The following is a 72,089-nucleotide window of genomic DNA, read 5'->3' as shown; positions in this document are numbered from 1 at the left end:
TGTCTGACATGATTCCTGCTGAAGTAGTCCAGGGACTCAATGTACATGACTCCGATGCCCTTTTATGGTCTGGTGAGGGAAAATAATGCAGATGTGTCATTTTACATTCTTGTAAGAAGGATGCCATTGCTTTTGCTATGCCATAGACTTGAATGAGTGCCAGTGTGCACATGCACCCACTTTCCATTCACTTCAATGGGACCCAGCAGCGATGTGAATGAGCATGGCATGCCGCGCTGCATTTGCATTACAATCTTACTATGATAAGTTGCTATACGCAGCAACAACATAGCAGTGCACATCTGTGTAATCACTTTGTAAAATGTTTGCATAGAGATGAGCAGCTTGGTTCTCTGAAAACTGAGCCCACATGAACTTTTGTTATCTGGATTTAATAAAAGTCCCTCCCACTTTGATTTGGGCACCATTTTACAGATGACTGTCAGAGAGCACTGCTGAGCTGACCTATGTGACTGTCCTCAGGCTCTTAGTGTTAATATAGGTTGAGGTAGATCAATAGGCAGTTAGTAAAACATTGTTTTTTATTTTCATAATGCAGGATGTTACGTCTATATTGCCTAGGTGTATCACACTGGTGCTGTTATCATAAGTGTGTCACACTGGTGCTGAGCATTAGCCCTTGGTGCAACAGCACACTGGGTTTTTTTTGTCGCTGCCCGCAGTGCAGCTGCAGCCCAGAGCTCCTAATATAGGGCAGCATTACAGCTTGGTGCACACAGGTGTTTTTTGTCATTGCCCACAGTGCAGCTGCAGCCTAGAGCTCCTAATGCAGGGCAGCATTAACCCTTATACCTTGAATTAGGAGCTCTAATGCCTGCTTAAACTTTTTGGTGAAGTTATTATTTTTTTTACAATTTTGTACAATTGGATGTCTTCAAAGTACAGTAAGTAAAGATCAGGATGGTAACCACCTTGGAACCTTCTCCCTTTTACAGTATGTCATGTACAATGAGATCATAAAAAGTATTTGTCAAATTCTGAAAATTCTGCTAAAATAATAACATTCAGCCCAGCATCAGAAAGCTCCCATCTCTTAACTAGGTCCCAGCTTTTGCAATTTCTGTCACCACCACATTCATCATCAACAGCCTCATTAATGATTGCATCCAGTTTGCTAGTATTAGATCTGCAGCCAATATCCACCATCTGGTTTTATACAGTTAATTGAGGCCCTGTGTAACCACTACCAAATTCCATCTCGGTTCTACTTTACCCAAAAAGCAATTCCTTGCCTCTAGCAAGATGTTAAGAAAAAAATATGAGCCTACAAAATGCCATTGTACCCACTATACACTCAACAACAGAAATGTGGATAAATGGTACTGGTTAAACTAAAGATTACATGACTGTGACAGCACACTGGTTGGGTTAATTGCCTTCAGCAGCATCAGTAGCTGTATGTAACACAAAATGCCAGCTCATTCACAGGCAGGCTACTCTTTGTATCACTGGCTTCACTAAAAGGCATAACAGTGTCAACCTTTTAGAAAAGCTAAGAAATATCATAGCAAAATTTATTTCCCCCTGCTAGGACTCTCCACAGGATTTGTTATTTCTGATAACTCCACAAATATTGTGAAAATATTACAACTGTGTCATTTTGAACATGTGCCATGTTTTGCACACACAATTCGGGGTACATTTTTTTATTACAGGGGTGTGCGGGAGATGCTGCCAGTGGCTTGAAAATGTTCAGGACATTTTTGGCATTCAGCAACAGCATGTAGGAGATTGCAGTGGCTGCAAGAACAGTTCCATACAACTAACTGAAACAAGAGGTAGTGAAAATGTGGAATTACACCCTTTATACACTTCAGTGGATGGAGAAACAGCAAAAAGCCATCCAAGTGTACACAACAAGGTGTAAGAAGAGGAGTGGAATGTAATATAGGTGGTCATTCCGAGTTGTTCGCTCGTTGCCGATTTTCGCTATGCTGCGATTTGTTGCTAAATGCGCATGCAGTTTTACTGTTGTTCGTGCTGCGCTTTTCAGTCGCACTGCTGATCGGTGAGTGATTGACAGGAAAGGGGCGTTTCTGGGTGGTAACTGAGCGTTTTCTGGGAGTGTGCTAAAAAACACAGGTACGTCAGGGAAAAACGCGGGAGTGTCTGGAGAAACGGGGGATTGTCTGGCCGAACCCAGGGCGTGTTTGTGACGTCAAACCAGGAACTAAACAGACCGAGTTGATCGCAATCTAGGAGTAGATCTGGAGCTACTCAGAAACTGCTTGAAAAAAACTAGTAGCAGTTCTGCTAATCTTTTATTCGCTATTCTGCTAAGCTAAGATACACTCCCAGAGGGCAGCAGCCTAGCATTTGCAATGCTGCTAAAAGCAGCTAGCGAGCGTACAACTCGGAATGAGGGCCATAGTGCAGTGGAGGAGCAAGGTGCTGAAACCATTCAAAGTAGTCACCTGTGAAGTGAGTTCAGACACTGCCAGTTTGAGTCAGGAGATTCCCCTAATTAAACTAATGGAAAGAAAGCATGAGATATTTAAGGATGATATCAACAAAAAGGATTCCACTATGTATAAAGGGTTGTCAACATCTTGAAATTGAATCAAAACATTTTGGCGCACATACTTCATCCTAGGTTTTAGCCATATGTAATCTATTTTTTTCCAACTGACACAAATCTTAAGAGTTGCAAAGAGCTTGCTGTGAGCAAGTTGGCAACTCGAGCGGCACATGACACCATGATGTCTCCTCTTTCAGTTTCTCCTGCAACTGATGTTGCCAGGAAAAAACCAGAGGTTTACCAAGAGACCCACTAGTGATGAGGGTGGGTCAACTCAGTGAACCAGAGTGATAGAACATTTTGACATATGTTAATTTTCAAAGTATTGGCCAACATTATTGACACCTCTACCATGACTTAATCTGATATGGTAACTATCCACAGAATGTTAAAATAAGATAATCTTATGCTAGTCACTAGTCTGAGAGGGACCTCTTGGACACTCTCTACCCATAGCCACTACCTCAGTGCACATGCACAAATACAACAAAATAGAATATGTTTCTATTAGGCCTATTTACAGAATTTATCTAAAACGTATCTAGGAGGGATGGTTGCAGCAGATATTGGTGATATCTGCTGAAGTCCCCAATTTTTGCTGAGATTTTTTGCTGAATTTATCATGCTCCACTGACTGACAGCAGTGTCACAAGTCATCACATCTTACTTGCAACACAGCTGGGAGCAGTGTACATGTCAAGAGCTGCTGATGGGAGCAGGGATGCTGTAGACGTAGCCTTTCTGGGTAGTCAGGTGCTGCAAAGAGGTGCCATATGGTGGGTGGCCCTTATGGTGCCTTCTAGGGCCATTGATAAAGGTCATTGTGGAGACTAGACAGATCCAGATAAAGACCCCACAGGGCACTAGTCAAAATACTACTTCACAGCTTCATATTAATGTATATATACAGATGTAGTCATGGTCATTGTGGCTGCGGAGCAGGTGCTCGAGCACCCCTGGTGCACCTAGTCACACCCACACTTTACTACACTGGGCTGTGACTCTTGCCACTTAATGTAATGTTAAAGGCCATGGGTGTGGCTAAGACACATGCACATGCCAGCATGCGCATGAATCATGGCAAAGGAGTCAAACATTGACCATGGCTACATATGAAAATACATATATATATACAGCTCTTCCCCCTAACTCAGATCCCTCCCACACACAGACCCCCCTAATACAGCTCTCCCCTGATTCCCTCTCTGCACTGATGTTCCCTCCAGGTTTTTATTGCTGCTATCTCTCTTCCACTACAGGGAACATCACTTGATGACCCTAAAGCACATAGAAGCTAAGATCGATGTTTGCATACTAAGGGTGTAGAGTGGGCATAGTGGAAGCCTCAAGTGTTGTTCCACCTACAACATGCCCACTGTGTGATTACACTAAACTCTTAATGAGCTTCAGGCTCCAAAGATGACCCACCCCTGCTTCCTCCCCCCGGACAGCTGTAGTGTTACTGCAGGGTCCATATTGCAGGTAATCAAGCCCTGACACCGCAGGCTCCAGTCTGGAGCAATGGAGGTGTTGCCCCTTCAGGGTTGGTGCCCGGCAGCAACCACCTCCATTGTCGACAGTACTTTTGGCACTGGTTACATGTATTACATATGGACAATGTAGCATTCACATTTATTAATAACACTATGAGGAGGCAAACGAAAAGGAAAGAGTTACCCCTATGGCTCAAGTTTTGTGTTCTTAAATTGAAGCCCTCAGTCTGCAGAAGTCACATACAGGAAGTCTGCCAGAAGCAGACAACAAGGAAATGTTTTTTTCCCCTCTGGAAAGACTGACAACATGATCCACCAATCAGAAAGGAGGAGATAGAAAGAACCAGCAAGGGGGAATTGTGGGAGTCAGGAAGTTGCTGGGAAAAAGAGACTGTGTGGGGAGGTGATGGTGCACAGCTAGACTCACTGGAGGTTGGGGTGTCATCCCATCTCAGTGTCATCAGTGACCAGCCACTTTGTGTGCCCTGCTACAGCTGTCATTGCTGCCCAGGACTGTGACAGATATAGAGCAGCTGGTAAGGACTTTGCTGAACTCTGAGTGGACATTATTAGTATAATCCTGCTTGCTGTTCACTGGATTTCTGGTCTCTCTGAATAAAGCTCACCTTGCTTTCATTGTAACACGCTCCACTGTGTGATCCCTGAACCCCAGGATACCCAGGTCACCCGTTATCCTCACTAACACTGTCTACACTAACTATTTTTGTACTATATTACATGTCAATACCTTATATGGAGTACAACATTTGCATTTATTCCTGGCACTGTGAAGCTGCATCTGTATACATGTTTTGATTTGGATGTATCTTGACTTATTTACATGCATTTGTTGTCTTTCTGCTGCCTCACAGGATTTGCATTTCAAACACAACCCTATCATCTGTATCACCCCTAAGCTCTATGTTCTATGTTGTCCTAGTCTTATATATATACAGTATATATACTGTATACAGTAGATATATATATATATATATATATATATATATATACACATGAGTAGACAGATGCCGGCACTCACTCCTCCTCCAAACAGGTGCCCGGGTGCCTCCCAATGGGTCTCACGACCGTACAGACATATACAAGTAATGGTGGCACTCGCAGGATTTCAAACCGTAGAAAGAACGGACATGGAGGTCTCTGGATCAATTAATCAACATTTCATTAATTTAATACCGTCATCAGGATTTCAATAATAGCAGAGCATAAATGATTAAATACACTCTTACTTCACCCTTTACATCCACGTCATTGTCCTGGCCGCCAGGTCCTCCGACAACACCCACTTGCGTTGCGCACTTCCTGTGGGTCTGGCCGCTCCGGTTGCAGCCTGGCAACTGACAAACAATTGTGACATCTATTGTGCATAACGGAGAACATGCTGGCAACACAGTTTCAGCTCCATAATACATAGTAGCTGCATGATTTGTATAGAAAAAGCTCCAGACTCACTATATAACACTAATAGTACTAGGTATGGAGACAATCTTAGTAATATGTGTTCATGATATAAGCACTTTTTCCTACATATTGTCAGTTTTAGTCCTACAACAGTATCCCACTCCCTCTGTATTATATTTTATGATTGATATCTATATGGTTTTAGGAAGTAACATGTTACTAAGATTGCCTCCATACCTAGTACTATTAGCATTATATTATGAGTCTGGAGCTTTTTCTATACAAATCATACAGCTACTATGTATTATGGAGCTGAAACTGTATTGCCAGCATGTTCTCCATTATGCACGATAGATGTCACAATTGTTTGTCTGTTGCCAGGCTACCACCCGAGCGGCTGGGCCCATAGGAAGTGCGCAATGCAAGTGGGTGTCATCAGAGGACCCGGCGGCCAAGACGATGACGTTGATGCACTGGGTGAGGTAAGAGGGTATTTAATCATTTATGCACTGCTATCATTGTAATCCTGATGACGGTATTAAATTATTGAAACATTGATTAATTGATCCAGAGACCTCTGTGTCCGTTCTTTCTACGTTTTGAAGTCCTGCGAGTGCCACCATTAGTTTTATATGTCTTTACGGTCATGAGACCCATTGGGAGGCACCCAGGCACCTGTTTTGAGGCGGAGTGAGCACCGTCATCTGCCTACACGTTCATTTGTGCACTTTGGCTTCGGGATGCTATTAGGCTTACTGATAGCTACGAGTGCTAACCTGCAAGGCACTGCCTATTTGGAATTAATTCCTCATCTGGCTGGAAAGTACAGGATTGTGACTTTTTTTGTTCTGTTTTTAATCATCTTTGGACATGCAAGATAATGCTGGCTTCAGACACATTGCGCTCCCCACGGGGGAAACATGGAGCTTCTCAGACACCGATGCGGACACCATATTATTTAAGGAGAAGTTGGAGCAATCGGGAGGTGTGGAAGCTGCAGAGCAATTATATGTCCAACTCTTAAGATTATCCAAAAAGGAAATTGATTTCTTTCTTCACGGTGTGACCCTGTCAGACTACCATTGGAGTGGACAGATCCCTAGGGGTTTCCGTATTGGAAATTCCCCGACAATAGGGAAGTATAAAACGGAATTCTTCCACAAATGGGCTGCCATTTTTAATAAATGCAGCCTAGACTTAATCCCGTTAGTAGTCAAGGACTCAGCCACAGAGTTAAAGGACATCAAACAGAAAAAAATGTAGTTTGAGGAATTACATCTGACTACATTGAAGCAAGACTTTAGCATGGATTGGCTGGGTAAATTGGCAGCACAATTTGAGACCTATTGTCGGGATCTAGCCAAATTTAAGCAGAACATATTACAGCTTGTACAGAAAGATTATGCAGAAAGTAAAGTTTATTCCTGGGCATTCAACCCGGATCGTAAAAGAGAGTAGAAACCTCACCAAAGGAGATTCAGGAGGTTTGCAGGGGACACGGAGACCTCCAGTGGTGGTCAGTCATCACAGAGTGAGACAAAGGAGATATGCAAACCCATTGTCAATAAACCACCTTTAGGTGTCAGTACTCACACACCGCACTAGCAAAAGGAGACCGTTTACCAGAAGAGGAAGACAGTGGCAGAGGATCCTCAAAACGCAACAACAAATCCCAGAGAAATAAATAATTTTGAATCTTTCCAGTAGAACTCTCTCTGATGATGAAAGGGGACTTCTCAATAAAGGTCTGACTTTGTGCCTTTTAGCTCATTTGACGAGTGCCAGTAGAAACTGGACTCTTATCGTTTTAACAGGAAACTGAGACTTCATGAACACTTTGGAACTACTGCGAATGAGAACTCTTGGGAAGAAAATCACCTTTGGAAAATCCAAGGTAGTCAACATTTGATCCCATTAGTATGAATACCTCTTTGAGGTGTTTTAATTGATCCCTGGAACAAAAAGTGAAAGGGTCCGTTAAGTCTCAAAAAACCATAAGGCCCAATATGTCCAAATCTGAATGGGACACTTTGAAAAATCTAAATCAGGATCAATCCATTGTCATCCGCCCTGCAGACAAGTGAGCAGGGATTGTCATTTAAGATTTACAACAGTACAAGGATGAAATATATTGACAATTGGAAGATACCACAGTAGACCTTGAGTTATCTGCTGATCCGACGGCGAGTGGTGAATGGAGTGATCACCCGGATCACCATGAAAACACTGCTACAGGAGAATCCAGTGGCTCTGGTGTTATACACACTACCCAAAATTCACAAGCACCCCACTGCTCCGCCGGCTGCCCGATTATAGCTGCCAGAGACTCTATTTACTATAAAGTATCCCAGTACCTTGATGTTTTCCTCCAGCCAGTAGTCCAGGCTCAGAGCACTTATTTAAAAGACACTACTGCCTTAATTGTGCTTTTACAGAATTTACCAGTGTTACCAGGCAACGCTGTCTTGTGCACTTTGGATATATTTAATCAAAAAAGAAAAAGAAAAAGGGTAGCGTTGTGGTGCACAGGGTCATAAGTTGGCTGTTTATTAATAAATTAAAACATAACTTTTATTGGTAATTTAGAATAAAATAAACTCCCCACCAATCAAAAAAAGAGGCGAAATATTAAAAACTAGAAGATAGTAAGAAATGAAATATTAAAAACTGGCGCTGAGACACCTGATATTGCTCCTATAGTCCTAAATAATCGATCCAAATATCAATGTTAGTATTGTGTAGTGGTGTGTAAATTATCACCTACTTAATATAAATGTTAGTCCTACGTAGTGGTGTATAAATTACCACCACTATAAATGTAGTGATCCTCTAACTGACATCAAACGAAACAGAAATAAGGGACGTTCCTCCTATATTTATGCTGTTATATCATTCGGGAGTGGTAAATAAATTTTACAAATCTCATTGAGTAATAGACTTGAATACTATGTCTCCCTCATACATTGTTGCAAAATTAAGTTCTGCTAGACTCTCCACCATCAGAAAGTGACAGAATGAGTCACTCGAGAAAGAATGTAACAAATATACTAAACATTCTTTGTACTATGAACTGCTGTAAAACAGAACAGAGTCTGTTTGGATGATTGTTCACACTGCCTGTGTAAATAATATACTCTGGGGTGATAGAATAATTAATTAATGGATATGATCACTTAATCTTTCCTCTATGTACAGCTAGAGTCTATAATAAATTTGCAGAATGAGTTCTCCACACACTTCACTGAAGCAATAATTGCTCATCTGCACAATCTTATAGGCAGTATTAATTTTCACAGTCAGTAAAATTAAAGATGACATGTATCTCATAACAGGGGTCTAAACGTTTGTACCCACAATCAAGTAGTGTCTCTTTATGTGGTGAGCTGATAGCAGTCTGCTGGGTTCACGTTAGCCGTGTTACATAGAACGGCATTGCATAGTCCGCATATGTACGATGTTACTGGCAGGTATAAATCACTCACAGTGAGAGAGATAACATATGTCTCGTGTTTAAGGAGGCAGTGTTATATTGTGTTTAAGGTGGCAGTGTTATATTTCACTGTTCACACTGCCTGAATGGATATTCCTGTTAGCGTATTATACTGTGAACTAATATAGGATTCTGAAGATTGTGTTAATAAACTTAAAGGATGACAGGATATTTAATAGATATAATTGACTGATGACTTGACAAATTATTCTTTCCTCTCTATATTGCTAATATCTATAATAAGATTGCAAAGTAAATTCTAAACACATCTCACTGAGGCAATAGCTTCTCATCTGCACAGTATTATAGGCAGTAATATTAGAGACCTAGGCATTTGCACCCGCAATTAACAATGTTTCTTTGTGTGTTGAATTAATAGCGGTATGCTGAGTTCACATAAGCCGTACTAAGTGAGACGGCATTAAGCAGTTCTGATCTGCACGATGTTGCAGACAGATATAAATCTCTGACAGTGGGAGAGATATCGTGTGTCTCTTGTTAGGGGAGGCAGTGTTATGTTTCATTAACACTTTCACCTCAGGTTCGATCACTTCAATTAGACTAACACAAACAATAAACACAATATCATTAGGGGCATATCTCGGGCCGTCAGCGCCTTACTCCAATGCGCATTTCGCCCGTGGCTTAATCATGGAGCCGACCCGACTGTGGGGTCCGCCGGGTTTATATAGGAGTGTCTGTGTCCGTTAGAATTCATATTGGCCAATCCGAGCCACTCTGAATAGGGACGTAATTCGTCCATCTAATGCTAATCGCTCCCCGAGTAGCTGAACAGTGATGAGCAGTGGAATGCCTATCTAGCTTAGTACCTGTCTGATACTATTGGTCCCATCAGTGTCAGTCTGTAGCTGTTATGCGCTTGTATCCTCATACTTGAAGATATGTTTTAAACAGTGGATTGAATGAGAATATCAGCTATTCTGCTTTCTTATGAGAAAAGATACATTTGGGTATACGATAGTACACCCAACCTGCATTTTAGATGTAGTTGTGATTAAATGATATAATATACCCATTGCATAAACAGTTTTGGTGGACATCAATCACCATCCTTCTCAGTCCCACCAGATTTAAAAAATTATTTTTTGTAGTATTCTTGTAGTGAATTTTGGGACCAAGATGATACATTCATTATTATTATTAATGGAAATTATCACAAACACTTATTATTTCCTTTTTCTTCTTACACATTTTTGTTTTTAACTGGAGGGTCCTAGTTTTAATATCTCTCCCTTATATCCATAATTTTTATTGACACTTTTATTTGTTTTTTGGAGGGTCTTGGATGATTAATATCTCTCCCTTATATCACACACTTTTTATTTTCCGTTCACAATCACGTAATAAACAGATATAGAAATTCATTACTATTTCACGCATATATATATATATATATATATATATTTATTTTTATATTTTTATAGATATTGTAGATTAGGCATATTAGTCATAATAGGTTAAACTAAACACAGATAGTGACATCAGTACCAAATTTTGGCATCACATAAATATTGATAACATAGAATTTGATTAATGAGGTTTATTTTAATAGGGCTCAACAACGTAAGACGTTGGATTTTTCGAATATAAATTTGTGCAATGGAGATAGATCTGACTACATCGAGAAATTCAATTCCAAGTCCCTCAGGAGGATAATACAATTGAGACACTCCCATCTCCGCCCTCCGACTTATTTTACTGTTTAAAACATATCTTCAAGTATGAGGATACAAGCGCATAACAGCTACAGACTGACACTGATGGGACCAATAGTATCAGACAGGTACTAAGCTAGATAGGCATTCCACTGCTCATCACTGTTCAGCTACTCGGGGAGCGATTAGCATTAGATGGACGAATTACGTCCCTATTCAGAGTGGCTCGGATTGGCCAATATGAATTCTAACGGACACAGACACTCCTATATAAACCCGGCGGACCCCACAGTCGGGTCGGCTCCATGATTAAGCCACGGGCGAAATGCGCATTGGAGTAAGGCGCTGACGGCCCGAGATATGCCCCTAATGATATTGTGTTTATTGTTTGTGTTAGTCTAATTGAAGTGATCGAACCTGAGGTGAAAGTGTTAATGAAACATAACACTGCCTCCCCTAACAAGAGACACACGATATCTCTCCCACTGTCAGAGATTTATATCTGTCTGCAACATCGTGCAGATCAGAACTGCTTAATGCCGTCTCACTTAGTACGGCTTATGTGAACTCAGCATACCGCTATTAATTCAACACACAAAGAAACATTGTTAATTGCGGGTGCAAATGCCTAGGTCTCTAATATTACTGCCTATAATACTGTGCAGATGAGAAGCTATTGCCTCAGTGAGATGTGTTTAGAATTTACTTTGCAATCTTATTATAGATATTAGCAATATAGAGAGGAAAGAATAATTTGTCAAGTCATCAGTCAATTATATCTATTAAATATCCTGTCATCCTTTAAGTTTATTAACACAATCTTCAGAATCCTATATTAGTTCACAGTATAATACGCTAACAGGAATATCCATTCAGGCAGTGTGAACAGTGAAATATAACACTGCCACCTTAAACACAATATAACACTGCCTCCTTAAACACGAGACATATGTTATCTCTCTCACTGTGAGTGATTTATACCTGCCAGTAACATCGTACATATGCGGACTATGCAATGCCGTTCTATGTAACACGGCTAACGTGAACCCAGCAGACTGCTATCAGCTCACCACATAAAGAGACACTACTTGATTGTGGGTACAAACGTTTAGACCCCTGTTATGAGATACATGTCATCTTTAATTTTACTGACTGTGAAAATTAATACTGCCTATAAGATTGTGCAGATGAGCAATTATTGCTTCAGTGAAGTGTGTGGAGAACTCATTCTGCAAATTTATTATAGACTCTAGCTGTACATAGAGGAAAGATTAAGTGATCATATCCATTAATTAATTATTCTATCACCCCAGAGTATATTATTTACACAGGCAGTGTGAACAATCATCCAAACAGACTCTGTTCTGTTTTACAGCAGTTCATAGTACAAAGAATGTTTAGTATATTTGTTACATTCTTTCTCGAGTGACTCATTCTGTCACTTTCTGATGGTGGAGAGTCTAGCAGAACTTAATTTTGCAACAATGTATGAGGGAGACATAGTATTCAAGTCTATTACTCAATGAGATTTGTAAAATTTATTTACCACTCCCGAATGATATAACAGCATAAATATAGGAGGAACGTCCCTTATTTCTGTTTCGTTTGATGTCAGTTAGAGGATCACTACATTTATAGTGGTGGTAATTTATACACCACTACGTAGGACTAACATTTATATTAAGTAGGTGATAATTTACACACCACTACACAATACTAACATTGATATTTGGATCGATTATTTAGGACTATAGGAGCAATATCAGGTGTCTCAGCGCCAGTTTTTAATATTTCATTTCTTACTATCTTCTAGTTTTTAATATTTCGCCTCTTTTTTTGATTGGTGGGGAGTTTATTTTATTCTAAATTACCAATAAAAGTTATGTTTTAATTTATTAATAAACAGCCAACTTATGACCCTGTGCACCACAACGCTACCCTTTTTCTTTTTCTTTTTTGATTAAATATCGATCTCTTAGGTAGCAGGTAGCACGTCCCCTCATGCAGATATCTAGATCTCTATATTAATATGTTATATGGGGATTAGGCCATACCATACCGGTGCGGAAACATTTGTTTTTGTTTGTATAACGTGTTCTCCACAAACTGAAGTCTTCAGTCTCTGTTTCCAGCACGGTTTATCTAGCCGATTTCGGCACACATGCGAATAATTGAATAATCATACAATTCCACTTTACTTCTTCTCCCCACCTTAATTTGGTTTAAGAAGTATAAGAAAAATCATTTAGGGGGGTGTCTGCAATATGGCCTCCTTCAGTATTAGTCAGGATCTGACCAATCGACAGGAGAAATGGCAAAGTGAGGCCAATAATCTGTTTGCCAATGAAAATATCTCTAATTTGGGGGACAAGAATGACTGGTCTACGGGATTATATGAACTTAAAAAAATCTTATATAAACAATCCAAGACACGGTGGAATAGAATGACATTTGATAGCTATGTAAAGAGCAACATGGTACCAAGGGGTCTGAGACCTAAGATTTTCCCTGCCTTTGAATTAGCCAATGAAACTCTCAAAAAAGAATGGGAGGATACTCTAACTAAATGTTCCTTTGAATTAATTAACATCTTAATTAAACACGACGAATTAATACTGGAACAATGCACAAAGGAAATTGAGTGCATCGGGGAGAAACTGAGACCGTTTGAGAAATTAGAAAGCTTTCAGAAATTATATGGAAAATACATGACAGAGGTAGAAGAAATGGAACAACAAATCATAGAAAGGAAGAAACGCAAACTCCAACGAGATAGGAATGACTACTCAGAAAATAAGGTATACCGATGGAGAAAATCACAGATGAAAGAGAGGAGGGAGGAACAAAACTATACAACTTCTGAAATTGACTCATCTGACTCTGATAACCCAAATACACCTTCTACTTCAAAATATTCCACCACTAATCAGAGAGCTTTTTTAGGCCGAGGTCCAGTAGACCATTACCCCAATTCAAGAGGATCAGGAGAGGGAGGAAGAGATTTAAGAACTCGAAATACAAGAGGCAGATGGGAGAAACCCAGGAATTACAGGAAGAGATATTAAATAATGATTTAACAGCCCTACAAATTATTAATCTGAGTGACAAGGTCCTGACAGACCCACAAATTAAAGTACTCAGGAGAGGCCTCTCTTTTTCCCCCACACAAAAAATGAATAGATTTGAATGGGAGAAAGATTTAAATCTCTTCGCCAGAAAATTACTTCTTAAGAAATTTTTCTTTAAGAAAGAAGAAACCCCGAGCGAGACGGAACAAGAATTAAGAGGGGATCAGCCCAGTATTGATGAATTTTTCCTTCCCATTGACATGGAAATTGAGACATTGGAAGAGAGGGGAGCTTTGGAAACTCTAGTTGAACTACAGGGGGTCGATTCGATACCTGAATCGCCACCAGCTATTCCCAAAGTACCATTATTAAAGAAAAAGTCTACATTTTTTCCTGATATTAACTCCAATGCATATATTAGGATTTTTACAGAATTAGTTTCCCATGATCTGGATCAGATTAAAGAAACAAGATCAGTCCACATTCGCAACCTGAGTAAAGAAGAGGACCAGGCAATTCTGGAAATACAGAAATGGTCAGATGTCCTGGTTAAGCCGTCGGATAAGGGCGGCAACATAGTATTGTGGCCTAAGAAAATGTATACTCAGGAGGCATTGAGACAACTTCAGGATCCTATTTGCTACAAAAAACTCTCGGGTAACCCAACAGAGGAATTCTTAAGACAATATAGTAATCTTCTCCAACAGGCACGTGACGAGGGTATCATAGATAAAAATCAGTTTGAATACCTGGAGACCAAAGAACCGAAAGTAGCTACTTTCTATATGTTACCCAAAGTACATAAGGATCGTAATAAACCTCCTGGCAGGCCTATTGTTTCGGGCATTAACAATCTAACTGAGAAGGCGAGTTACTTTCTAGATAAACATCTGAGAGAAATTGTAGTCACTCTTCCATCGTATGTGAGAGATACGATGGATGTACTCGCTAAAATAGAAAATCTACATGTAAGCCCCGGAACCTGGATAGCCACATGCGACGTGGAGTCGCTATATACTAGCATACAACACTCCAGAGGTCTACATGCAACTGAATTTTTCCTTAATATGGAAACTTGTAAGGATCTCAATGGCTTTTTACTCCAACTTCTTGAGTTCGTACTTACAAAGAACTATTTCATCTTTAACGGCAGTTTTTACCTGCAGCAGAGAGGTTCTGCGATGGGGACAGCGTGTGCACCAACCTATGCAAATCTGTATATGGGTTGGTGGGAAAGGGAACATGTATTTACGGAGACCCATGAGATCTACACACAACATGTCCTCTTATGGCTACGCTACATAGATGACTTGTTCATCATCTGGGAAGGAGAGAAAGAACAATTTCTAGAATTCATTCGGATCCTGAATACCAATCCTTTTAACCTGACGTTGACAACTGAGATGAGCCAGAAAGCTGTTAACTTCCTGGACCTGACAATTTCAGTGGAAGAAGATGGACGATTAACATCAGACATGTTCAGGAAAGAAACAGCGACTAACAGCATCTTACATGCTACTAGTTTCCATCCAGAGGCAGTAATCAGGGGAGTACCCAAGGGAGAATACCTCAGGACACGCAGGAACTGCACGAGTGAAAAAATCTTCGAACAAAGAGCCAAGGAATTGGAAAATAGACTCACTGCAAGGGGCTATAGTAAAAGATCCACACGGAGAGCATACAATCAAGCAAGTAGGAAATCCAGGAACAGTTTAATCTATCCTCAGAAAGAACATGTAAAACAAAACGTTGATCAGCAACCCATTAGATTTATTGGCACTTATTGCCAGGAAAATCAATTAATTAGACAAACGATTCAGAAACACTGGCATGTGCTGAAAGCCGATCCGGATCTCTCAAGAATTGTGGGAGACAAAGTACAAATGTGTTGGAGGAGAGCAAGAAATCTCAGAGACTCCCTTGTACATAGTCATTTCCAATTAGAATCATCTATAAGAACGCCACTCAAAGGGTTCTATAGCTGTGGCCATTGCAAAGCGTGCCAATATACCGTGAAGATGCAGCAATTCAGAGATAAATATGGACATATATGGCAGATTCAAGACTTTCTTAACTGCAACTCACAGAATGTTGTCTACTGTTTAACATGTCCATGTAATCTTTATTACGTGGGCATGACAAGTAGACCTTTTAAACAGCGATTACTTGAGCATGCAGGGAATATCCGGAGAGCAAAAGAAGACCTAATGAAATGTAAGATATTATCTACAGTTGCTAGACATTTCATGATTCACCACCAAAGCAATACACGACATCTGAAGGCCTTTGTGATGGAAAGAATCAAATCAGACAACAGGGGAGGCAATATGACCAATCAACTGCTGAGGAGAGAAGCACGTCTTATCTTCCTGATGGGAAGCATTCAACCAAATGGATTGAATGAGAATATCAGCTATTCTGCTTTCTTATGAGAAAAGATACATTTGGGTATACGATAGTACACCCAACCTGCATTTTAGATGTAGTTGTGATTAAATGATATAATATACCCATTGCATAAACAGTTTTGGTGGACATCAATCACCATCCTTCTCAGTCCCACCAGATTTAAAAAATTATTTTTTGTAGTATTCTTGTAGTGAATTTTGGGACCAAGATGATACATTCATTATTATTATTAATGGAAATTATCACAAACACTTATTATTTCCTTTTTCTTCTTACACATTTTTGTTTTTAACTGGAGGGTCCTAGTTTTAATATCTCTCCCTTATATCCATAATTTTTATTGACACTTTTATTTGTTTTTTGGAGGGTCTTGGATGATTAATATCTCTCCCTTATATCACACACTTTTTATTTTCCGTTCACAATCACGTAATAAACAGATATAGAAATTCATTACTATTTCACGCATATATATATATATATATATATATTTATTTTTATATTTTTATAGATATTGTAGATTAGGCATATTAGTCATAATAGGTTAAACTAAACACAGATAGTGACATCAGTACCAAATTTTGGCATCACATAAATATTGATAACATAGAATTTGATTAATGAGGTTTATTTTAATAGGGCTCAACAACGTAAGACGTTGGATTTTTCGAATATAAATTTGTGCAATGGAGATAGATCTGACTACATCGAGAAATTCAATTCCAAGTCCCTCAGGAGGATAATACAATTGAGACACTCCCATCTCCGCCCTCCGACTTATTTTACTGTTTAAAACATATCTTCAAGTATGAGGATACAAGCGCATAACAGCTACAGACTGACACTGATGGGACCAATAGTATCAGACAGGTACTAAGCTAGATAGGCATTCCACTGCTCATCACTGTTCAGCTACTCGGGGAGCGATTAGCATTAGATGGACGAATTACGTCCCTATTCAGAGTGGCTCGGATTGGCCAATATGAATTCTAACGGACACAGACACTCCTATATAAACCCGGCGGACCCCACAGTCGGGTCGGCTCCATGATTAAGCCACGGGCGAAATGCGCATTGGAGTAAGGCGCTGACGGCCCGAGATATGCCCCTAATGATATTGTGTTTATTGTTTGTGTTAGTCTAATTGAAGTGATCGAACCTGAGGTGAAAGTGTTAATGAAACATAACACTGCCTCCCCTAACAAGAGACACACGATATCTCTCCCACTGTCAGAGATTTATATCTGTCTGCAACATCGTGCAGATCAGAACTGCTTAATGCCGTCTCACTTAGTACGGCTTATGTGAACTCAGCATACCGCTATTAATTCAACACACAAAGAAACATTGTTAATTGCGGGTGCAAATGCCTAGGTCTCTAATATTACTGCCTATAATACTGTGCAGATGAGAAGCTATTGCCTCAGTGAGATGTGTTTAGAATTTACTTTGCAATCTTATTATAGATATTAGCAATATAGAGAGGAAAGAATAATTTGTCAAGTCATCAGTCAATTATATCTATTAAATATCCTGTCATCCTTTAAGTTTATTAACACAATCTTCAGAATCCTATATTAGTTCACAGTATAATACGCTAACAGGAATATCCATTCAGGCAGTGTGAACAGTGAAATATAACACTGCCACCTTAAACACAATATAACACTGCCTCCTTAAACACGAGACATATGTTATCTCTCTCACTGTGAGTGATTTATACCTGCCAGTAACATCGTACATATGCGGACTATGCAATGCCGTTCTATGTAACACGGCTAACGTGAACCCAGCAGACTGCTATCAGCTCACCACATAAAGAGACACTACTTGATTGTGGGTACAAACGTTTAGACCCCTGTTATGAGATACATGTCATCTTTAATTTTACTGACTGTGAAAATTAATACTGCCTATAAGATTGTGCAGATGAGCAATTATTGCTTCAGTGAAGTGTGTGGAGAACTCATTCTGCAAATTTATTATAGACTCTAGCTGTACATAGAGGAAAGATTAAGTGATCATATCCATTAATTAATTATTCTATCACCCCAGAGTATATTATTTACACAGGCAGTGTGAACAATCATCCAAACAGACTCTGTTCTGTTTTACAGCAGTTCATAGTACAAAGAATGTTTAGTATATTTGTTACATTCTTTCTCGAGTGACTCATTCTGTCACTTTCTGATGGTGGAGAGTCTAGCAGAACTTAATTTTGCAACAATGTATGAGGGAGACATAGTATTCAAGTCTATTACTCAATGAGATTTGTAAAATTTATTTACCACTCCCGAATGATATAACAGCATAAATATAGGAGGAACGTCCCTTATTTCTGTTTCGTTTGATGTCAGTTAGAGGATCACTACATTTATAGTGGTGGTAATTTATACACCACTACGTAGGACTAACATTTATATTAAGTAGGTGATAATTTACACACCACTACACAATACTAACATTGATATTTGGATCGATTATTTAGGACTATAGGAGCAATATCAGGTGTCTCAGCGCCAGTTTTTAATATTTCATTTCTTACTATCTTCTAGTTTTTAATATTTCGCCTCTTTTTTTGATTGGTGGGGAGTTTATTTTATTCTAAATTACCAATAAAAGTTATGTTTTAATTTATTAATAAACAGCCAACTTATGACCCTGTGCACCACAACGCTACCCTTTTTCTTTTTCTTTTTTGATTAAATATCGATCTCTTAGGTAGCAGGTAGCACGTCCCCTCATGCAGATATCTAGATCTCTATATTAATATGTTATATGGGGATTAGGCCATACCATACCGGTGCGGAAACATTTGTTTTTGTTTGCACTTTGGATATAGTAAGCCTATATACTAACATCCCCCATGTGGGTGGGCTTGAGACTGTCTTTAGACTTCTCTCTTCCAGTCCGATGTACACAGGTCCAGAATTGACCTTCTTTTTCAGACTTCTGGAATTGACACTTAAAAGAATTTTTTTTCTTTTTGACTTCAGGTGGTTCATCCAACAACAAGGCTGTGCAATGGGGTCATGTGTGGCCCCGACCTTTGCAAACAGTTACATGTTTGAAGTAGAGAGATAGGCCTTCTTCAGTGAGACCAGCATTGTTGAGAAAATCCAGTTTTTTGTACGCTACATTGATGATCTGCTGCTGATACGGTTGGGCTCCGAGGAATAGTTTGCCAACTTGATGACAGGGGTCAACGCCATGGACAGTACGATCAAATGTACGTATAACATGAGTGCACACAGTGTCAATTACCTGGATGTCCAAATTTAATTGATGGAAGGACGAATACTTACTGCATTATACAAAAAAGACACCGATCGCAACACCATCTTACATGGAACAAGCCAACACCCCATCTCAACCATAAAGGGACTACCGTTCACCCAATTCCTGCGCATACATCGAATCTCAGACATCAATAACACCATTAAGGAGATCGATAATATGATCAAGCAATTCCTGGTTAGGGGCTACAAGTATGATGAATTAATCAGGGCCAAGAATAAAGATTAGCAATTCCTCATACTTGAACTCTGATTCCAACTAAGACAACTAAGAAGAGTAAAGAGGATATTATTCCATTTGTTCAACAGTTTAGCACCTCTAGTATCGCCATTTCCAAAGCAGCAAAAAGTTTATGGCCAATAGTGACTTCGGGTCCTGAACTCACCATGCTTAGCAGAACCAGATTAATGTCCAGCTATGCCAGGTATAGAAATCTTAAAGATTGGCTGGTCAAAAACAATATATATCTTCAGCAAAATCGAGTGGTCCGACTAACTTCCTGATGAGAAAACCTTGATGTTACCACTGCGCTGGCTGCACTACGTGCAGCTTTATGGAGTCCTGATGAATGGAGTCTATCTGATCCCACTATAGGGAGTGGGCGCATGCGCAGATGTCTGGGGACTGCCGAGATCCGCTGTCCGGAGCTGATGCATGTGCACTTGGAACCAGCTGATGCCGGAAGTGGGGCGGATGTGACGTCACACACGGTCCAGACAGGAAGTCCGGGACAAGTTAACTTTACAACGTTTAAATAACTTTTTCCAATAATAACGTGTTCTATATGTAGCGATTCTCCCCAGCATCACTATACCACTGGAGAGATTAGTTTATATCTCAGTTTTCATGAATATAAGGATTTTTCACCTTTAAACCTGTAATTGACAGGAAGTGATGTAACATTCACTTCCTTATTAGTATATGTATATATATATGTGAGCTGTCCCACTTTCATATCACCCATTGATGAAGTCCAGAAAAGACGAAACGCGTTGGATGCTACCTGGTATAACCCATCTTCTCAAGTTAAGCAATTGATTTCTCTTTTATACATTGAATTCTTAATATTATGTCTCTCTGTCCTCCTGTTTTATAATAATTTATGGATGTAGTTTTTATGTATATCCAGCTCTAGAGGCTTTTTTTAAAACTTTTTTTGCGGCTTTGATATTTATCTTACTGGTGTGTTTTATATGTGAATTAAATTTTATAATTACCTTTTAAATATATCTGATCTCCCTAATTTCATGTGACACCATTGGTTGCTTGGAAACACCTTATCCACTGTTTCCCATATATATATATATATATATATATATATATATACTGTATACTGTGTGTGTGTGTGTGTGTGTGTGTGTGTGTGTGTGTGAGTGTATATATATATATATATATATATATATATACATACAGTGGTCACGTGGGGAATATTGAAGTGGGGGGGATGAAAAAGTTAATGTATTTAGTGCTCACGCCAGGATGCAATGTTGCCATACTTTACCTTCGATGTGGAAGCAACCAACTCAGCTATGCAAGAAAACATAAGAACTGGGGTTCAAAAAATTGGCAACAGGTGCTCCAGACTGGTGAGTCAAATTTTTTTATATTTGGCTGTAACAGAAGGCAGTTTGTTTGTCAAAGGGCTGGAGAGCAGTACAATAATGAGTGTCTGCAGGCAACAGTGAAGCAAGGTGGCAGTTCCTTGCAAGTTCGGGGATGCATTTTAGCAAATTGAGTTGGGGACAGCGACCCCAAACATGCAGCCAATGTCAATAAGAACTATCATAAAAGTAAATAAGTACAAGGAGTCCTGGAATGATGATATGGCCCCCCACAATGCCCTGATTTCAACATCATTGAGTCTGTCTGGGATTACTTGAAGAGATAGAAGTATTTGGGCAAGCCTATATCAACAAAAGGTCTGTGGTGAGTTCTCCAAGATGTTTGGAACAACCTACCTGCTGAGTTCCTTAAAAAACTGTGTGCAAGTGTACCTAGAAGAATTGATACGGTTTTGAAGGCAAAGGTTGCCACACCAAATATTGATTTTATTTAGCTTTCTATCCTGTATTTTATAGAGATAGATAGATAGCTATATATATATAAATTCTATATTTTCAAATAAGATATTTTGACAGTATACTTGCACCCAAAACAAAAGTGCAAAGTGGTTAGGCAGAATAAATCATAAATGAAATGTATATTGAACAGTTAAGTGAAGAAGCAAGAGAGAGAGTAGGAAAAGATTAGACAAAATATAGAAAAAGGGAGGGGGAGGGAAGGAGGGAGGGATGGATGAATACAATGCAGCTGGTGGCAGGCATTCAATAGATCTGTTGGAGAATCACAGTTTACTGTAGTAAGATCACTTCAGAAATACCCAATGGAACACCGGGGTACAGGAGCATTATATCTGATGGTGGTCTTAATGTTATTCCAGCCAAACTACATCACTATAAATTCAGTGTTTGTCAGATACATGGAGTGGAATATATTGTCCATGCCCATAAAGAAATGACAATGCTGACATAAGTACCAGTCTGAAAGAGGAATGTAAAAAATTCAACACACTAGAACCACTACTCTGGCTGCTGTCACAACTGAGTTTGTTTATGAACCGGACTAGAACTGAACACGTGCTTTGGTCTTGAGTGCTGTGGATAGAATTGGGCCGGCTTAATAAATTATCTGCTCATCCAGACGTGGCAGTCAGGCAGTATACTCTATGAGGAAAGGTGACTAGCTATGGGTACTGGAACACAGGTGGTAGGAGCCACCAGTGCAATGGGTAGCTGGGTTGTCACCTAATAAAGAGTCACCTGAGGACTGGTGAATTAGACTGAGGAAAACAGTAATGTCTGTAGAGGAAGCTGAGGACATCAGCAATGACTGTAGGGGAAGCTGAGGGCATCAGCAATGACTGTAGCAGAAGCTGAGGACATCAGCAATAATTGTAGATGAAGCTGAAGGCATCAGCAATGGATGTAGAAGAAGCTGAAAGCATCAGCAATGACTAGTAGAAACTGAGGGCATCAGCAATAATTGTAGCAGAAGCTGAGGGCATTAGCAATAATTGTAGCAGAAGCTAAGGGCATTAGCAATAATTGGAGATGAAGCCAAGAACATCAGCAGTTACTGCAGACAAAGCTGAGAACATCAGCAATGACTGTAGAGGAAGCTGAGGACATCAACAGAAACTGTAGACAAAGCTGAGGACTTCAGCAGTAACTGTAGAGAAGCTGAGGTCATCTACAAAGCATATTTCCAGATGCTGGGCAACTGAGGTAGCACAGTGGGGATTCCAAATGTTGTGTAATGCAGCATCAGCACTGCTGGTTTCTGAGGTGCTGTGATGTAGTGATTCTGCACACTGTATGAGGTGCTGTGATGTAGTGATTCTGCACACTGTATGAATAAATGCTGCAAGGTGGAAGACAGCAGTAGCAGGTTTTCCGGACACTGAGGTGTGCTACCTTGTGCAGCAGTTTAACTGGAAGCTGTTAGGAACCAGCAGAGTCTATAATGCCACTAGTGATATAGGACAGTCCCTCTGGATCACTGGAGGACTTCCAGTGAATCTGGAGATCCCAGGATGTAGTGGCAGCGATGGCCCTTTAAATCATCCAGGGAGTCAGGGAGTGCGGTAGATGGTAACTGCACTGAGTCTATTACCAGCAGGAGATTCTGTAGCTCACTCCAGGCTGAGAGATGCCAAACCACTGACAGCTTGCTAGTGCTGAGACCTTGAACTTATACCAAGTACTTACAGCTGAGTGGATGAGCGACTCACATGACGTGGAAGTGAATCCGGATTGGCTCCTGGAAAATCAGCTGACTGGAGATTGTCATGGCGCTGTCCATGGGGGAGAGCTGCGGGAACTTTGGCGTGCTGCGGCCAGAGCCAGCTGCTATGGCCACCAGACAGGAAGATGCAGATCATGTTACATACATCTAAGAAACATATCCAAAATACAACCATATCTTTCACAAGACACAGCAAAAACTCTAATCCATGCTCTCATTTGCTCCTGCATTGATTATTGTAATAGTCTCCTGACCGGTATTCCGAAACATAGGCTCTCACCACTACAATCCATTTTGAATGCAGCTGCGAGGCTAATCTTCCTAGCTAGACGTTTATTGTCTGCAGATCCGCTCTGTCAGTCTCTCCATTGGTTACCGGTATTCTACCGTATTAAATATAAAATACTTTTACTGACATACAAGGCAATTAACCAAACTGCACCAACATACATCTCTTCACTCATCTCAAAATATCTCCCTGCCCAACCTCTCCGCTCTGCACAAGATCTACATCTCTCATCCACATGCATTACTTGTTCACACTCAAAATTACAGGACTTTATCCGGGCTTCACCCACTCTGTGGAATGCCCTCCCATGCACAATAAGACTCGCCTCTAGTCTCCAAACCTTAAAACGTTCCCTGAAAACTCACCTCATCAGACAAGCCTATCAAATTCCAGACCCACCCACATAACCTTCATTGCTTCCCTATCTAATTACAGATGGGTCTATGGTTATCTTGGCTAGTTTGCTGCGCCTAGGCACAACATGGTTTATTAACATAAACCCTTCATCTATTGTTCTCAGCGGCAATACAATACAGAGAACAATACAGCAGGGGATTAAATCATTACAGCAGGGAATTAAGTCTGACTGCCCAGTCTCAATTAATCCTATTAAAGGTCAAGATAAACATGGACCCATCTGTACATCCTCTCTGTACAGTATACATAACATCACATATCCTGTCTTTCTTTACTCTCACGCCCTCCTGACACTTGGCCAACATTGCGGGGTATCATCATACAACCCATTAAGAACCTAGCAATCTGTTGGACCATTATGCAATAGATAGCATCTATCCTTGTGTATCTATGCCTATTTCCCTATAGATTTTAAGCTTGCAAGCCGGGCCTTACTACCTCTATGTCTGTCTGTTTTTACCCAGTTTTGTTCTATTACTGTTGTTCTAATTGTAAAGCGCAACGGAATATGCTGCGCTATATAAGAAACTTAATAAATAAATAATAATGCAGGTACACAGTCACAGATACCGTGGTGAGTGGCAGGACACATCAGGGGAGCACCCGGATGAAGTATCATGCCCAGGCCTGCAGCAGAGGTGAGCTAAAGCATGGCTAGGGAGCGCAGATAACCTCCGTTTGTGACAGCTGCATTATTAAAATACTTAAGCACAGATTGTTTTATTGCAGAAAATACGGATAACAGAGTAGGACAATAACCATAAGTCAGGTCTTTCAACTATGAGAGGGCAGTCCCATTATATGTGAATCAATGTACCTACATCTTTAGGGAATCTAAAGTAGAGAGAGGAAACAGTGTGAAAGTATTTATGCAGGAAAGTTTGGCAATGGTACCAGAGTTGATACATTTTATTGGGTCTCCAGATCCTCCATGCTAGAAAAATAAATGTTAATGACTTTGTAAACTTTCTCCAAATTAACCTGTAGGCCCCTATCCCATACTTCAGTAAAATGGGGGGGAGGCGAGGGTCATAGGGAACAGGCAACTCAGTAGATTTTTAGGAATACCTAAAATCTTATGAGTAGGGGCAGTTTGCTGAGAACCAATGAATTCAAAAGGTGTCAGCTACTTAGCAAATGTGTGAAGCCCTCCAAAGGAAGAGGCAAAGTAGATAATCTGCAGAAAAACTCAATGTAAGAAAAACTCAATGTAAGGGGGTATCAGCACACGGCTCCTGTAAGGACTTAAACCTAAAACCAGACATTAAATTACCTATTCTTCAAATCCCAGATAGTTAAATATAGTCTGTACAGATGTACCAGGGAGGAAAAGGGTGTTATCTATGGTAAAATGGGAGTAAGAGGAGACACCACCAAGAAAATTCTGTTAATCCAGGGTGGGGCCAACAGTACAATGGGTAGTGCATACAATTTCTGGGACACCAAGGAAGCATATTTAATGGTAAGTATGAAGATAATTATTCAAGCCTCACCAACTGTTTTGTCCCTGGGCCTCTGGTCCAGTTCAAGACCCAATTCAAGATTACAGCCTGATTATACTGTAGCTTGAGATCATTGGCAGCTACTTTCCACCCTGGAACTTCCTGCAGAAGAGTACCTCATGCTTAAACGTAAGTTTTCTAAATACCCCCTTCCCCCTCGACACACACACGCACACACACACACGCACACACACACACACACACACACACACACACACACACACACACACACACAAAGTGACGGATAAGATTGGGAACCTATGACACAAAATTAGTAGGGAGTCCCACTGGGGTCATCTGTAACAGCTGGGGGATATGGGGAAGAACTTTACTTTAACAATGTTTATATGGTCCATCCACAATTTGTAAACACCACTGATCGCAAGGTAGCAGTTTCTTGCAGCCGTGCGATCAGATAGTCACCGCCTATGGGGGAGTGTATTTTAGCATAGCAAGTGTGTGATCGCTTGTGCAGGGGAGCTGTACAAAAAGTTTTTGTGCAGTTTCTGAGTAGCTCTGAATTTACTCAGCCACTGCGATCACTTCAGCCTGTCAGGTCCCGGAATTGACATCAGACACCCGCCCTTCAAACACCTGGACAAGCCTGCATTTTCCACGGCACTACCAGAAAACGGTCAGTTGCCACCCAGAAACGCCTTTTTGCTGTCATTCACCTTGCAATTGCCGCTGTGATTTCTTTCTATGTAAGGTCCCACGCTGCCCAGCATTTCCAGTCGCTGGACAGCGACGCACCTGCGCAATGCGGTCGCAGCGCATGCGCAGTTCAGACCCGATCGCACTGCTGCAAAAAACTGCAGCGTGCGATCGTGTCAGAGTGACCCCCAATGTCTAGACAGGTTTCAATATGTGAAGAATGCTATTTCAAAGGGAGAAAAGTACAGAGAGCAGAGTCTGTCTCCTCTGTAGTTGTGACATTCAGGGCAGTGGACAGTCATAGTTTGTTTTTTAAACATTCTGAATATTAATACTTGCTGGAATAATATATTTACTCTGCTCTATACCTGTGCTTTTAATTTTTAAAATCCATTTCCAGTATACAGTAAAACCTTTCCATTTTAGTAGGTATCTTCATGCCTGCAACTTAAGAATGTCATTTAAAGCATCTCTCCTCTCTTCACATATACAGTAAACCCATATTCCATATATGATGCTTTCATTTTTACCTATCTGCACTTTCCACACCTCAATAATACTTTGTTCTGAAAGTTCGTTTGAAAATGCGATCCTGCAACACCCCCCTCTATTAGCTTGCTGAACAAATTCTTGAAACACTCCCTCCCCCATACCAATTAACTCAGTATCTCTAACAGCGCTTCACCTAAAAAACCTGCACACATGAGGGGTCATTCTGATGTGATCACTCACTGCTGTTAATCGCAGAGATCAGGTCAGAAGTGCGCATGCGCTGGCACCAGCGCATGTGAGACAGCTGGCGGCTGTCATTGCTTAGCAATCGCCTCTGACTGATTGACAGGCAGAGGCGGTCGCTGGGTGGCAGGGGGAAGCACAGCGGGGTTTGGCCGCCAGTTTGTGGGCTCGGTCTGGCCAACGCAGGCGTGGCTGGACCGTGTGGGGGATGGGCCACAGTGGCTGCGTGACGTCACACGCAGATGCCAGGAAGCGACGAGTAACTCCCAGCCAGCCGCAGGAGCTGCGCTGGCCGGGAATTACTCTTCAAGTACAAAAGCATTACCGCTGTGCGATGCTTTTGTACTTGTGCGGGGGAGGGCGGCCTGACATGCGGGGTGGACTAGCCCTGTGCTGGGCGTCCCCCCGCATGTCAGTGTAAGTGATCATAGCTGTGCTAAATTTAGCACAGCTACAATCAGGTCGGAATGACCCCCATAGTCTTTGGGTCTAATTCAGACCTGATCGTAGCAGCAAATTTGTTAGCAGTTGGGCAAAACCATGGGGGTAATTCAGAGTTTTTCGCAGCATCAAGTTTGTTAGCAATTGGGCAAAACCATGGGGGTAATTCTGAGTTGATCGCAGCATGAACTTTGTTAGCAGTTGGGCAAAACCATGAGCACTGCAGGGGAGGCAGATATAACATGTGCAGAGAGAGTTAGATTTGGGTGGGTTATTTTGTTTCTGTGCAGAGTAAATACTGACTGCTTTATTTTTACACTGCAATTTAGATTTCAGTTTGAACAAACCACACCCAAATCTACATGTTATATCTGCCCCCCCCCCCTGAAGTGCACATAGGGGTCATTCCGAGTTGATCGCTTGCTGCCGTTGTTCACAGCGCAGCGATAAGGCTAAAAATCAGCATTTCTGTGCATGCGTATGCACCGCAATGCGCACGCGTGGCATATGGGTACAAAGGCATTTGTTGTTTTGCACAGGTTCTAGCGAAGATCTCAGTTGCACAGACAGCCGCAAGAAGATTGATAGGAAGGGGGCGTTTCTGGGTGTCAACTGATCATTTTCAGGGAGTGTTTGCAGAAACACAGGCGTGTCTGAAAAAAACGCAGACGTGGCTGGGTGTTCCCTGGGTGGGTGTATGAAGTCAGATCCGGACTCGAATAGGCTGAAGTGAATGCAAATGCTGAGTAGGTTCAGAGCTACTCAGAAACTGCACAAAGTGTTTTTGCAGAGCTCGGCTGCACATGCGTTCGCACTTCTGCTAAGCTAAAATACACTCCCCAGTGGGCGTCGGCATAGCGGTTGCACGGCTGCTAAAACTAGCTAGCGAGCGATCAACTCGGAATGACCCCCATAGGGCCTGATTCAGAGTTGATCGCAACAACAAATTTGTTAGCAGTTGGGCAAAACCATGTGCACTGCAGGAGGGGGCAGATATGAACACAGCATGCAGCAGCAGATTAAACTATACATAAACTAAACCTCCCAGCAGCCCTTGCAACCCCGGCAACAATTACAGCAGCTACTGCTTGCTGTGTTCATTGCTGGCTGTCACAGCAGGTGAGAAACTACCTGGGGTGGGGGAAGTGCAAGAAGTGCAGGACTGCAGGAAGGTGGCTGTTACCACCGAAATGGTATCGTTGACTGATTGATGGATTGGTGAAATGCTGACACCATGTTTATGGAAGGGGTGAATATGAATGCCCTGGTAACGGACTGCTTATAATGACTTGTTGTGCTGCTATGCCTAGACTTTGCTTAATTGGATTAAAGTTTTTATTGCATTCAAAATTGGTGTGCTGGCTACCCATGATGCTATGTACCCATTGGCCCAGATTGGCATGGATATTGCTATTTGATACTTTAGCCGGCACCCTCACTGTCATTGGAAAATTGTCTGCGGCTCTTACAAGCTCTATTTTATATATATATATATATATATATATATATATGTATGTATATATATATCCTTCCAAAAAAGCGACTGGCACTCAGGAGACTGTTGAGAATGTTAAATGTAGTGCCCCAATATCAACATTTCAGTGGTAAAAGCAAAACAGGTATATGGTCCTGATGACGGGGCTTATACCTCTGAAAAGTTGATATTGGGGCAATACATTTAACATTCTCAACAGTCTCCTGAGTGCCAGTTTTTTGGAAGGATATGTATCACTGGCCGGGGCACCAGAGTAGATGAAAAAAGCATAGGAGTACAAGCAATCATTGGATTGGTGTGCGTATGTATGTATATATATATATATATATATATACAGTATATATATATATATATATACTGTATATATATATATATATATATACGAAATCACGACAGCACTCAAAGCCTATGTGTATAAAGCAAAAAATGGTGGTGCAAGGCAGCAATAAATATAAAATACTCACTTCTCCAGCGATGCAGAAAAAGTAGACAAGCCAGCACTCACGTGTAGATGAAAGAAAAGCAGAATTTATTCCTTAGCCAAACGGCATGGTGAAGTACAGCAAATACAGCAAACACAGCCCGACAGCTGTTTCAACCGACTGGTCTTCCTCAGGGGCTAACCGCACTGTTGTCAGAACACGAAATATAAGCCTCAAATGGCTCCACAATCAACCCAGCAGCATCAGGGCATAGGCTGAGACAAGTCCGGGCATGTCTAGTGCATCCCCTGCTGTCTCCTCCCACTCCATGACACTGGTAACTAAGCTAAACAAACCCGGTATCATGCATAGCAACGGCTCCGGATCGCTTCAAAATGTGCGGCGAGTGGTCTCAGCAGCCTGACTAGTAAATGGCATGCTGATAGTGAGGGGAATTGCAAGGACGCTGTATATCAAAACAGAAGTGAATGAAATGAAGTGATGTGTTTAAAAAAGTAAAAGGAATAGTGCTAAAGCTCAGCAGAACAGGGTTCCCTGAAAGTGCTGGCTAGAAAGTGCAGGGTGCAAAAAGCAGGAAGGAATGACAGGTCTAATAGAAATAATAGCAGGTGACACAAGGACAACCATCAAAACAACCTACTGCAAAGCAATGCCCACTTGTTACAGCAATCAATATAAATAAGAATATATGTGCAAAAAGAATCCAAACTGCCCTATTGGGGAGAAAACCCACAGAATGCACAATGTCTGCTGCCTTGTGGTATTAAGTGAGTGATGTACAGCACCCAGTATTCCCAGATCGTCACCGATACTGGTACTGACTGGGCCCAACACTGCTTAGTTTACAAGATCAGCTGGAATTGGACGTTTGCCAGTGTAGTATGGCTGTAATTATCACTAGACCAACATATGTTGTCTGCTGGGGAATCCCACATAGGCAGCTGGAATCTGATACTGCTAAATACAACACCAAAGATGGACAATAAGCTGCACATAGAGAGGGTCTGCATGGTGGATGTTGAAAGCGAGGGTGAAAGGAAAGGTGTCACTGCTATTGAAGTGGGGACCTGTCAGGATCGAGTCTCTAGATATATAAAGACACACGGCAGTGTCTGACAGCACATAGCATGCAAAGAACATCAATGACAGGACACACGGCGGTGTCTAAGAAAATTAAACCAAACAGCGGAATGCAGAGTCCAATAAAGAGTCATTATAATATGTCACAGGAAACAACCTAAACGAAAATCTTCATTGAGGCCAATCGAAGTAAAGCAATTAAGTCTGTGTATCCATTGTAGTTCTCGTTGTAGCAAAATTCTGTCCCGATCACCCCCACGTTCTAGGGGCGGTATGTGATCAATGATACAATATTTGAGCTGGTTAACAGTATGATGTGCATCCTTGAAATGTCTTGCGACCGGTAAGTTAGTAAAGTCTTTTGAGGTGTCTGTGGTAATTAAGCACTTCTTGATAGATGAGCGGTGTTGGCTGAGCCGTTCTTTCATCATTCTACTAGTCTTGTCGACATACAGACGGTTGCATGGGCATCTCAAAATGTAAACAACAAATCTGCTGTTACAGTCCAGCCTATATTTGATGGAATATTCCCTCCCATCAGTGGGATTTTTGAAGCGATTGCCTATTATCAGAAAAGAGCAATTCGAACATCCTGTACACTTAAATACTCACGGTTTGGTGGTAAGCCAATTGGACATCTGTCTAGGTTTCCGCTGTGAAAAGTCTGTCTTGACCAAAAGGTCCATGAGATTCGGTCCTCATCTATAAGCAAATCTTGGTATCAGAGATAAGTCTTTTTTCAATGTCGGATCACTGGAGATCAAATGCCAATGTTCACTGATGCGGTTACGTATAAAGGCTGATGCCGTGGTGAACATACTGGAAAAATTGAGCCTATCCCGATCTTTATTGGTAGGATCAGTTTTCACATGTAGAAGTTCAGTACTGTTAAGTTTCTCAATCCGTGATAAAGCATTATTGATTTCATTCTTGGAGTATCCTCTGTCCAAGAATCTCTGGCACATAGATTCCAAAGCTCCTGGTAATTCCTTTGGATTAGAGGTGATGCGTATCACCCTCAGCAGTTGAGAGAAAGGCAAGCCCTTTTTCAAAGGATCTGGATGAAAACTGGAGTGCAATAAAAGAGTGTTACGGTCAGAGTCCTTACTGTAGATTGAAGTTAGCAATGTATTATTCTCCTTTTTGATGGTCACATCCAAAAAATTAATTTGTGTTTTACTGAAGGTCAAACTGAATCTGATGGTTCCAGGGAGGGCATTGAGTTCATTGATGAATTCCAAAATATGTTCTTCACTGCCTTGCCAAATAAAAAATAAATCATTGATGTATTGTACATAAAATGCTAAAAAGTGACAAAAACGTGAATTACCAATGATGTGCACCTGCTCATATGCTGCCATAAAAATGTTGGCATAAGAGGGCGCCATATTGGAACCCATGGCGGTCCCTTGTTTCTGCAAGTAGAAACAATTTTCAAAAAGAAAATAATTTTTGTTGAGAATGACGTCAATGAGTAACATAAGAAAGGAGACTGGTGGTCCAAAATATGCATCGCTGTTGTTGAGAAGATCTCTGCATGATTCAATACCCTGTATATGGGGGATGTTGGTGTAGAGACTGGAAATGTCCAAAGTGACAAGCAAGGTATCCTCTGTCACACTCTGCACTTCTTCTAATTTCCTCAAAAAGTCAGAGGTGTCCTCTATATAGCTGGATGTTCTCCTAACCAGTGGTTGCAGATAAAAGTTGACCAATTGGGAAAGGGGCTGACACAGGGACCCTCTGGCCGAGATAATAGGTCGTCCAGGAGGCTGAGTTAGTGATTTGTGTATTTTTGGAAGTGTATACAAAAATGGAATTTTGGGATGTGTGGTGGTCAAAAATACAACTGTGCTTTGATATAGCCATTGTTGAGTACCATTTGTATAATAGAGTCAATCTCTGTTTTGTACACTCCTGTTGGATCGTAAGTGAGTTTCTGATAACACATGGTATCAGAGAGCTGGCTGTTGGCCTCCCGTATGTAGTAGTCGTAATCAAGAAGTACGATTCCTCCGCCTTTGTCCGCAGCTCTGATGATTAACTGGGTGTTGTTGCGCAATGGCTTTTCTCTCTCCCAATGTGATGTTGTGATGGTTAATTCTTTGGTTGGCAATGTATGCAATGGTATCCCTTTTGAGAACCCTCATAAAAGTGTGTAAAGAAGGGTTTTGTGATGGTGGGTCAAATAGGCGTGGCTTTTTTGGTAAACTTGACTGCTGCTGAGACCACTCGCCGCACGTTTTGCAGCGCTCCGGAGCCATTGCTGTGCATGATACCGGGTTTGTTTATCTTAGTTACCAGTGTCATGAAGTGGGAGGAGACAGCAGGGGATGCACTAGACATGCCCGGACTTGTCTCAGCCCATGCCCTGATGCTGCTGGGTTGATTGTGGAGCCATTTGATGCTTATATTTCGTGTTCTGACAACAGTGCGGTTAGCCCCTGAGGAAGACCATTTGGTTGAAACAGCTGTCAGGCTGTGTTTGCTGTATTTGCTGTACTTCACCATGCCGTTTGGTTAAGGAATAAATCCTGATTTTCTTTCATTTACACGTGAGTGCTGGCTTGTCTACTTTTTCTGCATCGCTGGAGAAGTGAGTGTTTTATATATATATATATATATATATATATATATATATATATATATACACAATGCAGTAAACCCGGCACTCCACCTGATATTTAAACTGGTTCTGGTGCCCTCATATAATATAATATGCACAGTCAAAGATGCGGGACTCACGAACACTTGTCAAGAAATCACAGACACAGGTTTGAGCGTAGTCAACGTTTCAATCTGCTAGGGATTTTCGTCAGGAACAAACATGAATACAACAGAAAAGTCTCACCTTATATCCCCACATCCATAAGTGACCCACAGGTGGATGATCGCTCGCTCCGGCGCGGGAATCCGTCCCTCGAGCGTTGGCGCGGACTGGTGACGTCATCGCGCATCAGCGCGATGCACGTCAGATGCTGCCATGGCAACCCCGCTGCTGTAAACAACAAATACGAATGGATAACTACTGTCCCGGTCTCGGGATAAACATGTGAATCTTAATAATAAATAGTTGCCTAGCCAGTCGCGGTACCATGTCAGCATATAAGGAAACATATACTCCAGTAAACATCCAATAGCATACAGTATCCTAAGAAAACATGAAGCCACATATTCTAGCAGAAAGAACAATGCTGGTATAGTATATTATGCAAACGTGGAGAAAGTTATAGCATCATTAAGACCTTTAGGGCTAATAACATCGAGGCGAAAAATCCATTCAGCCTCTCTCTTTAGCAGCAAAGCATTGCGGTCACCCCCCCTACTTAACGGGGGGATATGATCTATCATCCTATATCTAAGGCTATTTAAAGGATGTCTTGCTGCTAAAAAATGCCGCGCCACCGGCTGATCACTAGAGCCATTATTGATGGCGAGGCGTATGGAAGAGCGATGTACCCCCATCCTTTCTTTAAATTTCCTCTGCGTTTTCCCAATATATGAGAGCCCGCAGGGACAAAGCAATTGGTAAATGACATAGGAACTTTCACAGGTCAAATGGAAACGGATCTTATATTTAAACCCTAAATGTGGGTGACAAAAAGTGTCACCCGTAATAAGGAACCCACAAGTGGTACAGGGGCACTTAAAGCATCCATTCTGTCTCTGGCCCAAAAAATTCTGACTTTCGCTGGCTCTATCCCCTGAGATGTCTGTTTTTACCAACATGTCTCTCAAATTTTTAGGGCGTGAATAGCATGCTCTTAATGATGTATTGGAAAGACCCAAATCTCCATCAGAAGTTATAATGGGCTACAGTTTTTTGGACACTTGGTTAATCTTGGACGAGTGGGTGTTGAATTTATTAACCCAATGTAGCCTACTAGAACTACACCTCAGTGTTTGTTTTAATAATAGCTTTTGTCTATCAAGTGACATGACTTTCTTTTTTGCTACCATTAAAGAATCCAAGTGGTAGCCCCTATGGAGAAATTTATTAATCAACCAATCAATCTGACTGGATGCATTGGATAAATCACTGTTAATTCTCATAATACGAACCATTTGTGAAAATGGCAGCCCCATTTTCAGACTTACTGGGTGACAACTCTGAAAATGAAGGAGTGAATTCCTGTCCATCTCTTTAGAATATAGTGTAGTCACAATATTGCCATTGTTAATGCTAATTTTTACATCAAGAAATTTGATTTCAGTCTGACTCATCTCAAATGTTAGTTTGACCGGTGAGTCAGAGGCATTGTGATCACAAAACAAGGTGCTCAATTCAGTTTCAGACCCAACCCAAATTAAGAACAGATCATCAATGAACCTTGTATATAGCAGAATTTTCCCAGCCACAGCAGGATCATCAAAAAACAATGATTTTTCAACATCAAACATATATGTGTTAGCATAACTGGGGGCCACGGAAGAACCCATGGCACACCCAGTTATTTGAAGAAAAAACTTGTTGTCAAACATGAAGAAGTTTTTCTTCAGGACCAGTTCCAACATCTGCAATAAACATTCAATGTGAATCTCAGAGTGTTCTTTATGACGCATTAGTAAGCCCTTTACTGCAGCGATAACTTCCATATGGGGGATCACTGTGTATAGGCTAGACACATCGGCTGTCACTAACCAGGCCCCAGGGGGAATAAGTCCCAAAGATTTCAATCATACTATCATACTATCTCTTTGGTTACCACATATAATTCAAAGTATAAAGCCATAGAAGGTGTCCTTAAAAAACATTGGGAGATATTAAAGAGTGATGATATATTGAGAGATATATTACCAGATAAGCCCAGAGTTATATATAAGAGGGCACCCAATTTAAAAAAAACTATTAGTGAATAGTGCTATAGCTCCTGCACCCACAATGATAACAAGAACCAGAACTATAGGTTTTTTAGGTGTGGGATGTGTGGGGCTTGTAAGAACATTAAAGGGACAGAAGGTAGCAAAATGGAAACTTTTGAATCATCAGTAATGCATAAGACATATAAGATCAATCATTTTATGACCTGTGAAACACAAAATTAGTGTATTTAATACAATGTGCTTGTATGAAACAATACATAGGGAGGACAAGCAGATCCCTTAAGATCAGAATGAGGGAACATATAAATAATATAAAGAAGGGAATTGATAAGCACTGCTTGTCAGCGCATTGTAAGGAAAAACATAGGTGTTCTATTAACAGCATAATTAATTTTAAGGCTATAGAACAAGTTAACGGCAGCTGGAGGAAAAATTATGTGGCCGCATCTCTAGCGAGAGCAGAGATGCAATGGATTTATGAGCCGAAAACCCTGCAGCCAGAGGGTTTGAATGGCGATTTTGAGATGAAATGGTTTCTCTAGAGCGCCGGTCATCCCCTAAATATTTCCAGGATAGGATATAAATAGTGACCGGACCAAAATCACCTACACCTTGACAAAGACCCGGAACGGGTAGAAACGCGTTGGTGGTGCATAGGTGGTTTCGGTCATTATCACCAAGTGAGGAGATAACTGGGAGTAAGAGTTGTACTGCGGGTGGCATAGTGGTTAAGGAGGTCTGAACACCGGAGTGGAATTTGGGAGATGGCCTGCAGGAGGGATGACCCTACAGCGATAAGCATCTGGTAGCTAAGTCCAGAGCAAAGGGAGAACATCATTTAAAAACCCTGGTGTTCTGGAAGTCCAGTGAGGAGTACCCCTACTGTTTAAAGTACCGTTTTGGATAATCCATCTGAGCCTGTCAGTAACCGGTAAAGTGCTGTGTGTTTTTAAACTTTTTTTGGACTTTTAATAAAACGTTTTCATTTCTTGTGACTTGGAGACATGAACGGTTTCTTTTAACAAGGATACGGGATCCATGGTTATATGCTGGTGACCCTATATTTTGTTCGAAATGGAATTTTGAAAGCCGATTGCACTTAGAAATATCGGAGTGCTATTTAGACCCCAACTATACCTATCTCTCTCTTCTTCTGCTTCTACTAGCTGGTGACATATCCCCAAATCCAGGTCCCATCCACATACCACGCTCACATTCAGCTGATTCACAACGGAATATAAAATCAACAAACCTTATCAACATCACTTGTCTCCCATCTACCTCCAAGTCACTAAAATGTGCTTTATGGAATGCACGCTCTGTTTGCAACAAATTAACAGCTATTCATGACCTTTTCATAGCAAAAAAATTCAATATGCTGGCTATAACAGAAACCTGGCTCACACAATCAGACACTGCCTCCCCTGCAGCACTGTCACATGGTGGCCTCCACTTCACACACACCCCCAGGCCTGGTAACATCAAAGGAGGGGGTGTTGGAATATTACTGTCCAAATGTTACACGCACATTGTTTTACCACCTGTTCCCTCACTCACATTTACATCCTTTGAAGTACACTCTATTAGGATCTTCACCCCTTTCTCTCTGCGTGTTGCAGCTATCTATCGCCCACCTGGGCAACCCAAAAAGTTTCTGGAAGATTTTTCTGCATGGCTCCCTCACTTTCTATCCTCTGACATCTCCACCATCATTATGGGTGATTTCAATCTCTCTATTGACAGTCCACAATCTCCCCATGCCTCTAAACTACTCTCTCTAACCTCCTCTCTTGGCCTCTCCCAATGGACTGACTCCCCTACTCATCAGGAGGGCCACTGCCTTGATCTTGTATTCACCAGACTATGCTCTGTTTCTGAACTCACTAACACTCCTTTCCCTCTCTCAGATCACAACCTTATCACATGCATGCTCTCCTCCATTACTTCAAACTCCATGTCCCTAAAGTCTACAAGGACACCTCTTACCCGCAGAAATATTAACGCTATTAATTTTCAACAACTATCTACCTCTCTGCAACCACTGCTTTCACAAATTTCTACATTCACCTCTCCAGAGACTGCTGTGTCACACCTTAACCAAACTCTAGTAACAACACTTGATGAAGTGGCTCCAGCTACCCATCACACTCCACGTAGACTTAGATGTCAACCGTGGCACTCTAAATACACTAGACACTTACAAAAACTCTCACGAAAAGTTGAACGCCAGTGGCGTAAATCTCCTAGTTCAAGTGACTTTCTCACATATAAGACCACCTACCACTCTTATCGTACTGCTCTGGACACTGCCAAACAAAAATATTTTCAATCTCTCATCTCTGCTCAAGCCTCTAACCCCAAGCGACTTTTTAATACATTTAAATCACTTCTTGTCCCTCCCTCACCTAACCCACCAGCCACTGTCAGTGCACAAGATCTTGCTTCCTATTTCAAGGACAAGATTGACAAGATCCGAAATGAAATGGTATGCTCTTCCACAGCAAGTGACCTGCTCAATTCCCTGCCTGAACCCTCTAACACCTTCTCTTCCTTTGATCCTACAAATGAAGATGAAGTATCTGCACTCTTTTCATCTGCCTACTCTAATACCTCTCCCCTTGACTCTATACCCTCACAAATTAGTAAAGCTCTGTCTACTGTGCTCATCCCAACCTTAACGAAAATCTGTAATCTCTCCCTGTCTACTGGTATCTTTCCTTCTCTATACAAGCATGCAGTGATTACTCCCATTCTGAAAAAAACAAAACTCTGACCCAAACTCTCTCTCTAACTACCGTCCCATCTCTCAGCTCCCATGCCTCTCCAAGCTACTGGAGAGACTTGCCTACACTCGCCTCACACACTTTCTTAACTCACACAGCCTACTGGACCCACTTCAGTCAGGATTTCGTGCCCAACACTCCACAGAGACAGCACTGACTAAGGTAGTGAATGATTTGGTCACTGCTAAATCTAAAGGACATTACTCTCTACTTATTCTCCTTGATCTCTCTGCTACTTTTGACACTGTTGACCACTCTCTTCTCATACAAACACTACAATCCCTAGGTATTCAGGACACAGCCCTTTCTTGGTTCTCATCCTACCAATCTAATCGCTCCTTCAGTGTTCGTTTCTCTGATTCCACCTCTCCTTCGCTACCTCTCTCAGTTGGAGTACCGCAAGGCTCAGTCCTAGGTCCTCTGCTTTTCTCTATCTATACCACATCTCTTGGCAAACTAATCAACTCTTTCGGATTTCAGTACCATCTGTATGCGGATGATACTCAAATCTACCTATCCTCCCCTGATTTGTCACCATCTGTATTGGGCCGTGTCACTGAATGCCTTTCTGCCATTTCATCTTGGATGACATCTCGCCACCTCAAACTTAATATTTCCAAAACAGAATTAATTATATTTCCACCGGCCAATAGTAGTTTCCAACCTGATATCTCTATCACTGTTGAGAACTCTGCAATCACCCCTACCCCACAAGCTCGCTGCCTAGGTGTCATTCTTGACTCTGAACCGTCCTTTGTTACCCACATTCAATCTGTCTCAAGATCATGTTACATACATCTAAGAAACATATCCAAAATACGCCCTTATCTTACACAAGACACAGCAAAAACTCTAATCCATGCTCTCATTATCTCCCGCATTGATTATTGTAATAGTCTCCTGACCGGTCTTCCCAAACATAGGCTCTCACCACTACAATCCATTTTGAATGCAGCTGCGAGGCTAATCTTCCTTGCCAGACGTTCATCGTCTGCAGATCCGCTCTGTCAGTCCCTCCATTGGTTACCGGTATTCTACCGTATTAAATATAAAATACTTTTACTCACATACAAGGCTATTAACCAAACTGCACCAACATACATCTCTTCACTCATCTCAAAATATCTCCCTACCCGACCTCTCCGCTCTGCACAAGATCTACGTCTCTCATCCACACGCATTACTTGTTCACACTCAAAATTACAGGACTTTATCCGGGCTTCACCCACTCTGTGGAATGCCCTCCCATGCACAGTAAGACTCGCCTCTAGTCTCCAAACCTTTAAATGTTCCCTGAAAACTCACCTCTTCAGACAAGCCTATCAAATTCCAGGCCCACCCACATAACCTTCAGTGCTTCCCTATCTAATTACATCCTCTGTAGAATATTCATAACATCACATATCTTGTCTTTCTTTAGTCTCACACCCTCCTGACACTTGGATAACTTTGTGGGGTATCATCATACAACCCATTAAGAACCTAGCAATCTGGTGGACCATTATGCAATAAGTAGCATCTATCCTTGTGTATCTATGCCTATTTCCCTATAGATTGTAAGCTTGCGAGCAGGGCCTTCCTACCTCTGTCTGTCTGTTTTTACCCAGTTTTGTTCTATTACTGTTGTTCTAATTGTAAAGCGCAACGGAATATGCTGCGCTATATAAGAAACTGTTAATAAATAAAATAATAAATAAATAAATAGACTCATAAATAATGGTTTTTAAGATTAAGCTGGAACTTTATTATGAATATTATCTTCTCTCCTCTTCTATATGAATGAGAACTCCTTCATGATCATTAGTAAGATCAATTTATAACAGCGCTGTGATTATTTCAAAGTTTTTTTTGTGTGAATGTTGAAAGTTGCCCGCAATTTTTTGGCCACCGACAGCATCTCCTGTACGCCTCTGTTTTGTTTTGTTTTCAATTATGCACCATCAAATTATTTGTACAGTATGTGCAAAACATGGGACGTGCTGGAATTTGCCCAGATGCAATGCACGGACAATATTGGTGGCAAATTCCAGTAGCACAAATCCCCAGGAGAGTCTAAGTGGAGTAAGCCATTGTGCGATGATGTTCCTCAGTTTCTGTAAGAGGTTGTCAGTGGTGTGCCTCTTATGGAAAGCGGTGATACACAGTGTAGCCTGCCTAGAAACAAGCTGCTGTTTGTTAGATGCAGCTACTGGTGCTGCTGCAGTTGCTGCTTGAGGCAATACATTTACCCAGTTGGCTGTCACAGTCATGTAGTCCTTAGTTTGCCCTGCTCCACTTGTCCACATGTCTGTGGTTAAGTGGACAGTGGGTGCAACCGCATTTTTCAGGACAGTAAGGACACTTTTCTTAATGTCCCTGTACAGTCCAGGAATCGCTTTCCTAGTGAAGTGGAATCTAGATGGGATTTGGTCAGCAGCATTTCTAGAGAGGAATGGACCCGTGTGCAGACTCTGTGTGTAGGCCCCCTCCTCTCCTGTAGCCATCACCACCGCTGCTAGCGCTCTCAGCGCTGAGACTCTGGCACAGTGACAGAGTCTACAGCGCATGCGCAGGACACCGGAAAATGTCCGCCGTGCCATTTTTCCAGAATCCTGTGCATGCGCTGTAGACTCTGGCACTGTGCCAGAGTCTGTAGCCCTCAGTGCACTAACAGCAGCAGTGATGGCTACGGGAGAGGAGCGGGCCCACACACAGTTGCCAATGGATGCCGGAAAGGTAAGAATAGAAGAAATGGGTGCAGTGTGTGCGGTGTACGCCCCCTCTGAACCCAGATGCGTGTGTGCACCGCACACACTGCACCCATTATAGATACACCAGTGGATTTGGTACCGGGGATACACTACCTACATCAATTGTCTAAATTCCACTGCACTAATGGCGGATACCGGAGGCACGTCTAACACCAACATATCTGTCAAGGCCTCAGTTATACGCTTTTCAAAAGGATGACTGCTGTCATATTTCAGCTTCTTCGCAAAGGACTGTTGGAAAGTCAATTGCTTAGTTGAAGTAGTACAAGTGGTCTGCCGACTTCCCTTCTCTGATGATGTTCGACTACCAGCAGCAACAACAGCAGCAGCAGCAGCAGTAGGGGTACCACTCAAGGATCCTCTGGAGGAATCCCGGTTAGGAGAGGACTCCTCAGTCATGTCAGAGACATGGCCTGCAGGACTATTGACATTTCTGACTGAGGAAGAAATTGATGTTGAGGGAGTTGGGTGTGTGGCTTGCTGGAGCTTGGGTACAAGAGAAATAAGGGATTTAGGTGTCAGTGGACTGCTTACGCTCTTACCCAAAGTTTCACAACTTGACAATGACTTCTGATGAATGCGTTGCAGGTGACGTATAAGGGAGGATGTTCCTAGGTGGTTAACATCCTTGCCCCTACTTATTATGGATTGACAAAGGCTTGACACCTGTTGTCCGGATTTGTGGAGTAATGATTCCACACCGAAGAGGTGGCTTTTTTTGGTATTTTGCCCAGGCATGACAATGGGCTTATTCATCGCACAGACAACAACTGTCTCTCCCAATGCCTGATTTAAACAAACCACATCACCATCAGAATCCTCCTCGTCAACTTCCTCCGCAGCGCCATCAACACCCATATCCTCATCCTGGTGTACTTCAACAGTGACATCTTCAATTTGAATATCAGAAACTGGACTGTGGGTGCTCTTTCAAGCACTTGCAGAGGGTGTGCAAATGGTGGAAGGAACCACCTCTTTCCAAAAAGTGTTGGGATGGTCAGGCATCACAACCGCCGACACACTTGGACTCTCCTTGGGGATTTGTGATACCATCTTAGAACGCACAGTTCTTTACCAAGCTTTTGCCAGCTTAACTCTTAGCATTTTTCTAGCGGGAGGATGAGGGCTTCCATCGTCATGTGAAGCTGAACCACTAATCATAATCATAGGCCAGGTCCTTAGCCCTGTAAAAATGATTTGGATTAAATATTAATAACCCTTTTATTTGGATTACATAATATACAGCACAGGCCAGCACCACTGGACTTATACAGCAGTACCACTGGACTGGACTTATACAGCAGTACTCCTGGACTTATACGGCATCACCAATGGACTTATACGGCAGTACCACTGGACTGGACTTAAATGGCAGTACCTCTGGACTTGTATGGCAGTACCCCTGAACTTATATGGCAGCACCACTGGACTTATACAGCATTACCACTGGACTGGACTTATACGGCATTACCACTGGACTGGACTTATACGGCAGTACCCCTTGACTTATACGGCAGTACCCAGGACTTATATGACAGTACCACTGGCCTGGACTTATACGGCAGTACCCCTGGATTTATACAGCAGCACCTTTGGACTTATATGGCAGTACCACTGGACTGGACTTATACAGCAGTACACCTGGACTTATACGGCAGCACCACTGGATTTATACGGCAGTACCACTGGACTGGACTTATACGGTAGTACCCCTGGACTTATACGGCAGCACCTTTGGACTTATACGGCAGTACCACTGGACTGGACTTATACGGTAGTACCCCTGGACTTATATGACAGTACTCCTGGACTTATACAACAGTACCCCGTGACTTATATGGCAGTACCCCTGGACATATATGGCAGCACCACTGGACTTATATGGCAGTACCACTGGACATATACAGCAGTACCACTGTACTGGACTTATAAAGCAGTACACCTGGACTTATACGGCAGCACCACTGGACTGGACTTATGTGGCAGTACCCCTGCACCTATGTTGCAGTAACCCTGGACTTGTACGGCAGCACCCCTGGACTTATATGGCAGTACTCCTGGACTTATACGGCAGCACCACTGGACTGTACGTATATGGCATTACCACTGGACTGGACTTATACGGCAGTACCATATGGACTGGACTTATACGGAGTACCCCAGGACTTATACAGCAGCACTACAGGAATTATATGACAGTACCACTAGATTGGACTTATACGGCAGTACACTTGGACTTATGAAGCAGCACCACTGGACTGGACTTATACGACAGTACTCCTGGACTTATATGACAGCACTACTGGAATTATATGGCAGTACCACTGGACTTATATGGCAGTACCCCTGGACCTACATGGCAGCACCACTGGACTGAACTTATACGCAGTACCACTGGACTAGACTTATATGGCAGTACCACTGGACTGGGCTTATACGGCAGTATGACTGGACTTAGACAGCAGTACCCCTGTACATTTACGGCAGCGCCACTGGACTTATACAGCAGTATCACTGGACTGGACTTATATGGCTGTACCCCTGGACTTATACGGCAGTACCCCTGGACTTTTATGACAGTACTCCTGAACTTATATGGCAGTACCCCATGACTTATATGGCAGCACCTTTGGACTTATACGGCACTACCACTGGAAGTATATGGCAGTACCACTAGACTGTACTTATATAGCAGTACACCTGGACTTATAGGCATTACCCCTCGACTTATATGGCAGTACCACTGTACTTATATAGCAGCACCACTGGACTGGACTTATACAGCAGTACCCCTGGACTTATACAACAGTACCAATGGACTTATACGGCAGTACCCCTGGACTTTTACAACAGTACCCCTGGACTTATACAGCAGTACCCCTGGATTTATACAGCAGTACCCCATGACTTATATAGCAGTATCACTGGACTTATGGCAGCACAGGACACCACCACTGGACTGATGCAGCACAACACAGCACCATTGCACTGGACTTAAACAGCAGCACCACTGGACTTATGGCAGCACAGGACACCACCACTGGACTTATGGCAGCACAGTACACCACCACTGAACTGATGCAGCATAACACAGCACCACTGGACTGGACTTATACAGCAGCACCACTGGACTTATGGCAGCACAGGACACCACCACTAGACTTATAGCAGCCCAGGACACCACCACTGGACTGATGCAGAACAACACAGCACCACAGCACTGGACTGGACATATACAGCAGCACTGGAGTTATGGCAGTATAGGACACTGCCAGTGTTACTGGAATGATGCAGAACAAGACACCACAACTGGACTGATGCAGCACAAGAGAGCACTGTAATGACACAATAGAGCTGGTCACCATCCCACATGCTACACCACTTTCCCGCACAGACACTGATGAGACACGTCCGCTCACTACACTCTCCAGGATTGTAGTGAAAATGACAATGACGGCGATGCGCGGCTCCTTATATGGAATCCAAAACCCACAAGAATCCGACAGTGGGGTGATGACATTTTGCCTCGTTCTGGTTTTCAAGTCTGGCGGTAAAAACTGAGCCGGACTCGTATCCGGGCTCGGGACGTGATTCCCTGGGGGGGGGGTCAGTTCTTAGGTAACTGAACCCGCTCATCCCTAATAAATATAAATATAATCTTAGTAGTGTAGTGGACCCCAATCAAAGTTTTTTTATGACAGAGCGGTTGTCATTAATTGACATACTATTAGTGAGCAGCTTCCCCCAAATTAGGCCTCTTGCCAAAAAGGCCTATAGAAATTAATGCCGATAGTTGTTTTTTTTGGGGTGCGCTCTGCTGTTCAACGTATCTTACCTAATGGATGTGAACAATGGATGTTCTATATACACCTCATATACTGACACCCAAAATGTTTTAATACAATGTTATTGTTAAAATGTAAATAAAAAAACTTCAAGAATACATTTTCTTATACATAAAACAACTTTCAACTGTTCATTGATTCGTTTGCCCATACAGTTTTATTGTCAATACAGTGATTACATATTAATAAAAATTGTTGTTATTACACCCAATGCATTTCTTCTCTAGTGACTTCCTCAGGGTTGTCTTTTGGGTGTAGGAGAAAAAGAAATATTTTATCATACAGCACAAAGATGTATAACATTCGTACTCTCAATAGTCAAAATAGGTTACATTATTTTTACCATATTCAGTATACAGTTTCTTCCACATCATTTTAGATATATATATATATATATATATAATTTCTTAATTATACCATATACTCATTACAATGATATATAGTACTCATCAATTAAAAAGACTCCTTAATTATCTAAATTATAAATAATACATTATTTGTACAGTTGACTTAATAATATCTTATTAGTGGAATCTTAGATGTAAGAATGAGCAATATACTTACTAATTGTCCTATTATTGGACTCCCATTTTGTGTTAGCAGGAAAAATCTTCACTCCAATACAGATCTTCATAAATGAGAGCAAACAATTTAACCTATATAGATGGGAACATCAATTATATGTATTCTGTTATTATAAATATTATTATTATTATTATTATTATTATTATTATTATTATTATTTTGTCTATGATATTAACCTTTTTCAATTACTGTAATAAAATGGGTAGAGTACAAACTGATAAAACAATTTCTTGTGTATTTCATTAATGGGTAACAACTGACTTGAATTCCTGATTCCTATAAATAGATTATTTTATATTCTATTATTTACTATATTAGCCACATCATAGAATTTATTCATTAAGAAAAAGTAACAAATACTTACTTTGGAATTAGACTGCCCTCAATAGTCTTCAATTGAATTTTTTTTTTTTTTTAGCAGTATTTTTAAAAAATTATCCAGATTCTAGTCCGACCTATTAAAAAATTGTTATATTAAATTAGTCTAATTGTATATTAAGCTTTATAATGCTTTTTTTAGAGAAAACAAAGTTTTTTTGTGCTTACCAGCAACAGTCAATCACCTCTATGCAGTCTGCAGTCCAAATGCAGAGTGATTTCTAGTCTCTAAATACTCTCTATTTACACCTTCTGGGCCAATACATCTCTTACTGTTTAGTAATTAGTATAGTTAATTAATATTTGTAAAAAAGACTATTTTATTTCATCTTGTATATATCTCCATTATTAGATAACTATCATAGGTAACTTTAGTGTTGGTTATTAAATAATGAGGATTGTTAAACTGACAAAAACTGACGTAGTAGTCCATTTGCACTCCAGGAGCGGGATCTCTGCTTCCTGGTAGCACTCCAATCCTCCCTGTATTATATATATAATTTATTGATTTATATATCTATGTCTATATGTAAATATATCTATATCTATTACAGATGAGTAGGTCTGGTTCTCGGAAAACGGGACACACCCAAACTTTGGGATATTAGTCAAGAACTGAGTCCGGCTTGGGCTCTCCCGCCAGATTTGGATCCCAAAACAATGCAAAATGTCATCATCCTGCTTTGATTCTCTTGGCGTTTTGGATTCTATATAAGTCCCAGTAATTGGTGCCATTTTCACTCTGGCTGTGCGGATTGCACTGAATGGACCTATATAGATGGGAACATCAATTATATATTTTTCTTATTATTATTATTATTATTATTATTATTATTTTGTCTATGATATAAACCTTTTTCAATTACTGTAATATAAATAGAGTACTTACTGATAAAACAATTTCTTGTGTATTTTATTAATGGGTAACAACTGACTTGAATTCCTATGATTCCTATAAATAGATTATTTTATATTCTATTATTTACTATATTAGCCAAATCATAGAATTTATTCATTAAGGAAAAGTAACAAATATTTACTTTGGAATTAGACTGGCCTCAATAGTCTTCAATTGAATTTTTTTATTAGATAGGAAAAAACAGACTCCCAACTGACTTTTCAAACATTTGAATCTCCCCCCAAGAGTGCTGGTGTATTTGACAAGGGGTGGTATCATCTGTGCATACATCCAGGGGCTCTGCCTGCCCCAATGTTACAAAAAATCCAGTATACTGTGTGTAGTATACATCCAGGAGCTGGAGTGTCTCCAGGGGTGCTGTCGTCTTTTGTATCTGATAAACAGGGTGATCTGTCCATATACATCCAGGGGTTCTACCCCAGTGTTAAAAAAAACCAGGGGAAACTGTGTGTGTACATCCAAGGCCGGGTGTGTCCAGGGCCAGTTCAAGATTTCTCAGCACCCTAGGCAAACCGTCAGCACCCCTTCCAACTTCTCCAAAACATTGAGCCCCTCAGGTGAAAAAGTGCAGACATGGCTTCATGTAAATTACACAGCTACTGTTTGATTCTTTTAGTGGTTAGGGTATTAGGTATACTTTGGGGGATAGGGTTAGGGTATTCGTAATAGGATATTATGGTTGATTTACCAGTATGGGTTAAGGTTAGGGTTTATGAATAGTATGAATAGGGAGAGGTGTGTATATGTGTGTGTGTGTGTGTGTGTGTTGTGTGTATATATATATATATATATATACTGTTCAAAAAAATTAAGGGAACACTTAAACAACACAATGTAACTCCAAGTCAATCACACTTCTGTGAAATCAAAATGTCCACTTAGGAAGCAACACTGATTGACAATCAATTTCACATGCTGTTGTGCAAATGGAATAGACAACAGATGGAAATTATAGGCAATTAGCAAGACACCCCCAATAAAGGAGTTGTTCTGCAGGTGGTGACCACAGACCACTTCTCAGCTCCTATGCTTTCTGGCTGATGTTTTGGTCACTTTTGAAATCTGGTGGTGCTTTCACTCTAGTGGTAGCATAAGACGGAGTCTACAACCCACACAAGTGGCTCAGGTAGTGCAGCTCATCCAGGATGGCACGTCAATGTGAGCTGTGGCAAGAAGGTTTGCTGTGTCTGTCAGCGTAGTGTCCAGAACATGGAGGCGCTACCAGGAGACAGGCCAGTACATCAGGAGACGTGGAGGAGGCCGTAGGAGGGCAACAACCCAGCAGCAGGACTGCTACCTCCGCCTTTGTGCAAGCAGGAACAGGAGGAGCACTGCCAGAGCCCTGCAAAATGACCTCCAGCAAGCCACAAATGTGCATGTGTCTACTCAAACGATCAGAAACAGACTCCATGAGGGTGGTATGAGGGCCCGACGTCCACAGGTGGGGGTTGTGCTTACAGCCCAACACCGTGCAGGATGTTTGGCATTTGCCAGAGAACACCAAGATTGGCAAATTCGCCACTGGCGCCCTTTGCTCTTCACAGATGAAAGCAGGTTCTCACTGAGCACATGTGACAGACGTGACAGAGTCTGGAGACGCCAAGGAGAACGTTCTGCTACCTGCAACATCCTCCACCATGACCGGTTTGGCAGTGGGTCAGTAATGGTGTGGGGTGGCATTTCTTTGGGGGGCCGCACAGCCCTCCATGTGCTCGCCACAGGTAGCCTGACTGCCATAAGGTACCAAGATGAGATCCTCAGACCCCTTCTGAGACCATATGCTGGTGCGGTTGGCCCTGGGTTCCTCCTAATGCAAGACAATGCTAGACCTCATGTGGCTGGAGTGTGTCAGCAGTTCCTGCAAGATGAAGGCGTTGATGCTATGGACTGGCCTGCCCATTCCCCAAACCTGAATCCAATTGAGCACATCTGGGACATCATGTCTCGCTCCATCCACCAAAGCCACGTTGCACCACAGACTGTCCAGGAGTTGGCGGATGCTTTAGTCCAGGTCTGGGAGGAGATCCCTCAGGAGACCATCCGCCACCTCATCAGGAGCATGCCCAGGCATTGTAGGGAGGTCATACAGGCACGTGGAGGCCACACACACTATTGAGCCTCATTTTGACTTGTTTTAAGGACATTACATCAAAGTTGGATCAGCCTGTAGTGTGTTTTTCCACTTTAATTTTGAGTGTGACTCCAAATCCAGACCTCCATGGGTTAATAAATTTGATTTCCATTGATAATTTTTGTGTGATTTTGTTGTCAGCACATTCAACTATGTAAAGAACAAAGAATTTAATAAACACATTTCATTCATTCAGATCTAGGATGTGTTATTTTAGTGTTCCCTTTATTTTTTTGAGCAGTGTATATATATATATATATATATATATATATATATGTGTGTGTACTAGAAAAGGTATCAGCGCCACAGATGTAGTATCTTAAATGTTAACAATAGTATGGGGACACTGCAAAAACTAAAATGAAAAAACCCGCCTGATGGATTGGCACTCCCTACAATCTTTCGGGGTGTCAGCTCGTTACCTCAAATAATGTAGGTACTGGTACGATTACCTACGAAAGTAGTTACGTGGACAAAGGATGAGGTAGTAAAGAGCGACCAATGGTGCCAAAATAATGCTAAAAGCAGGATAATAGTATAAAAAATGTGTACAAATTTATTGCAATGGAAAGCACTATAAAAAACTGGTTATAAAAGCATACAAGCTCATAAAAAAACATATAGGACTCATAAAAAAATAAAAAAAGGAGCATAAAAGCATAAATTCCCTAAAAGCTTTGGAGTATCATTTAACACAAAGGATAAAAAAATACTTAAAGTATAAAAAACACAAAAGAATAAAATAGCATTCATAAGGATAAAAAAGAGGAATAAAGTATCTTAACTTTGTGGTGAGGTTAGATCAAAAAGCAGCACCCAACGCGTTTCGTCCTATCTGGACTTCATCAAGGGGTGATTTGAGACTAGAGACAGACCATGTATATATACCCAAACTGAAAGGGAAGTGATGTGCACATCACTTCCTGTGATCAATTAGCATAAGTGATTAGATGTTACCAAAACATATATTAACTGACATGTACCTATAGTTGTATTAGTGAGCACCTTAAAACATTAAAAACCGTACAAAGTACAAAGATATCATCTGTAAATCATAAAAGACGCGCAGAGCCGCTGACTTCCTGTTCGGGCTCTGCGTGACGTCATATCCGCCCCACGTCCGGTATCCGGCGCGTCGTACTGCGCATGCGTAAGTCCTGTGTGGCGGAAGTGAGTACGCGGCTTAGTTGTTGATATCCTCTCTTACACTGCAGCCTGGTTCAACGGAGGCCATTTTATGTTAAGTCAGAAACCACAGTCCTTATGGCGGCAATGTTTTTGGAGTCTGAATGAATGGGATGATGCCTGTTTGTCACTCAGATCCAATTCTTGATTGTCTACATATCAGATATAAATATAAAATGAGAGGATAAAAGAAGGGATAAGATCAGTGCAATTTAAAGGTCCACTGTAGAAGAGGTGTAGTTATTTGATTGTTATATATTATATTATATGGGACTTGAGATCTACATTATAGAATGGAGTTATAGAGAAAACTCACAGAAAAGACGATATGAAAGAGTAGTGAGTGGGAAGGAGATAATCCCATGTATATAAAAAGTGTACTGCTCAGGTGGATTATCAAAGTATACCTAAATGAGAAAGGCAGAATAAAAGAGCGGACATCCGGGACCAGAGTCCTCAATTAAGGGTCAGATCTCTGAAAGTGCACAAATAAGGTGCAAATTAGTTCATACGAATAAAATGATATTAATGATATAAGGAACGTCATAAAACATAATTTATAAAATAATATGTATACACAATTCAAAGCCTTCCACCTTGCATTTACAACACCCGGTCTTCCAAGTGGGTCTCCCATCCTTGTACTAGCCAGGCCCAGCCTTGCTTAGCTTCCAAGATCAGACGGCATTGGGCGTCTCCAGGCCAGTATGATTGTAATAATTGTGTGGATTCATGGGGAGAGACCTCAGTGTATAAACGGGCTGATACCGATATCTTGTTCCTTCTTTATTTTGTTAGAATACACTTTAGTTAGATCAAGGACCAATATAGTGGTAGATACTTCCTACAAAAGGATCAGAGTGGCAGTACAGAGTAATATAAGAGCTTGAAGTGAGGTATCCTTGGAATTCAGGTTCCCTGTGCAATCTTTTACAGCACCTGGTCTTCCCTGGAGATCACCCATCCAGGTACTGGCCAGGCCCAACACTGCTTCGCTTCCAAGATCGGCCGGAATTGGGCATGTCCAGTGTGGTATGGCTGTAGTGATGAGGCAAAAGGTCCACTTTAGACTAAAGACAAAAAAGGGGGGGGGATAAGGAAAAGGAGAAGGAGGATATGTAAAGTGGGGAGAATGGCTTACGTTACAAGAAAGGTGCTTTCTCGTATCCTTCATTGAGGACATCCGGGTGGAGGGTGTTCAATTCGTATATCCAGAACATCTCCCTCCTAGAGAGGAGGTTGGAAAGATCTCCTCCTCTTTCTCCCAACGATACCAGTTCAATGCCTTTATAGGTTAATGCCTCAGGATCCGAATTATGGCACTGGTGGAAATGTCTCAATACTGCATGTGTGAGGACTTTGTTCTTTATATTCCTAATGTGTTCTTGGATGCGAAGTTTCAGGGCTCTTTTAGTTTTTCCAATGTATTTCGGATCGCACAGACATTCCAGAATATAAATTACTGATGATGTATTACAGTTTATAAACTGTTTAATCCGGTATTCCTTCTTGGTATTGATATTGCAGAAAGATTTTCTATTCTGGTGAAGGTATTTACAAATGTTACATTTGCCACATTTAAAACTGCCCACACATTTTGGCATAATGTTCCTAGCTTCAGGATTTCTTAGCATGCTAGGTGCCACAAGGTCCTTCAGGCTTTGTGATTTTCGGAACACTAATGTGGGTTCCTTGGTGAGGTAATCCTTCAAAACGGGGTCCATTAGTAAAATGTGCCAATGTTTCTTAAGTGTTTGCTTAATGAAATTTTCATGCCCGCTATATGTTGTGATGAACTTGACAGTATCTTCCTTATTGTCCTTGGATATATACTTTAAGAGTTCACCTCTTTTCAGATCTTTGGTTCTAGCCATAGCTCCTTCCAGGAGTTGTGCAGGGTACCCCTTTTCCCTGAATCTCTCCTTGTATACCTCCAATTGCCGATCTCTTTCTTCACTGTTCTTGCAGTTGTGTGCTATTCTATTGAACTGGGAGAACGGAATGTTATCTTTCCACTGTTGTCGGTGATTGCTCCTGTAGTGCACGTAGATGTTCATGTCTACCTTCTTAATGAAATTGCTCATGATGATTTCATTACCTGAGTGTGTCAGGACCAGGTCCAGGAATTCAATTCTTTCGGTATCTTCTATGGCTGTGAAGCTGAGATTCATGTTGTTTTTCGAGATGTGTGTTAAAAATTCTTTAAAAATCTGTTGGTCTCCTTCCCACACAAATAAAATATCATCAATGTAACGTTTGTAAAAAATTATCTTGTGTTGGTACAGATTATTTGTAAAAATATACCTATTCTCCCATTGTCAAATAAAAAGGTTTGCTAAGCTGTGTGCGAATATAGTCCCCATCGCTGTTCCACAGATCTGGAGATAAAACCCATCTAAAAACTTAAAATAATTATGTTTCAAAATAAAGTTCATGATTTCGCACAAAAAAATTCTGTGATCCTCTGTAATTAGATGGGCCTTACTAAGGAAATCGTTGCAGGCCTCAATCCCCTTATCATGTTCTATGCAAGTGTACAAAGATTGCACATCTATTGTGACCCATCTATACGTGTCTTTCCACTGAAAATTTTCCATCAGATTAAGAACTGTTGTAGTATCCTTCAGATAAGCCGGCAGTTCCATCACATATTTTCTTAAGAATAGGTCTACATACTCTGAGAGATGTGAGGTCAGGGAATCAATCCCTGCCACTATGGGTCTTCCGGGGGGATTTTCCAGAGATTTATGTATTTTGGGGAGAAAATAAAAAATGTGGGTGGTGGGGTTGGAATTTAAAAGATACTGGAATTCCTCTTTGGTGATTATTTCCAGTCTAAAACCTTTTAAAAGCATTAACCTTATTTCTTCTACAAAGGTCTCCTTAGGGTCATTAGGTAATGGAACATATGAGGATCTGTCACCCAGTAATCTATTAGCTTCTGTGGTATACGCTTCTCTATCCATAATGACCAACTCCCCCCCCCTTTATCAGCCTCTTTTATAACTATATTCTTGTTTTCCTGAAGTCTTTTGATTGCTTCTGTTTCTCTATTCATGAGGTTTCTTTCCTTAATTGGTGTGATGGTAGCATCACAAAGATCTTTCTTTACTAGATCGTAGAACAGGCCCACATTGTGTCCCTTAGATTCAAGGGGGTAAAATTTGGAAGTGGGCTTTTAGCCAGATTTTGATTGTTCATAATTCTGTATGATCGCATCTTCCTTTTTGAGGAAGTGACGTTTGAGGGTGATTTTCCGTATGAATTTATTTAGGTCTATAAAAACTTTAAACTTGTTCATTCCCTTTGTGGGTGCGAATGAAAGACCTTTATTTAGCAGAGTGGTTTCATGTTTTGTCAATACATGGCTGGAGAGGTTGTGGATACCTTTTGATGTTGCGGGTTCTACTGTAGATTTCGTCTTTTGAACAGGTTTTTCCCTCCTACCCCCACGGCATCCTCTTCTTTGAATCTTCTTTTCCGTGGAGATGTATTGGTGGTTCTCCATTTTTCTGTTGCCCTTGCCATACCTCGAAGGTGCTGAGTTGTACTTGGTGATAAAAAAGACTCCTCTGTGTTGGAGTCCAGTTTCTGTAATGTTGAGAATCTGTTGGTGGTTCTGATAGGGTTCACCTGTTTTCCCCTTGTACTAGTCTGGGGATTTCTCTGTTTTCTGGGGATGGACTGCCAATAATCCCTATTTCCTCTTGGCTTCTGTCGTTCTCCTCTGTTGAACCTACTCCAGTTTTTCACCATATTGTTCTCATAATCCTGTCTGTCTCTAGTGAATTTCTTTTCCTTGTTCTTGATCACTTCCTCTTCTATACGTTCTAGTTTTTTATTTAGAACCTTTTTATTAATTCTAAAATCCTCTTTGTCCTTATGCGCCTCCATTTTACTCTCAGCCTCCTTGATCTCAATTTCCAGGTCTGAGATAATGCGTTTCTTTTCTGCTATTAACAGTTTCATGAGGTTGATGGAACAGTTGTGTAATGTGTTGTCCCTCTCCTTCATAAAATCCTGATTATCCAGGCCAAAGGTAGGTTGTTTTGATATCCTGAGTCCTCTGGGGATCCTATTAACACTGACATAGTGCTCAAGGCCTCTAATGTCCCACCATGCTTTGACTTCCTTTGTCAGGAGTCTTTCTACACTCCAAAACATGTCATTGAGATTGTTAACGTTATGTTCAATCTCCGGAGTGGTGGTTTCATTAAAAAAATTTTTACACAAATTACTCCTTTTGTTGGTGCGTTCCTTTGTTCCAAACATGCTGTGTATGATACTGGCCTCCTCCAGGCAGCTGAAAGCAGTAATACCAAAAAGAGAATGTGTGCTAGGAAAGGTATCAGCGCCACAGATGTAGTATCTTAAATGTTAACAATAGTATGGGAACACTGCAAAAACTAAAATCGGATCTGAGTGACAAACAGGCATCATCCCATTCATTCAGACTCCAAAAACATGGCCGCCGTAAGGACTGTGGTTTCTGACTTAACATAAAATGGCCGCCGTTGAACCAGGCTGCAGTGTAAGAGAGGATATCAACAACAAAGCCGCGTACTCACTTCCGCCACACAGGACTAATGCATGCGCAGTACGACGTGCCGGAAACCGGACGTGGGGCGGATATGACATCACGCAGAGACCGGACAGGAAGTCCGCGGCTCTGCGCGTCTTTTATGATTTACAGATGATATCTTTGTACTTTTTGCTCGGTTTTTAATGTTTTAAGGTGCTCACTAATACAACTATAGGTACATGTCAGTTAATATATGTTTGGTAACATCTAATCACTTATGCTAATTGATCACAGGAAGTGATGTGCACATCTCTTCCCTTTCAATTTGGGTATATATACATGGTCTGTCTCTAGTCTCAAATCACCCCTTGATGAAGTCCAGATAGGATGAAACGCGTTGGTTGCTGCTTTTTGATCTAACCTCACCACAAAGTTAAGCTATTTTATTCCTCTTTTTTATCCTTATGAACGCTATTTTATTCTTTTGTGTTTTTTATACTTTAAGTATTTTTTTATCCTATGTGTTAAATGATACTCCAAAGCTTTTAGGGAATTTATGCTTTTATGCTCCTTTTTTATTTTTTTATGAGTCCAATATGTTTTTTTATGAGCTTGTATGCTTTTATAACCAGTTTTGTATAGTGCTTTCCATTGCAATAAATTTGTACACATTTTTTATACTATTATCCTGCTTTTAGCATTATTTTTTCACCATTGGTCGCTCTTTACTACCTCATCCTTTGTCCACATATATATATATATATATATATATATATAAATATTTGTTTGTGCTGTACCCCAGTGTACGATACAAGTTTTATTTTATTTTCATAAGTACTGTGACACTGCCAGTCAGTACGCAGTATATTACTGTTTCTGACTCATACACATATTGTTCATCACTGTTGGTGATATTAGGCTGACCATATTATCCCTTTAACCTGGGACACTCATGAATTACACAGGTTCTGCGGCTGCTTAAAACCAGGTAAAATGCAGGCTTGCAGTCAGCCAGCCACAGAACCTGTGTAATTCATGAGTGTCCCAGATTAAAGCGATAATATGGTCAGTCTAGTGATATTAAACCGCAGTGTTTGACCACTATTTCTGACTCATACACGTATTGTGACATTGTAGGTAGGGATGAGCGGGTTCGGTTCTCTGAGAACCAACCCCCCCGAACTTCGAGATCCGAGCCCAAATCCAAGCCAGGCTCGTTTTTTTTGCACCTAACTCGGACCTGAAAACGCAGCAAAACAACATCATCCCGTTGTCAGATCTCACGAGTTTTGGATTCTATATATAGTCCCGGTGATCGGCAAAATCTGCACTCCGTACTTGGAGAGTGCACAATAAGGACATGTTCCTTCTGTGCTGTTTTCTTTGCTCTAATCAGATAGGCAGGTTATGGAATGGGGGCAGGAGAGAGCAGAGTGGTTGCAGCAGGAGAGTTGAGTTAACATGGGGTGCTGCTTGTGTAGGTGTGCTGTGACTGTCACTGTGTTAGGGCTCTGCATAGTAGAACAGTGCACTGCATATAGCATATTGTAGCTGTGTATAGGACCAGGTTTTGTTCTCTGTCTATAAGAGGCTGTGTACTGTCGTACACTACTGCTATATATCCTCTGTATGTGATACAAAGCAAAAAATATATTTCTATTGGTGCATCACTCTGACTACTAATACAGTGGCTGCCGTACACTACTGCTATATTTCCTCTGTGTGTGATTCAGATCAAAAAATATATTTCTATTGATGCGACGACTACCAGTACTGTTGTTCACTACTGCTATATATCATCTGTGTGAGTTTCAGAGCAAAAAATATATTTCTATTGTTGTGTCACACAGTGATGACTACCAGTACTGCCGTACACTACTGCTATATATCCACTGTGTGTGATCCAGAGCAAAAATATATCTTTCTATTGGTGCATCACTTAGTGGAGACTACCAGTACACTACTGTTATATATCGTCTATGTGTGATCCAAAGCAAAAACTATATTTCTATTGGTGTGTCACTCTGAGTACTAATACAGCAGCTGCCATACACTACTGCTATATATCCTCTGTGTGTGATCCAGAGCAAAAAATATATATCTATTGGTGCATCACTCAGTGATGTTTACCAGTACTGCCATATACTACTGCTATATATAATCTGTGTGTGATTCAGAGCAAAAAATATATTTATATTGGTGCGTCATTCAGTGATGATTAGTACTGCGGCTACCACACACTACTTCTATATATCTGTATGTGATCCAAAGCCAAAAATATATTTCTATTATGTATTTGAGAGGGGTGCTCTGTCTGCTTTATCTGAAAGGAAATCTGTCAGTCCATCTAGGGGTTCCACCCAAGTGTAAAGTTAAAATAATAAAGGGCAAAAACAAAGCCTAAAGTTATAATTATTAAAAAAACTATTTTTTTGTTTGTGCTGTACCCCAGTGTACTATACATTTTTTATTTTATTTTCATAAATTACTGTGACACTGCCAGTCAGACTGCAGTATATTATTTTGTACTCATAAACGCATTCTGCAATGCTGTTGGTGTAGACAGCTGCAGTGTGTAATTATATAGATTTCTGATTCATTTGTGCGACTATGTAAATGCCGGTGTGTGATATAAAAAATACTTCTACATCTTTTTTACTCATTTGTGTGACACTGTAACTGCAGAGTGTGATATAAAAAATAATATATACATTTTGATTTAAATTAATATTTTGTGCTGTGTCATCCCAGTATACATCCAGGGACTGCAGCTGCTCTGTCCATCTAGGGGTGTTCTGTCAGTGGACCCGAAAGTAAAAGACATCTTTTTTTAATATTTTGTGCTGTATCCACCCAGAATACATCCAGGTGTGCTCCGTCCATTTCAGGGTGTGGTGTATGTAGCTAATATTCTTATTATAACTTATTGTCCTATTTTCATAACTCTTCTTATCACCACATTGTGATTAATTTAAATTAATATTAATAATAATTGAAATTATATACATTTAAATTAAATGAATATAAATAAACTCTCCACACTCATATAGTGAACTCTCTGCATATCAAAGATATCTTAGAAGAAATTTAGAATTTGATTCTAAATAAAATGAATTCAATTAAAATAAATTGAAATTAAAATAAATTAAATAAATTAAATCTAAAATATTGTCTTTTTTATTCTTCTTTGCTTTAATCAACTTTTTGTAAACTGAAATCTTGAGCCTTGCCTAATATGTCTTTTTATATATACATTTTTTTTTATATTTTGTCCTCCCAGTATATACATCCAAGGGCTGCTGCTGCTCTGTCCAGCTACCTTGGTGCAACCTTTTGACCTAAACTGGATATAAACAATATTGTGAACTGTCAGGTGTTTATAATAGTCTGGAAATGAGTGCAAATTAATGTTATTGAGGTTAATAATAATGTAGGGACAAAAACACTCCCAAATTCTGTTATTTTAGCTTTTGATGATTTTTTCGAAAAAATCCAGATCCAAAACCAAAACCCATCATGGTGGTTTTGGCAAAACCAATCCAGATCCAAAACATGAAGGAGATCCAAAACTAAAACACAAAACTTGAAAAATGGCCCATTGCACACCCCTAATTGTAGGTGGTACATTTTTTGTAAAAAATAAGGTGTGTGCTGTTCCCCACTTGATTCGTATTTATTGATAGATATGGAGGACGAACAATTCAAAGGAAATGCAGGTAGTGCCACCAGTCATGATGATACAAATCCATCAATGTCATCTACTAAGCCCGATGCCCAAGGGCATAGACGGCTTAAGTCAGGGCATGTTAAATCAAAGAAAAAGTAAAAGTCGGATAAGTAATAGTCAGATTAGTGCAATAACCAATAAAAATTGTTGTCTATGCAATAAAAACCATCACCAATTCCCCCAATGATTAATTAAAACTTTTTAAATAAAACAAATGTAATCAAATTACTTATCAATCTTTCTTTCCACTACCTCCATTGAGCTCCTGATCTATTTAATGAATTAACACAAAAATTAGTTGAGTATATTGGTCAAAAACATACATATTTACAACACGGTACATACTGTGTGTAAAGCTGGCTGAGGCAACCTGAGGCACTCCACCTGTTGTTGACAAACAAATTCCAGCAGGGCCAGCAAACAGCATGGATCCTGGGAGTTATAGTCCAGCTAGAGAGCCACATGCTGCTTTTCTCTGATATACAGTAGAACAGCAAATCTTGGTCCCATTATTCCCAACAACCACCCAGAGAGCAAACTAAACATCTGTTTAAAGTGTGTACTATTAGCACCTCCACCACCTTTCTACTAGACATACAAAAAATATATAGCATACAGTAGCTGTCACTCATTCACACTGGTAGCAGCTATTTATGGTCTGCTCCCTATGGTTATCATTATAAATATTTATGAGGATGTGGCAAAAAATGGCTGCACACACTGGGGCAGATGTATTAACCTGGAGAAGGCATAAGGAAGTGATAAACCAGTGATAAGTGCAAGGTGATAAACACACCAGCCAATCAGCTCCACTATGCAAATTGACAGTTAGGAGCTGACTGGCTGGTGGGTTTATCACCTTGCGCTTATCACTGGTTTATCACTTCCTTATGCCTTCTCCAGGTTAATACATCTGCCTCACTGTGTGTTAGTGACAGGTGTTCTGTGGATTTCACTCAGATCATGTTTTAGATGGTTGGTTGAACTTGGTTCACATGGGATTTGACACAAATTGGCTTCAGTGAGTCTGATCCGATATACAGTATATGCCCAAAACAAATTATAATTTTACAAAAAGCAAGACATTGGCACAGAGGGGACTCAATGAACACGCAGACATGTCTTGCTTTTTGTAAAATTATAATTTGTGTCTCCTCTTTCAGTTTGTTTGTGAGCTCAGGTGTTTAAAGTGCGACGTATGCTTCATATACAGTTTGATGTGTGGTTGTTCTTTGTGGCATTATATCATTTGGTTGACATTATAACAAGATATAATCATATTTTTTTATAATGTTCCAATATGTTTAGTCCTTTTAGCAACTTTGCTCTGTATGTGGGCTGACATTGCTGCAATGCTTTGTTAAGCGGGATGTGTTTTGTTTTGTTAGGTGGTTACCTTGGTGATGTAAAAAGATATTAACGTAACAATCCGCGCTCACAAATGGAAAATACAAATAGTTTGTTTGATCTCCGTAGTTCCGATTCATACTGAATAGTGTCTTTCGTATCCTTTTCTCCTCTCAGTGGATGTCAATCCACTGAGAGGAGAAAAGGATACAAAATATCTGGATGTGATGGAGTAAATACACTTTTGATATTTCACTACAAGTCTCTGAGTGCCTCCTCGTTTGTTGCAGGAAATATATATATATATATATATATATATATATAGTCACAAATTTCCAAGCACTCCTGCTGCCTCGTAAGGCTTGCTTGCTCCTGTTCCTTCCACTGGAGTTATATTCCTATTGATATCTGAATAAATGAGGCGGCACTCAGAGACTTCATAACTTGCAAACAGATGTGTTTATAATCGGTAACGTTTTGGGGACATGCTCCCCTTCCTCAGACCCTGGTCTGAGGAAGGGTCTGAGGAAGGGGAGTACATCCCCAAAACATTACTGATTATAAACACATCTGTTTGCAAGTTATGAAGTCTCCGAGTGCCGCCTCATTTATTCGGATATAAATATATATCTCAAGTACAGTAGATCCATGACACCTGTATGCTGTACCTTAAATCAACATGGATCCCCACAGCCTCTCCCCACCAGAATCCCCGCTCCATCTGCAGCCTCTCCCAGTGTCCCCACTCCTCTCCCTGCAGCATTTCCCACCAGTGTCTCTACTCCCCCCACATCATCTCCCCAGTGTGACTGCTCCCCCTTCCGGCATCTCCCTAGTGTGCCCACTCACTCTGCAGTACAGCATCTCCCTACCATCCCCACTTCTTCTGCAGCCTCTCCCATTGCCGCTTCCCCCACAGCAACTCACCAGTGTCCTCACTACGTCTGCAGCCTCTCCCAGTGCCGGCTCCCCCTACGTCATCTCCACAGCAGTGTGTGAAAAACAAATTTGGTCTATCAGCAGGAATTTTAGGGTACTTAGAACCCCACTCTGTGTGCTCTACTGTAGTGCTTACAATGTTTTCAGTGAGAAAATGTCCCATGTAATGAAGCTCACTTTTTGATTGGACACCTTTCACTGGTTTCAAAGCATGATTTCAGGATTCCATGATGCAGGAATGGAGGATTGCACAATTGCACTATTGCACTGTTCTGAACACTCCACCATTATGTGCATAATCGACACTGGCACCAACCTATGGCAGGAGTAGTGTCTCCTTCATACATTCCACATGGCTTCTGTGGCTGCAGACATGCATTTGGGAATGCACATGGGTTCACTGACATGCCCATGTGATGGTCTTTTTTTTTTTTCATTCACTTCAGGCCACTTCCTTGTTCCTTCCCAGGACACCCATGGCTTTGTGCCACCAGTTCTGTTTCCAGTGACTCAGTACAGAACAGCAGTCTCTGTAAACACTCAGGTGGAACATATGCTCTGTAGGGGTTTCAGGACTTTTGCACATGCACTGCAGCAAATTCAATTCACTCAACTGCACAAACATCAGCATTGCAAACCCCTCTGAATCTTGCACAGTTTAACATAGTAATATGTAAATGCAGCACTCTGCAATGCATTACGGTTTTTACATGTTTTGTAGTTTTTCAATCTATTAGCATAACTTGTGTCATAAAATGATAAGCTGCAAAAAAAACATTGATAATACGTTGAAAAACTGTAATGCGGAGTTTTGAGCCCTGGTCAAAACATTTTTTTCATTATTATTTTTAAGATCATTCAGGCAAAAGGTTTTTCATTTATAAAGTGTAGTATATGCAATAAAACTTTATTGTCTAAACATACCCACATACCTAGTAATCCTGCAGAACATTACCAGGATGCTCTTGCACTTCTACAAAATGTGCCACCTGAGGGGGGGAAAAGGAGGACAATATGCCTCAATTTATTTCCAACTACGTGCCTAATTCAGATTTGATCGCAGCAGAAAAATTGTTAGCTAATGGGCAAAACCATGTGCACTGCAGGGGGGCAGATGTAACATGTGAAGAGAGAGTTAGATTTGGGTGGGTTATATTGTTTCTCTGCATGTTAAATACTGTCTGCTTAATTCCTACACTGCAATTTAGATTTCAGTTTGAACAACCCCTGCCGAAATGTAACTCTCTGTGCACGTTATATCTGCCCCACCTGCAGTGCAACATGGTTTTGCCAAACTGCTAACATATTTGCTTTTTTTTCGTTTTTCGTCATATATTTTAAAGTTATTAAAATGAAGGTTCAACAAAAAATAATATATATAACTTAATTACATTAATTTTTCTTTTCTTTTTAAACAAAAATCAATATTTGTAGCAAAATACATTTTTTTATGTATAATTTCATATGTGATGTGGACATATGGAGCTAAAAACCATTGTGGAGGAAGAAGCAAATACAGGGCTAGAGACAGGAATCTCCTCTCCTCCTCCATGACTAGCATGATTACCAGTGATACATCTCCTGAAGCTAGATGGAATGAGAATTTTCAGCAGAGAAAAGAATGACAGAGCGGCAAGTTGAGAAATTTATGAGCGAGAAAAGAATATACCAATTGTAGGTTGGCATAGTACTGATGTTTGCCATCCTCCAAAAGCTGGCCTCCACTCCCACTGCTTGACATATACATTACATAAATCTTATGGTAAGACAGAGGAAGCAGAGTCCTCAACATCGGCCTCTACTACAGTGCTCTGCCTACTACTTTTAAAAGAACAATGTTGTTGTTTTTTTATGCAAAAGAGAGTCTGCAAATTTTTAAGCTATTTGAAAAAATATATATAATGTGTTCTGGCTTTTTTAAATTTAATCTGAAAATGTTTTCTTTTTTTTCAAATAATGTGTAAAATAAGTAACACATATATTTAGTAGAGATGAGCGCCTGAAATTTTTCGGGTTTTGTGTTTTGGTTTTGGGTTCGGTTCCGCGGCCGTGTTTTGGGTTCGAACGCGTTTTGGCAAAACCTCACCGAATTTTTTTTGTCGGATTCGGGTGTGTTTTGGATTCGGGTGTTTTTTTCAAAAAACACTAAAAAACAGCTTAAATCATAGAATTTAGGGGTCATTTTGATCCCAAAGTATTATTAACCTCAAAAACCATAATTTACACTCATTTTCAGTCTATTCTGAATACCTCACACCTCACAATATTATTTTTAGTCCTAAAATTTGCACCGAGGTCGCTGTGTGAGTAAGATAAGCGACCCTAGTGGCCGACACAAACACCGGGCCCATCTAGGAGTGGCACTGCAGTGTCACGCAGGATGTCCCTTCCAAAAAACCCTCCCCAAACAGCACATGACGCAAAGAAAAAAAGAGGCGCAATGAGGTAGCTGTGTGAGTAAGATTAGCGACCATAGTGGCCGACACAAACACCGGGCCCATCTAGGAGTGGCACTGCAGTGTCACGCAGGATGGCCCTTCCAAAAAACCCTCCCCAAACAGCACATGACGCAAAGAAAAAAAGAGGCGCAATGAGGTAGCTGTGTGAGTAAGATTAGCGACCCTAGTGGCCGACACAAACACCGGGCCCATCTAGGAGTGGCACTGCAGTGTCACGCAGGATGGCCCTTCCAAAAAACCCTCCCCAAACAGCACATGACGCAAAGAAAAAAAGAGGCGCAATGAGGTAGCTGTGTGAGTAAGATTAGCGACCCTAGTGGCCGACACAAACACCGGGCCCATCTAGGAGTGGCACTGCAGTGTCACGCAGGATGGCCCTTCCAAAAAACCCTCCCCAAACAGCACATGACGCAAAGAAAAAAAGAGGCGCAATGAGGTAGCTGACTGTGTGAGTAAGATTAGCGACCCTAGTGGCTGACACAAACACCGGGCCCATTTAGGAGTGGCACTGCAGTGTCACGCAGGATGTCCCTTCCAAAAAACCCTCCCCAATCAGCACATGATGCAAAGAAAAAGAAAAGAAAAAAGAGGTGCAAGATGGAATTGTCCTTGGGCCCTCCCACCCACCCTTATGTTGTATAAACAAAACAGGACATGCACACTTTAACCAACCCATCATTTCAGTGACAGGGTCTGCCACACGACTGTGACTGATATGACGGGTTGGTTTGGACCCCCCCCAAAAAAGAAGCAATTAATCTCTCCTTGCACAAACTGGCTCTACAGAGGCAAGATGTCCACCTCATCTTCACCCTCCGATATATCACCGTGTACATCCCCCTCCTCACAGATTATCAATTCGTCCCCACTGGAATCCACCATCTCAGCTCCCTGTGTACTTTGTGGAGGCAATTGCTGCTGGTCAATGTCTCCGCGGAGGAATTGATTATAATTCATTTTAATGAACATCATCTTCTCCACATTTTCTGGATGTAACCTCGTACACCGATTGCTGACAAGGTGAGCGGCGGCACTAAACACTCTTTCGGAGTACACACTTGTGGGAGGGCAACTTAGGTAGAATAAAGCCAGTTTGTGCAAGGGCCTCCAAATTGCCTCTTTTTCCTGCCAGTATAAGTACGGACTGTGTGACGTGCCTACTTGGATGCGGTCACTCATATAATCCTCCACCATTCTATCAATGTTGAGAGAATCATATGCAGTGACAGTAGACGACATGTCCGTAATCGTTGTCAGGTCCTTCAGTCCGGACCAGATGTCAGCATCAGCAGTCGCTCCAGACTGCCCTGCATCACCGCCAGCGGGTGGGCTCGGAATTATGAGCCTTTTCCTCGCACCCCCAGTTGCGGGAGAATGTGAAGGAGGAGATGTTGACAGGTCGCGTTCCGCTTGACTTGACAATTTTGTCACCAGCAGGTCTTTCAACCCCAGCAGACTTGTGTCTGCCGGAAAGAGAGATCCAAGGTAGGCTTTAAATCTAGGATCGAGCACGGTGGCCAAAATGTAGTGCTCTGATTTCAACAGATTGACCACCCGTGAATCCTTGTTAAGCGAATTAAGGGCTCCATCCACAAGTCCCACATGCCTAGCGGAATCGCTCCGTGTTAGCTCCTCCTTCAATGTCTCCAGCTTCTTCTGCAAAAGCCTGATGAGGGGAATGACCTGACTCAGGCTGGCAGTGTCTGAACTGACTTCACGTGTGGCAAGTTCAAAGGGCATCACAACCTTGCACAACGTTGAAATCATTCTCCACTGCGCTTGAGACAGGTGCATTCCACCTACTATATCGTGCTCAATTGTATAGGCTTGAATGGCCTTTTGCTGCTCCTCCAACCTCTGAAGCATATAGAGGGTTGAATTCCACCTCGTTACCACTTCTTGCTTCAGATGATGGCAGGGCAGGTTCAGGCGTTTTTGGTGGTGCTCCAGTCTTCTGTACGTGGTGCCTGTACGCCGAAAGTGTCCCGCAATTCTTCTGGCCACCGACAGCATCTCTTGCACGCCCCTGTCGTTTTTTAAAAAATTCTGCACCACCAAATTCAAGGTATGTGCAAAACATGGGACGTGCTGGAATTTGCCCATATTTAATGCACACACAATATTGCTGGCGTTGTCCGATGCCACAAATCCACAGGAGAGTCCAATTGGGGTAAGCCATTCCGCGATGATCTTCCTCAGTTGCCGTAAGAGGTTTTCAGCTGTGTGCGTATTCTGGAAACCGGTGATACAAAGCGTAGCCTGCCTAGGAAAGAGTTGGCGTTTGCGAGATGCTGCTACTGGTGCCGCCGCTGCTGTTCTTGCGGCGGGAGTCCATACATCTACCCAGTGGGCTGTCACAGTCATATAGTCCTGACCCTGCCCTGCTCCACTTGTCCACATGTCCGTGGTTAAGTGGACATTGGGTACAGCTGCATTTTTTAGGACACTGGTGATTCTTTTTCTGACGTCTGTGTACATTTTCGGTATCGCCTGCCTAGAGAAATGGAACCTAGATGGTATTTGGTACCGGGGACACAGTACCTCCAACAAGTCTCTAGTTGGCTCTGCAGTAATGATGGATACCGGAACCACGTTTCTCACCACCCAGGATGCCAAGGCCTCAGTTATCCGCTTTGCAGTAGGATGACTGCTGTGATATTTCATCTTCCTCGCAAAGGACTGTTGAACAGTCAATTGCTTACTGGAAGTAGTACAAGTGGGCTTACGACTTCCCCTCTGGGATGACCATCGACTCCCAGCGGCAACAACAGCAGCGCCAGCAGCAGTAGGCGTTACACGCAAGGATGCATCGGAGGAATCCCAGGCAGGAGAGGACTCGTCAGAATTGCCAGTGACATGGCCTGCAGGACTATTGGCATTCCTGGGGAAGGAGGAAATTGACACTGAGGGAGTTGGTGGGGTGGTTTGCGTGAGCTTGGTTACAAGAGGAAGGGATTTACTGGTCAGTGGACTGCTTCCGCTGTCACCCAAAGTTTTTGAACTTGTCACTGACTTATTATGAATGCGCTGCAGGTGACGTATAAGGGAGGATGTTCCGAGGTGGTTAACGTCCTTACCCCTACTTATTACAGCTTGACAAAGGGAACACACGGCTTGACACCTGTTGTCCGCATTTCTGGTGAAATACCTCCACACCGAAGAGCTGATTTTTTTGGTATTTTCACCTGGCATGTCAACGGCCATATTCCTCCCACGGACAACAGGTGTCTCCCCGGGTGCCTGACTTAAACAAACCACCTCACCATCAGAATCCTCCTGGTCAATTTCCTCCCCAGCGCCAGCAACACCCATATCCTCCTCATCCTGGTGTACTTCAACACTGACATCTTCAATCTGACTATCAGGAACTGGACTGCGGGTGCTCCTTCCAGCACTTGCAGGGGGCGTGCAAATGGTGGAAGGCGCATGCTCTTCACGTCCAGTGTTGGGAAGGTCAGGCATCGCAACCGACACAATTGGACTCTCCTTGTGGATTTGGGATTTCGAAGAATGCACAGTTCTTTGCTGTGCTGCTTTTGCCAGCTTGAGTCTTTTCATTTTTCTAGCGAGAGGCTGAGTGCTTCCATCCTCATGTGAAGCTGAACCACTAGCCATGAACATAGGCCAGGGCCTCAGCCGTTCCTTGCCACTCCGTGTCATAAATGGCATATTGGCAAGTTTACGCTTCTCCTCCGACAATTTTATTTTAGGTTTTGGAGTCCTTTTTTTTCTGATATTTGGTGTTTTGGATTTGACATGCTCTGTACTATGACATTGGGCATCGGCCTTGGCAGACGACGTTGCTGGCATTTCATCGTCTCGGCCATGACTAGTGGCAGCAGCTTCAGCACGAGGTGGAAGTGGATCTTGATCTTTCCCTAATTTTGGAACCTCAACATTTTTGTTCTCCATATTTTAATAGACACAACTAAAAGGCACCTCAGGTAAACAATGGAGATGGATACTAGTATACAATTATGGACTGCCTGCCGAGTGCAGACACAGAGGTAGCCACAGCCGTGAACTACCGTACTGTACTGTGTCTGCTGCTAATATAGACTGGTTGATAAAGAGATGTCTATGTAACTATGTATGTATAAAGAAGAAAGAAAAAAAAACCACGGTTAGGTGGTATACAATTATGGACGGACTGCCTGCCGAGTGCAGACACAGAGGTAGCCACAGCCGTGAACTACCGTACTGTACTGTGTCTGCTGCTAATATAGACTGGTTGATAAAGAGATGTCGTAGTAGTATGTATGTATAAAGAAGAAAAAAAAACCACGGTTAGGTGGTATACAATTATGGACGGACTGCCTGCCGAGTGCAGACACAGAGGTAGCCACAGCCGTGAACTACCGTACTGTGTCTGCTGCGACTGGATGATAAATGATATAAAAAATATATATATATCACTACTGCAGCCGGACAGGTATATATTATATATTATATAATGACGGACCTGCTGGACACTGTCTGTCAGCAGAATGAGTTTTATTTTTATAGAATAAAAAAAAAAACAACACACAAGTGAAGTCACACGACGAGTGTTTAACTTTTTCAGGCAATCACAATATAAGTATACTACTAACTATACTGGTGGTCAGTGTGGTCAGGTCACTGGTCAGTCACACTGGCAGTGGCACTCCTGCAGCAAAAGTGTGCACTGTTTAATTTTAATATAATATTATGTACTCCTGGCTCCTGCTATAACCTATAACTGGCACTGCAGTGCTCCCCAGTCTCCCCCACAATTATAAGCTGTGTGAGCTGAGCAGTCAGACTGATATATAATATATATAGATGATGCAGCACACTGGGCTGAGCCTGAGCAGTGCACACAGATATGGTATGTGACTGAGTCACTGTGTGTATCGCTTTTTTCAGGCAGAGAACGGATATATTAAATAAACTGCACTGTCTGGTGTTCACTCACTATATAATATTATGTACTCCTGGCTCCTGCTATAACCTATAACTGGCACTGCAGTGCTCCCCAGTCTCCCCCACAATTATAAGCTGTGTGAGCTGAGCAGTCAGACAGATATATAATATATATAGATGATGGAGCACACTGGGCTGAGCCTGAGCAGTGCACACAGATATGGTATGTGACTGAGTCACTGTGTGTATCGCTTTTTTCAGGCAGAGAACGGATATATTAAATAAACTGCACTGTCTGGTGGTCACTCACTATATAATATTATGTACTCCTGGCTCCTGCTATAACCTATAACTGGCACTGCAGTGCTCCCCAGTCTCCCCCACAATTATAAGCTGTGTGAGCTGAGCAGTCAGACAGATATATAATATATATAGATGATGCAGCACACTGGGCTGAGCCTGAGCAGTGCACACAGATATGGTATGTGACTGAGTCACTGTGTGTATCGCTTTTTTCAGGCAGAGAACGGATATATTAAATAAACTGCACTGTCTGGTGGTCACTCACTAGTAAACTCTCTGCACTCTCTACACTTCTACAGTACTCCTCCTAGTCCTAAGCTCCAGTAAATCTCTCTCTCTTATAATCTAAATGGAGAGGACGCCAGCCACGTCCTCTCCCTATCAATCTCAATGCACGTGTGAAAATGTCGGCGACGCGCGGCTCCTTATATAGAATCCGAGTCTCGCGATAGAATCCGAGCCTCGCGAGAATCCGACAGCGTCATGATGACGTTCGGGCGCGCTCGGGTTAACCGAGCAAGGCAGGAAGTTCCGAGTCGCTCGGACCCGTGAAAAAAAACATGAAGTTCGTGCGGGTTCGGAATCAGAGAAACCGAACCCGCTCATCTCTAATATTTAGCATTATTTTTATGCAGCATGTACTATATGGTTACATGTTTTGTACTGTACATAATTGATTCAAATAAAACAAAAATGGCCAAAACAGTTAACAGCTGCTAAACATTCCAGTTGTAGAGAAAATATAAAAATGTGCAATATTGTTCTATAGAATAGGAATTTCATGTTTGTGCTATTTCCAACAATACATTCATAAATAAATATATATTTCAAAAACTCTGATGTTCTTCTTTGTGTGAAGGTTCTAGAACATAATTGTCTGGTTTATCCAAAATAAACTGTACCTGCTTCTTGATAGGCACCCTAATCTTAATTGCGATGTTATGAAAAATGGCACACAAAACTATAATACCGTAAACAACTTGCAATGCATGCATGAGGCATAAATAAATGAGCTATGAAAAGGGCAGATGTTCATTCAATAACTGATGTGGTGGAGGCATGTGCCAAATTGTGTGTGACTTGTTGCTCTGTGGCTGGAAATAAATTAGGATTGAGAATCCATGATGCAAAGGGTTGGCACTGTCTCCTACAAGCACTGTAGGACAAACACATTTTAGAAAGAATAACATATGTGTGGTTCAGTGATATCCTTCTTCAGACACTTTAAATGGGAATCTATAGAGGTTAAACATAATCTACACTTTAACAAAAATAACATTATTAGAAACTTTTTTGCTGCATTGTGAAAATAAAAGTAAAATGCATGCAGTATGGTGGTATCTCTAGTGTTCTATGTACAGTAATACTTAAAGCAGGACCAAAGTCTTTTTAATATTCACCAAGCCTATTTGATATTCACCTAGTCTCTTTGATATTCACCTAGTTTATTTGATAATACATGTCAGCAAAATTTTAATAATTCAAATTAATTTTGTTTGCAATTCTTTGTCAATATCTAAAGCAGGGGCGTAAATCCCAAAGGCAATGGAGATGCTTGTCTATGAGCTCCAAGCCATGAAGGGGCACCTGCATGTACAGCAGCACCTGTGTGGTTCACGGGATGTACTGTAGTTATGTGACTGGCGGTCAGGAGATTGTCGGTCACATTACCAATGGCTACATCCCAACCCCCTCTAAATCCTGATAGTCGGCATGCCAACTAGCAGGGGCTATTCCCACTCGTGGGTGTCCACGACACACATAGTGTAGGAATATAACCTGTGGCGAGTGCAAGGGGCTTGTTGCACTCGCCCCCCCCACCGGCATTCCACCATGCAGATCCAGCAGTTAGTATGCTAACTGCCGGGATCCCCATCGGCGGTAACGCGCACCCATGGTTCACATTGGGATCCAAGTGTGACCGCTGCTCTTAAAACGGAGATCTGCGGTGCACCCTATGTTGCTGCAGATTGAATTGGTTCTGTCCTAGGAGCCCTGCTGCCACCTGCAATTGGGGACAGGATGGATCCTGCCTGGTACCACTCAGCCTGCGCTTCAGCAAGTGACAGTGCACCCGCTGCAGCTGCTGGACTGTGAGATGGGAGCCACTGGTGAATGCTGATTCTGCATACTGCAGACAGCAGAATCTCATGAGTCTCACCCTTTCCCACCAGGCATTGCACAGCATAGCTGGAGCCCTGCAAATTCACTCTTGTTGACTGGATGAGAGTGCTTTCTATAGTGTGTGTGTGTGTGTGTGTGTGTGTGTGTGTGTGTGTGTGTGTGTGTGTGTGTGTGTGTGTGTGTGTATACTTCACGATCCGAGTTCAGCACTGGATTTCCTTCCAGACTCAGATTCCAAAATGTGGCAAAACGTCATCATCCTGCTGTTGGTTTCTTGCTGATTCTGGTCTCTATAAAGGTTCACGGTGATTGGCGTTATCTTCACTCCGGCTGTGGAGAGTGTACTGGATGGACTTGTCCATCTCAGTACTGTGTTGTCAGGCATGGGGAAGGTGCCCTGTCTGCTGTATCAGTCCAGGGCTGCTCTGTCTACTGTATTAGTCTAGGTGTGCTCTGTCTGCTGTATCAGTCCAGGGTTGCTCTGTCTACTGTATCAGTCCAGGGGTGCTCTGTCCACTGTATCTGATAGGAATGACCTGTCCATCCAGTGTAAAATGAAAATAATAAAAGCTAAAAACAAAAAGCATAAAAATATGTGCTGCACTACAGTGTATTATACAATTTTTATTTTATTTTCATAAGTACTGTGACACTGCTTGTAAGACTGCAGTATATTATTTTTTTGTACAAATACTAGTGATGTGCACCGGAAATTTTTCGGGTTTTGTGTTTTGGTTTTGGATTCGGGTGTTTTTTTTACAAAAAACCCTCAAAAACAGCTTAAATCATAGAATTTGGGGGTCATTTTGATCCCATAGTATTATTAACCTCAATAACCATAATTTACACTCATTTTCAGTCTATTCTGAACACCTCACAATATTATTTTTAGTCCTAAAATTTGCACCGAGGTCGCTGGATGGCTAAGCTAAGCGACACAAGTGGCCGACACAAACACCTGGCCCATCTAGGAGTGGCACTGCAGTGTCAGGCAGGATGGCACTTCAAAAAAATAGTCCCCAAACAGCACATGATGCAAAGTAAAAAGGGGCGCACCAAGGTTGCTGTGTGACTAAGCTAAGCGACACAAGTGGCCGACACAAACACCTGGCCCATCTAGGAGTGGCACTGCAGTGTCAGATAGGATGGCACTTAAAAAAATAGTCCCCAAACAGCACATGATGCAACGAAAAATGAAAGAAAAAAGAGGTGCAAGATGGAATTGTCCTTGGGCCCTCCCACCCACCCTTATGTTGTATAAACAGGACATGCACACTTTAACGAACCCATCATTTCAGCGACAGGGTCTGCCACACGACTGTGACTGAAATGACTGGTTGGTTTGGGCCCCCACCAAAAAAGAAACAATCAATCTCTCCTTGCACAAACTGGCTCTACAGAGGCAAGATGTCCACCTCATCTTCATCCTCTGATTCCTCACCCCTTTTACTGTGTACATCCCCCTCCTCACAGATTATTAATTCGTCCCCACTGAAATCCACCATCTCAGATCCCTGTGTACTTTCTGGAGGCAATTGCTGGTGAATGTCTCCACGGAGGAATTGATTATAATTAATTTTGATGAACATCATCTTCTCCACATTTTCTGGAAGTAACCTTGTACGCCGATTGCTGACAAGGTGAGCGGCTGCACTAAACACTCTTTCGGAGTACACACTGGAGGGAGGGCAACTTAGGTAGAATAAAGCCAGTTTGTGCAAGGGCCTCCAAATTGCCTCTTTTTCCTGCCAGTATACGTACGGACTGTCTGACGTGCCTACTTGGATGCGGTCACTCATATAATCCTCCACCATTCTTTCAATGGTGAAAGAATCATATGCAGTGACAGTAGACGACATGTCAGTAATCGTTGGCAGGTCCTTCAGTCCGGACCAGATGTCAGCACTCGCTCCAGACTGCTCTTCATCACCGCCAGCGGGTGGGCTCAGAATTCTTAGCCTTTTCCTCACACCCCCAGTTGCGGGAGAATGTGAAGGAGGAGCTGTTGATGGGTCACGTTCCGCTTGACTTGACAATTTTCTCACCAGCAGGTCTTTGAACCTCTGCAGACTTGTGTCTGCTGGAAAGAGAGATACAACGTAGGTTTTAAATCTAGGATCGAGCACGGTGGCC

At 41.6% G+C, this 72,089-nt stretch overlaps 3 pseudogenes; all 3 read right to left on the bottom strand.

Annotated features, from left to right (window-relative positions):
• Positions 1 to 29,944: 29,944 nt before the first annotated feature.
• LOC135052611 (5S ribosomal RNA) lies at positions 29,945 to 30,064 on the bottom strand (annotated as a pseudogene).
• Positions 30,065 to 50,251: 20,187 nt separating this feature from the next.
• LOC135052314 (5S ribosomal RNA) lies at positions 50,252 to 50,370 on the bottom strand (annotated as a pseudogene).
• A 208-nt stretch (positions 50,371 to 50,578) lies between these two features.
• LOC135054171 (5S ribosomal RNA) lies at positions 50,579 to 50,697 on the bottom strand (annotated as a pseudogene).
• Positions 50,698 to 72,089: the final 21,392 nt, after the last annotated feature.

Source organism: Pseudophryne corroboree, chromosome 2 (assembly GCF_028390025.1).
Source record: "Pseudophryne corroboree isolate aPseCor3 chromosome 2, aPseCor3.hap2, whole genome shotgun sequence".
NCBI lineage: Eukaryota > Metazoa > Chordata > Amphibia > Anura > Myobatrachidae > Pseudophryne > Pseudophryne corroboree.
Note: the sequence above shows the minus strand (reverse complement) of the source record. Positions and strands in the feature narration are given on the sequence as shown.